This window comes from Haliotis rufescens, unplaced genomic scaffold, assembly GCF_023055435.1.
Source record: "Haliotis rufescens isolate VD_foot unplaced genomic scaffold, xgHalRufe1.0.p SCAF_16, whole genome shotgun sequence".
Lineage (NCBI taxonomy): Eukaryota > Metazoa > Mollusca > Gastropoda > Lepetellida > Haliotidae > Haliotis > Haliotis rufescens.
In genome coordinates, this window is record NW_025963846.1 from 7394601 (window position 1) to 7466689 (window position 72089).

The window sequence follows — 72089 nt, forward strand, 5'->3', positions numbered from 1 at the left end:
CGATTTATAGTGCTAGCCCACTGAGATACCATGCCGCAGTTTAACATGAATACCCCACTCAGACACAGTATTACTGACTCCAAGCCGACCAGTCCTTGTTTTAGCCCCTTAATGCCGAGTGCCAGACAGGGTAACAACAAGTACAATCTTTTAACGTCTTTTGGTATGACGCGGCCAGGGATCGAACCCCGGACCTTCCGCTCTCCGGGCGGACGCTCTACCACTAGACCACGGAGGCGAATTCAGGGACCTTTTAGTTTAATCGTGTAAGCTGTTATGCACTCTGGTCAGCTGCTCCTGGTGCAGACACCAGAGTCAGGTACATGTAGTTGCTCACTATCCGGGGGCGGAGTCACAAGCGCCAGGCTAGCGACCGGGTTTTTATTCCGCCTCGAGTCCAACAATGTTTACCAGGTCTTTACAGCGTTGTCACCACCGCTAGCTAGCACTGAAAGAACCCGCTCGTCCCATGGTAGATAACCAGATGGTGGAAACACGAATACGTACATACACCCGAAACACAAGTGTCATAACGTGTGGTGTCACCCTTGGCAAGTGACTTAGTTCAAATGTGCCTCTGTTCACCCAGCAGGGAATGGGTACCCGGTATGTGCGGTGGAAGTAAAAACCTCACACGCCCCATGGAGCTGAGAATGAAAACCGGAATGCAAACGGATCCACTGGTCGGGGAATAATAAAACCGCATTTGAGCAGATACTACCTGGATATCTGCGGTGTATAAATGTATATACATATTATGATAATAATATCGAGAACATTCAACTAAATATACTCAATATCTGATGGATGCTGCTGGTAACCAAATATAGTCCATTGCTTCTGCCAGGCAACTATTATTACAGTAAACTACGGTTATAACGAACTCAAAGGGACCACACATTCTACTTATATATATACAGCATTTATACAGCAAATACCAGGGACCTGAAAACCAGTTGGATATATCCGCCAGTTCGTCATAAGCGTGTTCGTTATAAACGTAGTTTACTGTAATAATAGTTGCCTGGCAGAAGCAATGGACTATATTTGGTTACCAGCAGCATCCATCAGATATTGAGTATATTTAGTTGAATGTTCTCGTTATTATTATCATCACGTAAATACTGATATATGTTGACAAAACCAGATGATTCTCTTTATCATGTACATGTAGATTGTTTCACATGCGTGTTTCAACACATATTTTAGAGAAAAAAATTAATGTAGTAACTGTTTAAGAATGTGTCGTGATCTGACTCGTATGAAGTTCCTGCAGTCCGGCAAACAGAGCTTATCGTTCCAACTAACCGTGGGTGTTCTGTGCCCTGCGCCCAAAGTTCACATAACATCTTTGGTGGATCCCAATGGACTGTCCATGAATACGTCATAAGCTGTTCCACCCCGTATCAACAAGCTACACTTATTCCATAGACGGGAGTAGATGTCCAGAGTCCGTCTCTTGTGAGAGAAAGGGTGCTGTTATGTACTTTAAGTGACTTACATTATGGTGTCAAAGCTTCAGAAGTAGTCGACCGTCCGATTGCCGATGTCCATGGCGCTTCGGTTGACACTGGGTGCCGCCACTGTGGAGAGGTTGGGACATGACCTTTATACCAGAGATGACCTTGTGCCGGAAATGAACTTTAGTGAGCATTAATACATGACACGACCCGCATATGAAATCTGGGACGTGGACTATTGATTCTGAAGCCGGGTGGGCTACACATTGAAACAGGGTAATGTGTGTTCCACTTCGTCCCGGTAACAAATTTATCCATGGAGATATTTATGTAGTCGTTTAATTTGTCAGAGTTGTTACATTTCAGTTGTTAGTTGTTACTTTGATAGTTCTGACAGACCGTCTTGGTCTTGCCGCCTTAAGACCGCCTCATTTGCTTTTAGAGTTACGGTTAGCGATTAGAATGTAAAATAATGTTCGTGTGCGTATATATATATATATATACGGACGAACAATTGTGCCTTCATTTAAAATTCTGTTAATGCTCGCGCTCGTGCCGTAACCTACCTCGGCACATCGTCGATTTTCATTTTTAATTATCCAAGTGTAAATAATAAACTTGTGTGCAGGATTATTGTGTTTTGTTGGTCACTTTTCAGCTCTTAGTACATGTATGTGTGAGGGAGGCCACATCAGACTGTCAATGAGTTCCACCGCGATGTTTTCCCTCTTGCACGGGCCTGGTTAACACATAAAGTGGGAATTGTGGGACGGTTAAGAGAATTTCACACAAATCCAATTTCTAAAGACGATTAGGAGCTGGTCGAAGGGACGACACGCCCATTTGAAATATGAAGGTGAAGGTCGCCGTTGTTTGTCTGAGTAAAACCGATGTGTTTGAGTAATTTACGGCAGTCGATATGTTGGCTTCATTTTGATACGTGCACATTGGTCAGATACATGTTACATCTGATGATGTTATCTCTCACATGCGTGTGATTCACCCAACGCCGTCTATCGGGTATATATATATATTTAAATAACAAGTCCACCATAACATTATGGAATCCAGCCTTCTGATGGGTCCGCCAGCGGTATCGAATCTACGTCAGGCCATGATTTTACTGATGTCGCTTTACCGTGAAAGAATATTACAACTTTTTTCGCACACCCGCGCCATTGACAAATTCAAATACGTATCTCATTTCATTAACGTTGCAAAATAAATTGTTGGAGTTCCTATATTATTTATGGCAAGTGTGACAATATATTTCAAGCGGAAATCATGACGAATAAATACTTGAGCGTGAATTGTAAAATTCAGTAACATAAGCCCGGCTCGACCTTTGCGGACTGTGATGCCATGTTAACCTCATTACAATGCATAGACTTATCATGTGTAGAACGTTATGACGAAATAATAGAAGTACCTTAGAACAAAATATGTCCTGTCGCGTATGTCCTGTCCTGTCGATGTAAACTGGTGGCCCTGAAATACGTGCATCAGTCCTGCCCTATCGATATTACCTGGTTGTTCTGAATAAGTACATATGCCCTGACCAATCGATGTCAACTGGCTGTTCTGAATAAGTACATATGCCCTGACCAATCGATGTCAACTGGCTGTTCTGAATAAGTACATATGCCCTGACCAATCGATGTCAACTGGCTGTTCTGAATAAGTACATATGCCCTGACCAATCGATGTCAACTGGCTGTTCTGAATAAGTACATATGCCCTGACCTATCGATGTCAACTGGCTGTTCTGAATAAGTACATATGCCCTGACCTATCGATGTCAACTGGCTGTTCTGAATAAGTACATATGCCCTGACCTATCGATGTCAACTGGCTGTTCTGAATAAGTACATATGCCCTGACCTATCGATGTCAACTGGCTGTTCTGAATAAGTACATATGCCCTGACCTATCGATGTCACCTGGTGGCCCCGTAACACGTGCATCAGTCTTGCCCTATCGATGTCACCTGGTGGCCCTAAAATACGTGCATATATCCTGCCCTATCGATATCACCTGGCTGTTCTGAATAAGTACATATGCCCTGTCCTATCGATGTCAACTGGCTGTCCTGGAATACGTGCATATGCCCTGCCCTATCGATGTCACCTGGTGGCCCCGTAATACGTGCATATGCCCTGCTCTATCGATGTCACCTGGTGGCCCTGAAATAGGTGCACATGCCCTGCCCTATCGATGTCACCTGGTGGCCCTAAATTACGTGCATATGCCCTGCTCTATCGATCCTACCTGGTGGCCCTGAAATAGGTGCACATGCCCTGCCCTATCGATGTCACCTGGTGGCCCCGTAAAACGTGCATATGCCCTGCCCTATCGGTGTCACCTGGTGGCCCTGAAATACATGCATATGCCCTGCCCTATCGCTTTCAACTAGGGGCCCTGTAATACGTGCACGTGTACTGCCCTTTTGATGATGACTGGTGGCCCTGAAATACATGCATTTGTCCTGACCTATCGACGTCACCTGGTGGCCCTGAAATACATGCATTTGTCCTGACCTATCGATGTCACCTGGCTGTTCTGAATAAGTACATATGCCCTGTCCTAACGATGTCAACTGGCTGTCCTGGAATACGTGCATATGCCCTGCCCTATCGATGTCAACTGGTGGCCCTAAAATAGGTGCACATGCCCTGCCCTATCGATGTCACCTGGTGGCCCCGTAATACGTGCATATGCCCTGCTCTATCGATGTCACCTGGTGGCCCTGAAATAGGTGCACATGCCCTGCCCTATCGATGTCACCTGGTGGCCCTGAAATAGGTGCATATGCCCTGCCCTATCGATGTCACCTGGTGGCCCTGAAATACATGCATATGCCCTGCTCTATCGATGTCTCCTGGTGGCCCTGAAATACGTTCATATGCCCTGCTCTATCGATGTCGCCTGGTGGCCCTGAAATACGTGCATATGCCCTGCCCTATCGATGTCACCTGGTGGCCCCGTAAAACGTGCATATGCCCTGCCCTATCGGTGTCACCTGGTGGTCCTGAAATACATGCATATGCCCTGCCCTATCGCTTTCAACTAGGGGCCCTGTAATACGTGCACGTGTACTGCCCTTTTGATGATGACTGGTGGCCCTGAAATACATGCATTTGTCCTGACCTATCGACGTCACCTGGTGGCCCTGAAATACATGCATTTGTCCTGACCTATCGATGTCACCTGGCTGTTCTGAATAAGTACATATGCCCTGTCCTAACGATGTCAACTGGCTGTCCTGGAATACGTGCATATGCCCTGCCCTATCGATGTCAACTGGTGGCCCTAAAATAGGTGCACATGCCCTGCCCTATCGATGTCACCTGGTGGCCCCGTAATACGTGCATATGCCCTGCTCTATCGATGTCACCTGGTGGCCCTGAAATAGGTGCACATGCCCTGCCCTATCGATGTCACCTGGTGGCCCTGAAATAGGTGCACATGCCCTGCCCTATCGATGTCACCTGGTGGCCCTGAAATACATGCATATGCCCTGCTCTATCGATGTCTCCTGGTGGCCCTGAAATACGTTCATATGCCCTGCCCTATCGATGTCGCCTGGTGGCCCTGAAATACGTGCATATGCCCTGCCCTATCGATGTCACCTGGTGGCCCTGAAGTACGTGCATATGCCCTGCCCTATCGATGTCGCCTGGTGGCCCTGAAATACGTGCATATGCCCTGCTCTATCGATGTCACCTGTGGCCCTGAAATACGTGCATATGCCCTGCTCTATCGATGTCGCCTGGTGGCCCTGAAATACGTGCATATGCCCTGCCCTATCGATGTCACCTGGAGGTCCTGAAATACGTGCATATGCCCTGCTCTTTCGATGTCACCTGGTGGCCCCGTAATTCGTGCATATGCCCTGCTCTATCGATGTCGCCTGGTGGCCCTGAAATACGTGCATATGCCCTGCCCTATCGATGTCACCTGGAGGTCCTGAAATACGTGCATATGCCCTGCTCTTTCGATGTCACCTGGTGGCCCCGTAATTCGTGCATATGCCCTGCTCTATCGATGTCGCCTGGTGGCCCTGAAATACGTGCATATGCCCTGCCCTATCGATGTCACCTGGTGGCCCGGAAATACGTGCACATGCCCTGCCCTATCGATGTCACCTGGTGGCCCGGAAATACGTGCACCTGCCCTGCCCTATCGCTTTCAACTAGTGGCCCCGTAATATGTGCACGTGTACTGCCCTTTTGATGATGATTGGTGGCCCTGAAATACATGCATTTGTCCTGACCTATCGATGTCAACTGGTGGCCCTGAAATACGTGCATATGACCTGACCTATCGATGTCGCCTGGTGGCCCTGAAATACGTGCATATGACCTGCCCTATCGACGATGTCAACTAGTGGCCCTGAAATACGTGCACATGCCCTGCCCTATCGACGAAGTCAACCGGTGGCCCTGAAATACGTGCATATGACCTGCCCTATCGACGATGTCAACTGGTGGCCCTGAAATACGTGCATATGACCTGCCCTATCGATGATGACTGGTGGCCCTAAAATACGTGCACATGTCCTGCCCTATCGATGTCGCCGGGTGGCCCTGAAATACGTGCATATGACCTGCCCTATCGATGATTACTGGTGGCCCTGAAATAGGTGCACATGCCCTGCCCTATCGATGACACCTGGGGTCCTGAAATACGTGCTTATATCCTGCCCTGTCACAAAGTGGTTTTGAAAGCATGCATATGCCTCGTTGTTCCGAAAAAGGAAGCATATGTCAAGCCCAACTGATGGCACCTGGTGGTCCTGAAGTATCTTGCCGTACCAGCAGTGCGCATCGTGTATGAAGGACACAGGAATATTCAAGGGAACGGCAGCTTCACCACGCAAGTAAAATGTTAACCATACCTCAATATAAGGTTTGACCTATGTTGTATATTAAATAAACAAATAAATAGAAGTATATATAGAAATCATATCACACATCTTTAAGCACAATACAAATGTAGTATTTCGTATATGCATGTAATTTCAAATTACATATTATCCATAAGTGCACAATCATGAGATTGTTTCGTATTTAAATGAAAAATAATACAAACAAAACCTGCTAAAGGTGTGGATGATGTACAAAGTATTAATTATGTACTTGTTCTGTTATATCGTAAATGACTTCAACGGTTGGCCGCTTGAAATATCTATAAGTCGTTGTGTGGTGGCATAAGTGTACCTTATTCTATATCAGTTTCGAATGAGAATTCATAAAGAGTATGTGTAAGGAGGATGTTGCGACATGACGTTTATATGTGGGAGAACTGCTGTGCTTCAATATTTTTTTGTATTATTGGCTACTTTGCAGCACAACTGCATGTGCAATGTGCATCTAGAAAACTCGCGGTCTTTGACCCCAGGTACGAGAAACGCCGAGAAGCCATGAACACAACACTTGACAAATTAAGCTGACAGTGTTGTGATGTCACATATGGTTCCACCGCCACTCTAGGGGCTGCTTTAGGTGCATCAATTTTCTAAAGTAGCACATTCCTTGTAAAATGCATCACCGTCATAGGCTACAGAAAATGATATTGTGATACAATTTTCTGTTTCATTTCACAACATTATTGACTGTCTTGTTTCTCTGAACACCAATTCCCCTGTTGTATAGAACCTGTCTACTCCATAACGTCAACGTTGTTGACACGTCTTTGTGGTAAAGAAGCAATACAAAGGCATTTGCTGGACACGCGTATTTTTATTGATATGTTACACAATATGCAAGAGTCGTGACTTTGTTCAAAACAGGAGGGACCGCCAGGGATGTCATGTCGGAATTCAGATCACGCTGTCAAAGCATCGATGATAGATGAAGGGACATGAGAATGCTCTGGAAAATCATAGACCGTCCGGCGACAGGGGCAATATCGTTCTGGTATCAACATTAATAAAATAAAAGTTGAGTCTACAAATTTGATATGACATTTACTTCACATATTGTTCACTTCACATACCATAGTGTAAGGCGTTATACAGAGCAAAGGTTTCCTACAGGTCATGTTACCTTTGTCCATATACTTGAGCAATAATGATCATTTTGTGTGGTAGATGGTTTACTTCCCGACGAACTCATAGAAGCCAGATTGCTGGGACCGAGCCCTCTTTCCCACAAACTCGGGAATTCTATATCTTAATCTCTTGCTCAATAAAGCGGATAGGCGGTTGTCCATATTCTGCCTCAATAAGTCAGAAGGAGCCATGTCTCTTTTGCCAAGAAACTCGGAGAATCGTTTGTCAAAAACTCGTTTCCCGAGAAACTCTGCATATCTCTTAGATAAAGGGGCATCCCCTTCCGGTTTTCCTAGGAAACCAAAGGCCTGAGGAGCGGCCAGAAGGCGGGGGTCACGTGGTTCCGTGTCCTGGAAATCCCATTGGCTGTTTTCAGCCCCTGCCGATGGCCCCTCAATACTATGTAGGTCTAAGTTTCGCTGGATAAGGGCTGAAGCCAGGTTAGCCGAAGAGGGTCTAAAGACCTTGGGGTCTGGCCGATCTGTAACAGAATACATAGTGCAGTCTTTCTTTTTTTCCGAATGGGGTGGGGCTGGGGGTATATTATTTACATATTAGACGGTGGAGAAATTCTTTGGTATCACTGCTCACGACTCACGGTCAAATTTACAAAGGTATTGGTCACACCCACGTAACAATATCTATCAACAGTACAAAAATAGACTTTTAAAAATAAATTGGAACGCCCTTACATCATGAGGAACGTAATTTAAAGCGCCCTGAAGAATGATATTTCGGCAATTCGTACAGGAGTAAGACTGCGACATAAGGTTAATACATTTTGTACATCGCCTTACAAGGAAGTAGGAGCACCGGCATCAATTGTCTCTCAAAATAAGGCCGCTTTTGCAACGCCGAATTTGTTTGCATTCGCTTTATTATCATTCTCTCAGTAAGAACGCTTCACGAGAACATCAGTGGAAAAGTGCAGAGCCACACTATCAGTAATATGAATCCGGCTCAAAACCATGTCCTTGTGATGGGGAACTTCTCCGACCCACAAAAAGAGGGGCTTCAAAACGCTTTTCTGCCTGAACTAATCGCCGATACTGTCTAGCAGCTTCGTAATAGTGAAAGGCGCTAAGCAAATCTTTCAACGATTCCTCCTGTCTTTTTCCAATGAAACGGGGGATATCATACCGTTTGCCGATGAAGTAGGGGGCTGGGTACATGTTTCGTTTCAAGATTTCATTTTCGGCATATTGGGGGTAATCAGAGGATCGTTTTACGGGAAACGCGCGGAAAGGTTCTTCTTTGGAAGGGATGCGGGCTAAAGGACTTACAGACAGTTCTTGCATATTGGAACCGGATAGGTTGTCGAGAATATCCGCTAAACGCCGCTTGCCGACGAACATCGGTGCAGCCTTTTTGCCAACAAACATAGGTGCTGCTTTCTTCCCAATAAACATCGGAACAGATTTCTTTCCCACAAACATTGGAGCGGCCTTTTTGCCCACAAAGTAAGGAACAGCTCGCTTGCCCACAAAGTAAGGAACAGCTTTTTTGCCCACAAAGTAAGGGGCTGCCTTCTTGCCAACAAAATAAGGTACAGCTTTTTTGCCAACAAAATAAGGAGCGGCCTTTTTGCCCACAAAGTAAGGTGCAGATTTCTTTCCCACAAAGTACGGTACGGCCTTTTTGCCGACAAAGTATGGAGCTGATTTCTTGCCAACAAAGTAAGGAACGGCTCTTTTGCCGACAAAATAAGGAGCAGACTTCTTCCCAACAAAATAAGGTGCTGATTTCTTTCCTATAAATAAAGGCGCTGCTTTTTTCCCCACAAACATGGGGGCATAAGATCTCCTATTCCATGCTAGTCTTTTCTGTTCCTGTTGAACCAATTGCTTAATTCTCTGTAGCAGTTCATCATCGAGAAGTTGTGTATACGGCTGGCTAGAGTCCGTATTAGAAGAATCACTGCTGAGCAGGCGTTCTAGACCCTGGTCATCCGACAACATGTAAGCATCGCGCGCTAGCCCGTCAGGCGGAGGGTTAGCTACTTCCCCTTGTTGCAACGCAGCAGAATGCGGCGGCGGCGGCGACAGCAGGCCAGAATCATGCATTGGCGGAGAGTCAGCACCTGCATGGTGAAAAGTAGCAGTCAGACAACACAATAGAACAACCAAACATGCACTACATCAAGTTTAGGTTCGAGAGTTATAGATGAGATGTAATGTAGGTTAAAGTCGCGTTCAAGATTATTGCGCTTAAATAGCGACCTGCATGGATATGTGTGTGTCCGTGTGCGTGTGAGTGTGTGCGTGTGTGTGTGTTTGTATTAGTCCGTACTAATGCTAGCATAATATTGTTAACCCATTGAGATACCCTGCCGCAGTTTAACAAAGACGCCCCCTACCTCTCCACAGACTCAGTATTCTGACACCCTGTATTTTCCTTTAATGCCGAGCACCAGGCAGGGAAGCAACAATTTTTTAACTTATGTTAAAAAATGACGGAGTCGGGGGTCCGACCACTGACCTTTCGCTCCCTTGACAAACGCCCACAAGACCACGGAGGCGGTCGAGACTTATGGGTGTTGTCATGATACATTTTTTAATGTAATGTTTTCCCCCATTTGTTTTCACTTCACGTACCAAACATCCAGTTTATCGTAACACCTTCTTGTCGCATTTTTATATTAAATATTATTAACTAAGTCGCGTTTGAAATGGCTGACTATGATCACGTTTTGCAGGTATACAAAATCAGTTAATAACACATGATGAAGAAATTGTTAGTGACAGTGTGATGAGATCAATATCGAAGATAAAAGAAAGTACAATTGTTGTGTTATGTTTTCTTGTAAATAAATGTTTATGTTTCCGGTACAGTGAAGTCGTTTACTGGGCACATAGTTTAAAACAATGTATGTTCCCGATAGTCTAAAACTTTCACTCCCCTCGAACAACAGACATCTCATGGACCTTGCGTTCATGAAACTCTCTGAATTTTGATATAATATATTCCTATGTTAGTAAATTCTCCACTTTTAGCTGCGTCTATCATTTGTTTTAGGAAATAGCGGTCATCAATTTTAATTAATTTTAATTTAATTAACAATGGACCTTGTTAACATAAATCACGTATTTCCTGCATTGATACGAAAACACAAAAATAAAAGGCAATTGAAATGTCAATGATAGTATGCTATTCGTACACTTGTGCTCTATTATCAACTATTCATCGTAACAAATACGGTATGTCGTTAAGCTTCTCAGCCTGTCATATATACATACATACATATTCGGTCAATGTTGATCACACGGGAATAAAAGATTTCTTTCTAACTTGTAATAACATATAAATGACATTCATAAAAGACTTATTTCAAGCGACAGCCTTTTCAAGAATATACCCTGACTGAAAATGCTTTGTATAGCGTTGGCTTGGATTGCATTGCATTGTGTTTGACTGTTTTTAATTGTGTTTGTTTTGTCCATTATCTGTCCGTATTGCTATAAACACAATTTAAAAGAGAACAGTTATCCTTGGAAATGAAGTTATGTATTTTTTGTGTGAAACATTTAAGTTTAAAGATGAACTAAAAAGACAACTATCTTGTTTAATGGAATGAAGATTGCTTATTCAGAAAAATCAACGTAATTTTCGTCGGATAATTAAGCCTGGATATTCTCTTGCGTTGGCGTTTTATATTTAATAACAAAAACATCATAGACTTTTAAGTTCTTTTGACATATCGATCAGAACAAGAGTCGTTCAAGAAATAGAAAGAAGAGACAATGAAGTACGGTTATCAACCAACGTAGCACAACATGAACATGATGTTATTAATAGTTTAGCATCCAATCCGTTCTGTTTTTAGATCAGTATTATTGTCTCCTAAATGAATTTACATTTCGTTGCGCTTGACTAAGCATTCACTTACCAACTCTTGAGAAGTAGTTATATTTAAATGACTTAAGAGGCATACATGATGAAGATAACAACGTACAAAATAGTGGGATTAATCGCAGTATGTAATAGAGTCCAAGTACACATGGAGACTAACATTAAATAGAAAGAGCACCAGTTATGTAATTTCTTTAATGCCAGAATATTTGGCCATGCAACAAACACGGTTAAGAATTACAAAGCATAGCGTATCATACCTGCATCCTCGGCGAACGTCAAAACAGATCCAAGTAAAAGAATAAAACTGGATGAAATCATGCCACGCATTCCTTGGATGCCAACTGATGGAGACCCTGGAGATAAAAACAAAGTCATGATAATAACACCAACAACAAAGATAATAACAATAATAATAGTTTAATTACAGAAGGAGTTATTGACCATCGTGTGGAAGGTCATACCTATCTGAACGACCATTGCATCGAGTTTATGTACAGTGTTGAGAAATCAGCAACTCTGCACAGTTCTGCGCTTGGACGAAGTCGGCTGGCCTGAAAAGTGAAACAGAAGGCTTTCTGTTTGCTGCTCAGGACCAGTCACTTCCCACTGGAAACCGTCAATGTGCGATTTTGCATCAAAATGTAAATATGAAATGTAGATTATGTAATGAATTTAATGAGACTGTCAAACATATTGTCAGTGTGGATGCCCAGCCTTGGCAAAGAAACAGTATCTAAAGCGACATGATGGAGTGGCTCGATTTGACACAGAGGTCATCCCTGGTAGGACCCAGAATATGTAGAGGCGTCATGGAAAATGAAATATACAACATTTTTGGAATAGGCCTGTATACAGCCTCAGACGTATCCAGTCCATCAAACCTGATCTTTTTTTTATAAATCCAATGAAATCATTTGACGCTGATACCAATTCATTATGTAGATAAATCACCGTTAACTGTTTTTTTGGTGAGATTGCAACCATCGTTTGACATCCTGACACAGAGGTTTATGTGGAATCCCTTCGACATTCGTTATGTTAATGCTTTGATATTCTGTTCGATATGAAAGTTGCGCCCCTCGTGTATGCCAGGATCGTTATTTCAAGATCCAGATGAGGCCTGATTGTAATCATTGGTTTGTCGGCAAGGTAATCATGTTCATTTGTACCTTGTATTCACCAAAATTATCACCGTCTTAGTCCTTCGTTCCTTAGTATGCTGAAACACTCTATTATTGACACGTTGTAACACTTAACACGACAAATTACACCAAATTACACTGAATTAATTAAAAACAACATGTATTTAGCAACTTCAATATCACCCAATAAAACACTTTGTTTTCAAACCATTGTTTTCCTGACGACATAAACACTAAACTTTACCTATCGTACAGGGTATGGCTCTAATTAAACTAGATCTGTTACAACTACTTAATGCTGCCACGTTTCATTTGACTGTAGTCTTCAACTGCAATGCTCGTGGACACATTTCTCAGTTTGTGTCTCCAGGTGTGAATCAACGCTGGCTATTCTCTGGCGCTGACGTTTCAACATTTTGAGTGAGTGAGTGAGTGATTATGGTTTTACGCCGCTTTTAGCAATATTCCAGCAATATCACGGCGGGGGACACCAGAAATGGGCTTCACACATTGTACTTATGTCGGGAATCGAACCCGGGTCCTCGGCGTGACGAGCGAACGCTTTAACAACTAGGCTACCCGACTGCCCCCCAACATTTTGAGTGTTGGACGTACATCTTCTAGATACATATATATATAGTAAAGTTAATACAGCTCTTTGTGTCAGTGGGAACGGAATATGCATCGTCGCATGATACTGAGATGAAAGCTACACTCCATTGTAAAATCTCAGCTGCTACTGTTGCTTGGTACCAACGAAAAACGTCGGAACATGCTTTGCAAAACTAGACAAGAGCTACCTCGAATAGAATGAAATGGTCAACAGATTGCCTGGACACTACACGTGTTATTGCATGGTCAGAATCCTCCGAAAATACGCTTGGTCATCTGTTCGCCCCTTCGTAAGGATACCCATTATTGTGATTTCTATAAGCATTGGTTAAGTTAACCGAAAAAACATACAAATACTACTAATTCATTCACTATTTTGCATATGATATAAAGTTGTCCTGTCAGTTATTACTCTTCGTAAAAATATCTAATACCGTTGTGTACTGGGCCAGTTCTTCAATGCCATCATGACTTTACATTAAACATGTACTGTCATTTGTTTTGCATTTGCGCATGTGCACATGTATCCATTGCATGTAAATAGTAATGTCAACTTGAACAATATTCAATTAAATGTCCTATGTTGCAATTGCTTTTGCAATGTTTTGTCAATTGCCCTGGTCATATTGCGACACATTGTCAGGTCATGTTGGCTTTTTCTGTTGCGTTCAAAAATGAAATATTACGTTTTTGTGAAAACTGTGTTAAAGAGATAGTTACTCTAAACCATATCTCTCAGAAGACCGGTTACGTTAGAAATAAGGATTCACAGTTCCCAAGTTTGTATCATAAGGTTTGATTGGTTTAATACTCTGTACTTACATGTATAACCTTTACACGGAGATTTACCACCTTCTTTCCTGCATACTGGCACTTCCTATAATGGATCGGGTTGTCATGCCTAATGACTTAGTTGTCGGCATACCCAAACGACGTGGATCATTGCTCATTATACGTTTAATGAAAAATGTTATATAATTTTCATTACTATTTTGCCTTCAAATGAATCAGACTGATTGTGTTTCGGTGGATAAAAGAGACTGGTTATTCTCTGGCATTGACGTTTTTAATCATGCTTACATGCAACAGTGACACGATCTTTTTATAAAGGGGACCCTGGCCTGAATTCCTGACATTTCGAAACTAAGTCATAATGAAATCATATTTGTATCAAGTGGACAGCCTTTCAGAGAGAATCTGTCACTTATTAACATAAACCACAACATGACCAAAACTTTCAAAACATATTTTCCCCCGAAATCAATAGAAATCCATTTAGTTTGATATGGACGAGAGACAAGGAACAATCCTTATGTCAATCCGTAACTATTAACACAATATAACGTGTACTCTGTGCTATCAATTTCATCCTAAATCAACAAAATGTTAAAACAGTAAATAGATCGATGTCATTTTTTTCTAGAAAGGAGTGCTCGAGAGCTTTGTGTTAGTGAAGGATCTCTCGACTGAGAAGACACATTGGCTTGCAAACCAGAGAGGCTGTCGCTCATTCCTTTAGTTAACTGTATTTGAACGTGTTGCCGTTTCGTTAAAACGGCAGATATGGAACGATAATCTTTTTGTTACTTTTCTGAAGTTTCAAAGGTTAGAAAAACAACGCCACAAAAACCCAACTGTTAGAAGGTCAGGAAAAATTGTGTTTTTCTTGTTATACACAAAAGTGTGACTAAGCGTAAGGTGACAGCAACGTTTAGTTTTTGCATTCATGTATTTTAAGGCTATTAAGTTGTCTCGTACGTATGCCCTCGAAAAACGTATTACACAGCCTTGAATAAAGTTGGGTACTGAAATAAAATATTACCGCAGCTGTATAGGTTATACACAGAGAAACTCACCTGAGTGTCTTTCAATACTAAATATATCTACTCGAGTCGATAAAAGTTTTAAAAACCCGAGGCTTACCCAGGGGTTTTAAGCTGTTATCAGCGAGTGTTGATATACAAGTATGTGATATAAAAAGACCCTCGTGGGAGATTCTATTTATCATCCAACATAATCATTCCAACTGTTTCAGTTTGGAAACAGCAATAAGCAGTGCCTTAAGTGTAAAACGTACTGATAACGAGCTTCAGTCGCAGAGAGTATGGTCATATAAAGCAATGTTATCTTTACCCATGCGATATAACCCCGGAGACTAGTTTTGGATTATAAATACAGTTAAATTAATATGGTTGGTTTGATTGGTTGTTTATGAGTTGTTTTTAGGGTGCTATTTTAAAAAAAATATTTTGAAGCCATATTGCAACAAACACGACATTCTCGATATTCTATGATGTATAAACTGTGGTAAAACTAGTTTGCTCAGTGGATGTGATATTCATTATATTTACTCTTTACATTGGAAGAGTCCAATTCTCTAGTGTTAACAGGAAACATGTCATTAGAATATACAGATTACCTCTCCCTCGTGATCTAATACATCCACATTTACAAAGCTCTTCTCTCTGTCTAGCAAAGCATTCTGTAATTCTTCGTAGCTTGTCTGTTATTGTCAGTGTATTAGACAGATATGAGGACGTGCGGCACCTGAATTACCACGCGTTAACTAAGAGGTTGGGAGAAACTCGACTCGCTGGAGGGACATTGTTTCATTAACACGTTAGACATTGTTAGTCCTTAATAAATCAGATGTTCATTCCGGCAAACAGAGAGGTGGCTGTCAGTGCCTACAATGCTTCTTATAAGAACTTGTCAGATTTATTTTTATAAAATTTGTTTGTTGTATCACACTGCACTTGGATACGTCACTTTTCACTTTGATGTTCTGTGTTAACAGCCTATTTGATCGAAGCCATACAGGTAATAGTTATGAAGGGAAATGCACCGCTTCCTGTAATTGAACTCATTTCTTCATAAAACGTATCAATTCGTAAATGATTTGGGTCTTGGAAGTGAAAAGGTGATTCGACTTTTTTATGTTGTGGGTGTAAAAGGCATTTTTATCGAATTCTTACATTTGACTGTCGTCAAACCACACGCATTATTCCCACACACGTGAAGAAGATCATGACTGTAGTGGTGTCGTCAAACCACACGCATTATTCCCACACACGTGAAGAAGATCATGAGAGTAGTGGTGGCGCTTGTGTGGTGCATGTTGCCAGGGTGCATTATTTGATATTCGTGAAAATGCAAACTTTCAGTCTACCCGTTACTCATTCCAAAAATATCCATTCCCTATCATCGTTGTTTTCAACCGCCTTACGATAAGAAGAACATAAACATTGATCTCTCTTTTAAAGATGATGAGATTATGATATCCATACATGTACCTACTGATGTACGTTCCAACATAACAATTTAAAGGATTTTGATGAGGATGAATATTCCCTCTAAAGTGGTTATAAAGTCGATTGGAACGTGATGGCAAACACACAATAAGCCTATTGTTTAAAATTCTGATTTGGGCCCATGTATGAGCGTTTGAAAAAAAAAAGAATGACATTAAAATCCGGTCCTGGTTGAAAACATTGGTATTTAGAGATTGCTTGTGGCGGACTAAATGGAAGTGACAGATAGTGGATGGCTTCACCACGGGGTACGAAGCGGAAACCCTACTGGAGACGCTTTAATGGGAAGGGAAGCCGCGCACACCGATTGCTCAATCTCCTCATCCAACGTGTTTTCTTGGCCTTATTAAAGTTTTTGTAAAGATATCTGTTAGGCCCATATTATATGTGACAAGTTGAACCCTGGTCACAGGTCATACGTTTGGTACCAAAGAGTTCGCTTACAGTGCAAACCGAACGACGCACGCACATTTCAATCAATTTTGAAAACACATCATCAGCATTTATTTTCAAAAGTTATGTGGCATTTAATGTCTCCATGCTCATATGAAATATGTACTAGCTTTGCGTATTTTACAAAAAGAATACATGTTCAACTAAAGAGATCATTCAGACAGGAAGAGTACGTTTAAGTATATTTCTAAAGTATGTGTAGACATTGGAAATAAACTTTGACAACATCTTCTAAGTCTGCTATTCGTTTTACGGATTAGTTGTTTCAGTTTATTAAGATTATGCCATGCATACAATTTTTCTGGTAAATATTTACTACGGATTGTATCAAAGCTTGGCATTTAAATAAATAGTGGAGCTCGTTAGCAATAGCTGGAGAGTTACAAAGGTCACAGGTTCTTTCTGATCTTGGTATGCCAAGCCACCGGCCAGTCTCTACTGGTTAAATAATGGTCACATGTTCCAAAACCTAGAAGCGGGAAAGGTATTGTTTTTGGAAGAAGGGGATATTTTTTAAAAGATGGGACAAATTTAAGTAATTTATAGTAAGTTAAGTTTGAACTATTGCACATTATGATAGCGTAAATTGATCTTTTAACGTTAACTCTACCTTAGAGAAGCCACTTGCTGTTGTACTAATAGAGGTTATTAAACACATGTGATACGCCACAGTTATCAAGAATTTTCTGGACATTTTCAACCATCTATTATCTCTTGGATTAACAGTTATTTATTTTGATAAAGCTAAGAAAATATTGGGGTAATTTGATAAGGTAATAATGAATTTCCAGGTTGTGTCAAAAATAAATTATTCTTTTAGCTATGGTAGTGTGAAGAAGAAAACGACCCAATTCGCCATTATACCATGAAGAATGGGTTTGACGCCCGAAGACCCGGTGTCATTTTAAAAGAAATTAGATGTATCTTTAAATGGGTCCACTGATTAGTAACCGCAGACTACAGAGCCATACAGAAGAATTGGTGATATCATAAGTTCAAACGCTATTAAAACCGAGTCTAAAGGAAGGTGTATATTACGAGAATTCCCAAGAAATTACATAGCTTTCATTGAACTAATAATAAGATTCTTAATTGAAAACTTCACTGTTCTATTTCTGTCGAATACAATACTAAGATAAATATAGTCATTTATGATTTCAATAGGGCGATGACCAAGGTAGAAAGACAAGTTCGGCTTGTTACTTGAGCCGCTACCACAAATGACAATTTTTCTTTTAGATATATTAACATTTAGTTTCCAGATTGAACAATAACCACGAAAAGCATTTAAAACTGATTTCACCTTCTCTGGGTACCAAGGACAACCTACAGTTCTTCAAACAAAGCTATTTATGGCCGTTCGTGTAGTACAGGATAGCTGAGGCGAAGTAAATCATGTCTATCTTGCAAAGCGCAAGCCTGTGGTTAATACATAGTGACATTAACAGATATCATGATGGGAGATGACTGGGGATTGGTCCTTGTAGTTGACAAAGCCGCGGCTGCCACTACTAATGGTACAGTGCTAAGGGACCTCTTATTCTCTCGACAACATTGTGACAAAACGCAGGATCACATCAAACAATATGTCACACTCTCTGTAGTCTGACCCTAGGAAATAAGTAACAGTTTGGAGTATTAACCGGCAAAGTCGTCCAAATTGGCTCCCTTGCGGGTAATGGCTGACGTGTAAGATAGGTGCATCTCATCTGATTAGCTGTTTGGGCGAAGAACAACAATACGCAGACCAATTGATCGAAACTATGCTAAAACTGGAACTCTTAGATCTGTGGCAGACACGGATGATATAAGACTTAGCACGTGCATGTCATGCGTTGTCAATGTTTTATATATTTTAATCATCATTTGTTTCTGTCTCCTGGTTTGCCAGCACCCTACCGGCCTCTATGAGTCTCACCACAGTGGTAAACGTCTAGAAACCTGCATTACTTCGGGCTTTCCTCCCACATCAAGCTGAAACGTCGTGATTAACTGGCATTATGTTATAGTTGGCTTACATGAACCTCGCTCACTCACGGTCTTTTGCAGCCCATGATTGTCGTAAGAGGCGACTAACGGGGTTGGGTGGTCAGACTCGTTGACGTGGTTGATGCATGTCATCGTAGCCCAATTTATTTTTGATCAATGCCCATGATGTCAATCACTGGATTGTTTGTTCAAGATTATTAACAGACCACCGTCATATAGCTGGAATATTGCCGCGTCAAACAATAATCAAACATCCTCATTTAATTGACATGTACTTTTTCCAAATTCATAAAAGAAGTCACAAATGTTTATACATTGGCCTTATGGCGTTTGTCAGTGCTTGATTGATCAATGTGTTTGTTGAAGTGTATGCATGACGGTGTCTGTTGTAACAGTATTATTCGCGTTGTTGTGTTTGTTCCATTATTTGTCTTATTCATCGTGTATTTTCGTACCGATCTTTATTAAAACAGTAAGAAAGGACATCATTCTTAATAAAAACAACCGTAAACATGAAAGTTGGTTGGTTGGTTGGTTGTTTAACGCACGCCGCACTCAGCAATATTCCAGCTATATGACGGCGGTCTGTAAATAATGGAGTCTGGACCAGACAATCCAGTGACTAATATCATGAGCATCGATCCACGCAATTGGGATCGATGACATGCATCAACCACGTCAGCGAGCCTGACCACCCGATCCCGTTAGTCGCCTTTTACGACAAGCATGGGATGCTGAAGACCTATTCTACCCCGAAAGTAAACATGAAAGAGTTTTATTGACCTTAATAATGAAACCGCCTTGTGTGCATTCTGTTTCATGTTAAAAAAATACAATCTACTTAAAAAATGTAACATAGAGGGTTGTTAGTAATCTTAGTGAAAAAACGTCCCTTGACCATTGAGGGTTATAATATCTCCACAGCACTTAATGCTAGTATTGAGCCGTATTATGGCTGGAATATTGCTAAGTGCTGTGTTAAGCACCAAAAAAAATAAAATAATGAAATAAGCATAGCGTCAATGAGTCTGGACTGTTAATTCACCGGTGTGGAATAATGTGTTATTTCACTGAAGAAAAATTAAATCGATTTCGAATTTCCATTTTGATATAATAAATGCCTGTATCCAATGTGACAGACGTCAAGTTATAAATGGTAGAATTATCTTCATTTCTTTTTAGTATACGCATCGTCAAGCAACTATCGTTTACGTTATCTGTTTAGGATATGTTTACGAAGCCATTCTACTAACACAGAACTCTTTCAAAGTTTGTTGACGGACGTGGTCGTGACGTTATTCCATCATATCGATTATATTATGTCACAATAACAGGGGAAGTGAAATAGGGATATTAGGACATGCGCCATTACCTATCTGGCGTTAACGTGTTTTCTTCAGGAAGTTGCAAGCTGTCTTTCATAATTCTTGTTTTAAAATAACAGCAAAATATATGTTATGACAGCCAAGGAAAATAAATCCTTTCATTGACAGGAAGTTGGCCGAGTTGAAGTTTGCTTTTGGACAAATACCAACAGTCTCCGTTTCACCATGATTGACCTTTACTGGAAAACCGTTTTAGAGGATCCCAAAATCGATAAAAGGTATGAGCTAGGGACGCATTACACCGTGGCTTTTAATCGGGCGTTCTAAAGGGCATGAAAATGCATCAAGTTTCCGTATCGGTAAGCTGGGCGGGTGACCCCGTGAAAAGAGACACTTTTATAATGTTTCTGCATCTCGTCTCTGTGTACTGTTTCAGGTTAACGAATCCTTACCATTACTTAAAACTTTGATACAAATATCTACTACTACTACTACTACTACTACTACTACTAAAGTATATTAGCAATGTGCTGAATCCACCCAATGATGCCTGAGGCTCACAGCGTTACATTACTTTTGCACTTGAATTTAGTTCACAGAGTATACAACCCATTCTACCGATAGTCCCTATCTTCTATAACGATGTATGAAATACAACATGATGCAAACAGGAAACTGATGCAATAGTGCATGTATATGTTTAAGATGCTGAACCAATCTATTGTGGTTCTGTCCTTAGGGAACATCTCAAGAGCTATTCATCTTAGTCGTAATTACCATTGTATTTATAAAACATATCGACAGATTCATAAACCTAATTGAAAAAGGACATCTAATTTTTTTTTCTAAACTACTTACTGTCAACGTACACATGAGAAATGACCTATCGTTGTCTTGTCTTTTCTACAATAGCGTCGCTGTTTCATGTCAAAATCAGCATTGAAAAAACTATCGAACAAAAGGAAAAGAAGAAGCCAAGCTTCAAAGGTAGAACATCAGTAGTTATCTTTGCATAATGCCGTCATCTTAGTCTACTGTAAAGAAAACATATTTGAAAAAAAGATTAGATTTACATAATCGTCAATCCTAAGTGATTACTCTGAGCGTATCAAAGCAATTGGATTTTCTTGATATCATACGGTGACAGTCTTTATACAGATTTCCTGAAATTAATGATCAAATATTGTCGTTCTTGACGGAAGCTCTTGAAGTATTAAGTGACGATGATGCCAATTTGAGGATAATCTTCAAAGGAAACATTGAATGGGTTAAATATTTGATTTCATCTGAGTATTAGGCAGTAAACGAACTAGCCAACCAGGGATGAGGAATATGGGGCACTTGCAAGAAGCAATTTGAGACAGGCACATGGACAGTGAATCCGGGCCGAATAATTTCTTTGTTGAAGAAACCTTCAGGATGTTGTTAATTAACATGACGAAATCCACCTAGAAGAACATAGGATTTGTCAGAAACATTATCCCGAAAAGTGTTAAGTCAGTTCTGTAAAGCATCGTACAACATTCGCATTATGTATCCTGATGTCGGAGGAATACATTATGCGGGAATTATTTTAAACACAAGTTTCTCAAAAGTGTTTTTGTTATTTAAGATCACAGTCAGAACTATTTCAGCTTTATCACGACGGCTTGTAAATTACCGAGTCTTGACCAGGCACATTGGACCAATGATTGATATCATTAGCAATGTCTCACGCCGTCGGCGTACGACCACACAGCAATCAACAAAGTCTGACCAGCTGATCCATTTTGTCGTCTCCGACCAAAAACATAGAAACGTTACTTGATACCGATTCTAACCCGGAATTCTCATAAGTGCTGTTTCGTAAGTTCAACTGCATATACATTCATAATATATGGCGGAATTAGGCGACAAAAATGGATAAAGAATAAAGAATAATTCAACTACATCGTGCACTACCAACTATACCTCCTTGTGGAGAGCTTTGTCCCGGGACTACTCTATGGCTCCGTTCGAAAACATTGTGACGATAACATCAAGCAACCTGAGATAGGATTGAACAAGCAAAGGAAGAATCTGTGGGACTGAGGACACGCCAAATGTATTATTGTCCGTGTAATTTTATGTTGAAATTGGAAGAAATTTATTACCTACTTTCCTTAAGGATAAAATAAAATAAATTTTGTATTCTGGATCTCATACTTATTGCCCCAGACAGTCCCAACGAATACATTTCTTGAGATTTGTTTTGTTGCATTTGGTAACTTGAGGTACGGATGAGGTGTGATATTTGCCACTAGAAATGTAACATTTAGATTGGTACGCATTCTGACATAAGAGATGGAAAAAAGTCAAATTTGACCTACATCATGAGGAACTAATCTTTATTTTAATCGTTGTCAAGTTCAAAACCGCTTTCTGAAATCTCATTTTGACATGTAACAGCCTGACCTTAACATACGGCGCTGTTAGTCCAAAACATGCAGGGGTTGAATTCTCAGTCAAATGAACAAATCTTAATATTTTAAAATGTTTGCTCAATTCTGAAATATGAAGATCACGCGGGCCTAAAAGGGTCCTTATCACATCTTGTCCTTTCGATCTTAATATGGTTATATAGTAGATAATGGTGAGACACAACCTATTTCAGAAGAAACAAAGTAACTTATCTGACAATCATAAAATTAAAGAACGTTTCTTGTGCATTCAACTAAAAGAGTGAAGATTGCATCCAGTATAATGCTATCATGAATCAAATCTAGACATGAACTCATATTTGCATACAGACTAAATAAGTTCAAAGATTTGTGTTTAACTACTACGAATATGCTCTAATTTCGAAAATATGTCTGGGATATTAAAAACGAAAACAATAGAGATACCATTCTGCACAACCATTCAATCCAAAACCAGAGATGTATCAGTGACGACAGAATGGCCTTTTGTTTCATGGCATCCATTAATATGACACTGTATCATGATAAAGAAATGTTTCCGAAAAAGCTTCGATTTATCCTACAAGTAATTATAGTTCATTTCTGTTGGTAAGCCATCGGTAACGCTAGAAGTGTAACATCGTGTCCATAAGTAGATATTTTACCATTGGCAGGACATGCGTTCCTATTGCTTGGAGTTTCTAGGGCTTTCATAATCTTATTTAAAAAAAATGTTATTGAGCCCGAAGGTCGCACAGCTATAACTGATAAGATGCCATAGCAATGAGCTCGCTCTGCAGGCACTGTTCAGCAGGTGGTTTAATCACCTGTTTGTAATTACCTTTATGAAATTGCCATAGTGAAGGCCACTCCCAGAGGAGTGAGCATTTGCAGACATCCTACTGCGATCGTATCGGTAACCGTGGGTGTCGGAAAGTATTGTTAACCGCAGGGAGTACAGTAATTGCAAGACTATAAACGTCTAAATCACAAATCGCACTCTGTGAAATACGTTGAATCGGAGACAGATATGAATATTTTATAGAACAGAAAAGCACAATAATTTTATTTAAAGACTTTTGGGGAACCACGTGTTATCATTAAATGTGACATCTGAACGTGAAAGATATACCTTTGAAGAAAATTAATGTATTTATATAGAAAAAACGGATTTGTAAAGATAATATAGGACTTTTATGCAAAACTTAGTATGTACATTTTCAACTGCACTCCTATGTGCACTATGAAGGATGTGCAGTCGTTGGGCTAGAAAATATTTTTTTATCACCAAAGGAGAACTGTAATGTCAGTTTCTATATGTTGATACAACCATGTGGCTTAGAACGAAACGTTCTTCATATAACAACATGATGGTTTCCAAAGCTGTTGCCTATGGGAACAACATAGCCCCCGTGAAGCTCGGAGCTTAAAACTATCAATAGACTCAAACTTTTTAACAACATAATACACGATGGGAAATGAACCATACTTGCTTTAACCCGGATAAATGTAGCACTATAGCCCTGAATATAAGATAGAGCCTTAGCACGGAAACCACACATTTAAAACCGCATTTCCATATGTAGACTTAAAAGGTTGTGGAAAGAGGTATTTCAAGCAGCTTAGCTGAAAGTGCTTCTGTGGAGATTGGTAGACGGCGCGTTTGTCTGTACAAGGATAGTTGTCCGCATTTCGCCCTTAATTATCGAAGTGCATGGATGGTCACCAGAAGGATAATATGGTAGAAAGGGCGACATTCTACAACATGAACTATTTTCGTTACTCCCGTGTGGTGGTTTACTATGGGACTAATGGCCGGTTGAACCTGTGTGTTGGGGATCGAACAGGGGGACACAATCACATATTGCAGAGTGTGCCAAGTTGTTTTCATAACATATACAGATATGTCGCCATATACATATCAACATTTGACTTGCCACTAACACCTAAAGGTCTGTCCATTTCTCTTTTGTATGGATTCCAAGGCTCCATGAATAAATGTACAAAGAGTGAAAGCCAATGTAACACTAAATCCCCGTCTCAAAGATTAACCATAATGTTTAATACAATCAAAGAAGGACTTTATTTTTACAGTAAATATTTGAGAAAAGTGGAATTAATACCATGTGGATTTGCTGAACAAGCGCTAACAATAAAAGGAACCAATGTAATCGCCACATCTGTTGGGTTTGGGGGAAACAATGTCTATGAACAGATACATCCTACCCATAGGGCCCCTCCTCTCTCCTACACTATCTGAAATCTCTTCGACTTTCTTTGAACAGTAAACCCTCACCACATCACCATATACAACTTACCTGCTGATACAGAAAAGTGCCAAAAAACAACACCTCAACACCTAAACCAACAACGCCCCCGAGTACAGTTCACCTTTGAAAGGGAAACGAATAACCAACTACACTTCCTAGATGTTCTTGTCACCAGATCCCCAGCCAACAGAATCGAAACCAGTGTCTACAGAAAGCCGACCAACGCCGATCAGAATATCAACTACAACTCCAACCACCCCCTCAGACCTAAGACTGGCATCATCTCAACACTCATCAAACGACCCATCAACCTTTCTTCTGCTGACCCTAAACCTGAAATCCAGCACGTCCGTCATGTATGCACTCATCTCAACAATTACCCACCCAAACTCCTCGACAAAGTCATCTCCTGCACATTCCATCCAATCCCAGATCCACGACAACTAAACCTGAACCAACGTCCTTCCACATCTCCCTCCTCTTACCACATCATCAGCCGGCTCATCATGCAAACCAACATTGACACCTACTTCACCAGCTCCGCCTCGGTCAATACCCTACTAAAAGACAACGACAAAAACACCACTAAAGAATGTCTGTCTGTCTTGTCTGTCCACCAACCCCCAAGAACCTAAGGGTGCAGTTTACAAAACTGACTGTGAATGTGGATAATCCTATGTAGGCGAAACATCCTGACCCATCAACAGCAGAATCAAAGAGAATAAAACTTCAACGACCAAATTAGTAAATCAGCCATCTCGGACCATATCAGCAACTGCCCCCAATCACAACATCAATTGGGAAAACATACAAATCCTTTCCAGCAACCTCCATGACTTCACTTAAGGAAAGCCAGCAGAAGCAGTCCAGATTCACAAACCTTCTATCAACAGAGATATAGGTTATTTCAGTCGTCCGCTAATTATGAACACCATCCAACAATAGGTTTTCCAACCATCCCTCCCAGTATTATATCCGGTAAATGCGTTTATTGGCTTCATCATCGTTTGGTCCCTGTTTATCATGTTGTTACTATATTTTCCTTCTGTAGTTAATAGTTAACCTACTCTTGATACAATGATAATTGTTGATGCTGTTCTAATCCTTCACAACCACATATAACTCTGTAACATGCTCATTATTCAGTCTTGCTTTACAACGGCACAAGGATCTACACCGAAACCTTGCTATTAAATTATAATAAAGAAGTTATTATCCATAACGTTTTCCGTCTACTTTGAAATAAGCCAGAAGCTCCAACCTTTAAACAGAGAGAGAGAGAGAGAGAGAGAGAGAGAGAGAGAGAGAGAGAGAGAGAGAGAGAGAGAGGGAGGAAAAAAGGTAAAGGCATGGCAACCCGGAGAGGGGGGGGGGGGGGTAGTTGGTTGGTTGTCTTGTTGTTTAACGCATGACACTCAGCAATATTCCAGCTATATGGCGACAGTCTGTAAATAATGGAGTCTGGACCAATCTAGTGATTAATATCATGAGCATCGATCCACGCAATTTGGATCGATGACATGCATCAACCAAGTCAGCATGCCTGACCACCCCATCCCGTAAGTCAAATCTTACGACAAGCATAACCGCCAAGACCTATTCAATCCCGGATCTTCACGGGTTTGGGGGGTTCAGGGTTGCGTGTTTAATTTTGGGGAAATTTGGAATTTTGAAGAATGCTGTGCTATAGGTGGGGGACCTAAGGGTGTTTGCGTGCTTCAGTGTTATTTCGGAATTTTTTTAAGGTTTTAGATTGGTGATATAGTTGATGAATTTGTAGTTTAGTAGATGCGGACGTTAAGTCATTTTACTTACATTACAAGTGTGTAGAAGCTTTAGTTAAATGTATTGCAATGTATCATTAGTAAGTAAATGTGGTATAAAAACACCACTTACGGAACCAGCCAGTACCTAAGCAGTGAATATATTGGATTTAAATTCTTCCTTACTGCTTTAGGTTGGTTGAAAGCCAGGCACTTGTGCAGTGTTTTTGTACTGTTAGGGTGACGACTTTTTCCAACACAGTTGTCTAAACACGCCTTCACAATAAATGCTGCTCGTAATGAATAAAACACTTTGGAATAAAACCGACCACAACACTTAAAACCATTGTTACATATTCAGTGGTATTTTCAATCACTGTAAATGTCAGTTTCATTCCCATTGACAGAATGAAAACAATGGATTCAGCCATGATGATTTTAGCTCTCGCAGTAGTGTGGATCACCATACAATTGTCAATTACTACAAACAAACTGATTCAATTTAACAACAATGTCTGTGGCAGATACAGATGTGGTTACTTATAATCTAATTTCAACAGTAAATGAGTTTACCTAATGATTCTTTAACTATTCGAATTCGTCACACTCTTGGCTAAACACCTCGGCTAGTGTAGTTTGCTCATCCGACTCCATAATTACAAGAAGTCTCTGGTAAAGTTCATTGTACCAGTCCGAACATATCATGATGCCGTAAAAGGCGACTATACTTATCATAAGAGACGACTAACGGGATCGAGTGGTCACGCTCGCCGACTTGGTTGATGCATGTCATCGTATCCCAATGGCGTGGATCGATGCTCATGATATCAATCACTGAATTGTCTGGTCCAGACTCGATTATCTACAGACCGCCGTCATATAGCTGTAATATTGCTGAGTGCGGCGTTAAACAACTAACCAACCAACCAACCATGTCACATGAGCACACATTTATGACCCACTTAAAAATAGTGATGATACCAGGTGGCCGCGATAGGGTGCGCATATCCTGACCCAACGGTAGCAATCGTCACCAACAATAGATGTAGATTGGATCAGACATCAGTTTTTTGACGGATGCTTCAAATTTGGAACTGTCCTCCACATGTCTTCCATAGAACATGTTGACAGCTTGGCTTGGATGTTGTAAACCTGATCAGACAACTTTTGAACAAGAGTCGCATGACTATCTTTGAAATCTTCGTAGAAATTGTCATCTCTCTTGTCATATGTACCTTTGGGAATATGGATTTGCAGTTGAAAATGATCTCTCTTATCTGTCTGTACCATCAACTTAACTGCCTTGCAGTTCTCCAACCACCCTGCCCCCTGCCCCCTGCCTCCTGCCCCTACAATAATCCATATGTTAACTGATGTGATAAGCGAAGGGAAGGTTCCTCTGTCCAGATATATTGTGCCTTGCATGTTCAGAATGAGTAGCCTTGCTAGCTGCAAACATTTTTTGTACAAAGGAGCAAACTGTGATATGTAAACATGGGATATAGCGATCAGCATGTCTGTCCGTCCGTCCGTCAGCTGTCCATTTCCTGATTTCGGAGCAGAACTCTAAAAACCGTTAAATATTTCTTGTTAAGTCTTGCTTAACATATCAGTCTAGAGGTGAACTTGTGCCTTTTGATGATATGGGGTATTTCTTTATATTTTTGTTTCTTCGTGAAGACAAGTTGGACTTACACTGAAAATTAGACTAGTGCTCGTTTCCGGAGTAGAACTCTAAAACCGTTGAATATTTCTAAATGAAAGTTGTTATACAGATGGTGATGGTGAACTGGTGCTTTTTGATGATTTAGGAGTTTTTTATATATTTTTTAATGTTTTCATAACGAAAGATTGGATTTTACTGAAAATGAGACAAGTGCTCGTTTCCGGAGCAGAACTCCAAAAAACCGTTGGGATACGGAAACGGACTGAACAGCATTATTTTGTCTTCGCTGAACTGAAGGTATCCAATAGCAATGAACCAAAAGTGGGGTATAAGTTGCCAAACTCCATTGCCGAATTGCACCAGACCAGGGGGATATGTCGTCTCCTGATAACTCTTGATTTTCTTGTGTATAGTGTCCCAAGAAGACATTATTGTGATATACTTAATGTACTCTGTTTCCTCAATTGGTTGCATAATATTGATAATGATATATTTGCATGTTTTAAAAGTTCATATATCACACCTTAGGCGCACGTTCGATTCACGACATGGTTACCGTGTGTGAAGCCCATTTCTGGGCTCCCCAGTCGGAATATTGCTAATAGCGATTTTAAACCATACTCACTCACTCACCCACTCACAAATGTGTCATTGAATATAGTGTAGAGGAATACTTCAGTTGAGGACTAGTAATTTATTTTTAATTATGATATTACAAATACAAGTTTGATACTATTTCATATTAAACATAGCGATAGGTATGAGTTTCAGGACATTGTTTCTAACATTGTCATTATAAATACAATTCTTCAATTTGTAGGATATTACAACATGCACACATATAAATTTAGTTTGTATTATTAAATCTGTATTATTTTGAAATGGTTACAGAGACTTGATAAAGTGAAAATATAATGCACAGTCCCTATGCTTATAAATAGGCTTTCAATTATTTGTTTCAATGCATCTTATAATAGTGTGTCATCTGCGAGCCAAGGTCGAGCCATCTGGTAACAATTCATCACCAGCTGTCAATCACCCAATGGCCTTTTCCTCGGACAGTGGAATGCCCCTTGCTGAGGTTTTACCCCTGTTCTCCATAGTATAAAGTCTTGTGGATAGTGCTTTGCTACTCTGAATAGTTATGCATAGATCTGAGACGAGGCGGTCTCAATGGTCGCTTCTATTATAAGTGGTTAAATCAGTGGAAGAGAACTGGCTAGTTGACCGTCATTGAAGAATATCAGATCATCGATATATCTGAAGCTTTTTTAAACCTTCAGGTCAAATTCCCTTGTTTTGATTTTGTTCATTTTATATCGAACAGGGTGTAATCATTTCCCATATAATGTCCAAAACACTCAATATGTCATCGTACGTGATACTTTCCTAGCTGATGTACTGCAGTCTGTTACACAGACTGTTTACCTGGTCCCATGCTAGAACTTTGCATGCCGTTAGGGGGATCGAATGGAAGCTCCCGTGGGTGTGTTTCTCATCTTCCGTACATGTAGCATGAAATTGGCATGTTGTCAGAGCCAAAGGTAGACAAGGGTATTTTATTTCAGACAAAGGTTTACATGGGCTCACTCTGCTGAACAAAGGTAATTCTTTTCAGCGCAAACCTTTCAAACTCCATGAACTTGTTCGATCAATTAACTATTCTCTTTCTGCCATCACTTTCCAATTCTCTTTTCAAGTCTTTCAAACGGTTTTGCTCGATATATTAACAGCAAATGTGTTCTTTTGTTTCTGCAGTCGAAGCGTTTCAAATGACGAAAAGGTCGTGGCATATTAGCCAAAGCAAGCAAACTCTGCGCAGAATTCTAACCTTGGGCAACGCAAGCCCATGCATCCACGTCAGATTGATCCCGTATCTTTTTTCTAAGCTTCTTGACTAGGATTCCTGTTTGATTGGGGCATGGGAGTAAACATCCATTTGACAAGTTCAAACAAATCCACAATAGATAGATGAACGGTTATATTAGAGGAATATTCTCTACAAACAACGGACGTGCTCTGATAGGAAGATATATGGAACGTTGAGTTAATCACTAACGTAAATGGTGGTGTGGGGACTGGTATTCTGAATAGGAGCATGGTGGTGAGTGCTAGTTCCATTACGTATCACTAACTGACTTGTGTTCGATCGCAGTTATTCATCAGGCAGGCCAACGTCAGCTATAGAGGCTGATAGACTCGCCTCCACAATAAGAGGCCCATCGCCCACACTTATTATGCAGATTGAGATACAGGTAAACAACCGCACAAAGTACAGACTACGTTCTCGGCAATAAGTTGGTGTATTTTTAGAAATCAATAAGTTAATTGAGTGAGGATATGTTACTGTGTAATGAGAGATATTCCAAATATATACATCACTACACGTCACTCTAGGAAGTTCAGTTTAAGTGTTTTTTCTTTCCGCGAACACTATTTCCTAATGATTCATAAACACATACACATGATAAAGTCGAAATCGTACAATCGACTCCGCTGTCGGCAGAGATTTCTTATAAATATCAAGGGTTTTTGTCGCTTATAATCACTTGATTTCCAAATCCATCGCCCAACCTTAGACAATGTTGAACAAGATTTTAAGTTTTGAGAACAATATTATCTTTCTTCCTATCGTGTATGTTTTCAGGAATGCGAAAACCATTTATGAAGATCAGATTTATCATTAAAAAGGGTTTGTGTTTTCATTTCACTTGACTGTCACTTCATGTGAGAAAACATTTAAATAATTGCATTTAGATTTTATTTTCATTTCTACCAGTCTTAAAAAGTCCTACTACTTGAGCTTGAGCATATTGATCTTATAGAGGCTGGGTTTACACCATATCACTGTCGAAGCAGGGCCGATGTGAAGCAATATGCGGTATCTTACTCGGGTATTCTTGTGGCAGGTGGATATACTGTCAACTTATCTAGTCTTTTAAGATATTTCTACAAGGACTAAAAACAAAAAAAGGAGTAAATCCAGCAAGCACATAAAAAGTTCGCCAAAATATACTACAATAAAAAAATGTCTGTTCATCTGTTTTGGAGACAAACTTTTGAAGTCCAGAAGAAATTATGAAAATTGTCCTTATACAATAGAAGGTTGCCGACGTGGGCTGAAACTTAACCGACTAACCCTTGATAGAAATCGAATTGATTCGGTGGGTAATTCCGGGAAGAAACAATATCTATTTGATACTGTGGAACAAACGTCTAATCATTTACACACGAGTAATTGGTAACTAATAGATACATGCATCAATATAGCTACGAAAACAAATACAAAGGGCTTTTGTTTGTGAACGTTTGAATTTCACATTAAAACTCCTAGAAGCTGGTACACGGCTGCCTTTATTGCCATGATGGATTCCTGAAGAGATTGAACATTCATACATGATCAATTTGGGTAGGCAACAGTAATCAAGAAACAGGCAACGCATTTCCATGACAGGATTGTGCACAAATGTTCAAGATAAAGACTCTTTGTAATCAGTGGCATTAACACTGAATCGACACGGACGGAGCGAACGAAAGCCAAGAAAACATTGATGATGTCTCTTTGTTAAGGAGGAAAAAAAATCAAGGATGGAAAGTTTCCAACGAGTCGTGGGAAATGTATTGACAAATGGTTATCAATGCTCCCAGACTCTACAGGCAACCTTTATGACAATGCTGCCAGAATCATTAGTCGAGATTGAGACGGAAATGTCCAAATTAATGGAAAACGCATGTAATTATGGCATAAGAACCATGCAGATTTTCATTTAGAATGTGCTATTTGCGAGCATAATACCGTATGGAAGTAGAGAAAAAAAGGATGACAGACCCATGTTCTACACATGGGGTTAATATGTGACTGGGCTTGACAATGGGTTCCATTTCAGGGCTCCGGTCACACAAGTGTCAATCATGTGCTGACATTACGGAAGTCAAACTTGCACCTGAACCTGTATCCTGCGGGTTAAATCCCCGACATTTTGTTCAACATGCCAGGGTGTTGATAATGTAAAATGACAAGTGTAAATCGATGACTGCGTAAATTTTAACAGATGCGGTGGGAGATTTTAACTTAAAACGTATGATCACACGCATTTATATAAATGGCCCTAAAGGTACATGTACGACACTATGCTGTTAAAACTTCAATGCGTCTTTCATGTACATTAACGTAAGATGTTAAGTGGATAATTTACAGAGATAAAGAGATGCTGCATGCGTCCTTGCCGCTCGGTAGATGCATTCTGCGCTCCAGTCGCTTCAGGCTCTCGACATTCAATCGGTTTGAAAGCAAAATAGACTAACCACTTATCTAATTACGATTATACCAAAGCATCACAGTTTCCTAAGATTAACATGTTTGTTTTTCAGATGGAATATTTACTTATGGGCACATCTCAAATATCACTTTATGGATTTATACAAAGAATACGCTATTCTGTAGAGAATACGTTGAACTCCATTTGGAGACAAATAAGTTCTGTTTGATTAAGGCTAAATGCGGGATCATTAGGCCTGAGAACTCATTTCTGTGTATTTTGTAAATTATATAAATTGTTCCGTTAAGGCATTTACGTATACAATTAATGCTTGTTACACCGAGAGGAAAATGCGCTGACTGGATTATTATTTGATTCATAAATATGTGGATGACACTGTTTGGTGTGAAAGTTATCAGAAAACGCTGCCAGAACCATTCAGCTAGCGAAACTTGCGACAATGGCTCTTCTCAACCTTTGTCTACAAGTATCAAACTTCAGTTTACAATTTTCCCAACATCTGTCAACAACTATATAAACCTCCGTTTACAACTATCAGAACCACCGTCTACTAATGTTCTAACATCTTTCTGAAACTCCACGTAGGGCTCCCGGGTTCGAATTGGTCTCCAGCAACCTATGCTGGTGGTACGAAGTGACTTAATTGCTCGAGTGCTAGGAATCAGTACATTGGTATCCAATGCCCTTATTATCAATCACTGGATAGTCTAATCCAGATTCGACATATCCAAACCTATTTGTACAACAACCACAACATCTTTCCACACCTATCCCACATATTCATTTACAACTTTTATAACCTCAGTCTACAACTATTACAACATCCGTCTACAACTTTTACAGCATCCGTCTACAATTTGTTTTCAACCTCCGTCTATAACCTTTACTGCATCCGTCTACAACTTTTACTACCTCTGTCTACAACTTTTAAACCACCTTCTACACCCTTTACAACCTCCGTCTACACCTTTTACAACCTCCTTCTACACCTTTTACAGCCCCCGTCTACACCATTTACAACCTCCATCTACAACTTTTGCAGCCTCCTACAACTTTTACAACCTCCGTCTACACCTTTTACAACCCCCGTCTACAACTTTTACAACCTCCGTCTACACCTTTTACAGCCCCCGTCTACAACTTTTACAACCTCCGTCTACACCTTTTACAACCTCCATCTACAACTTTTGCAGCCTCCTACAACTTTTACAACCTCCGTCTACACCTTTTACAACCCCCGTCTACAACTTTTACAACCTCCGTCTACACCTTTTACAGCCCCCGTCTACAACTTTTACAACCTCCGTCTACACCTTTTACAACCTCCTTCTACACCTTTTACAACCTCCTTCTACACCTTCTACAACCTCCGTCTAACCTTATACAGCCTCCGTCTATAACCACCCTAACCTCCGACTACAACTACCAGTTTGCCATTGTGGTGATCGGGACGTAACATTCCACCCCGTCACGCACTTTCTCACCCGAGTCACTGTTGTGCAAATGTAATTACTGTTTTCATATGATATAACTCCTCGTGTTGCCTCGTGATGATAAAATAACGCTCGTCACCTAGTGACCTGTGGTACAGCATGTTGTATTGCCTAGTAATCTAGTTTATAACACATAGTCATCTAGTAATCTATGACACATCATGTAGTGTCACATATTGACCTGTGATGATAAATAATAGCGACAAAACCTTTTCCATATTCATGAGAAATATCTGCAATCTGCGATTCCGACTGTGTCATGAGCATGTGTCTATGAATCACTATGCCCAGCTGTATGACGGCGGTCTGTTAATAATCGAGTCTGGACCAGTGATCCAGTGATTGATACCATAAGCCTCGATCCACGCAATTGGGATCGATGACATGCATCAACCAAATCAGCGAGCCTAACCACCCTTTCCCGTTAGTCTTCTCTTACGACAAGCATAGTCGCCTTTTACGGCACAAATGGGTTGCTGAAGACCTATTTTACGCCGGATCTTCATGGGTCGCGATGTGAGTGATCTATGCAAGGACATATACTTGCCTAGTTATAAATCATATTCTTGTTGAGATCTATGATAAGCTATATTATCATATAGTCATCAATGATAGTTCTGGTCATCCAGTAACATACGATACAAAATCTCGTCATCAAGTGACCAGTTATCTTGTTACATGTTATATAGTACCTTATGCCGCCTCGTAATCTGTGGCAACTCATATCGCCATCTAGTAATCTATGATAAAACATCTACATCGCCTACACGATGTCTTGTGATTTATGAGAACTCCAGGTTATATAGTGATCGGTGATAGAAAACATACGTACTTGGTTACCTATGATTAGGCCAAGAAGTCTCATCATCTGATTTATAACTCCTGTAGAAACTAGACGAGTGTTCGTTTTACGCTGCTGGGAACAGTATCATATCATGGCTTGTCGGTGTTGACAAACCCTGAAACATAATCAGGGAGAACCAGGACTTGAACCCACGATCATAGGTTTTTGACACGACTGGGGGACACAACTCTGCAGGGGGACACGGGTGGCCCAATCGTCTGAGGCGCCGCGGTACGCTGTGCAGAGATGCGTCCCTTTGGCACGCCAGAAACCTATGATTGTGGGTTCGAATCCCGGTTCGCCCCGATTATGTTTCTAGGTTTGTCAGCACCATACCCGTGCTCGTGGGTTTCACCGAAGTGGTAAACGTCTGAGACCTGCATCACTTCGGGCTTTCCTCCCACATTAAACTGACACGCTGTGATATAACTGGAATAATCATAAAAGCGGCGTTAAATCCAACTCACTCAGTCACTCACAACTCTGCAAGCCAATCGCAGTCCTTGTGTTATTGGGCCACCCGAGATCTGTGATAGAAGTCCAAGTAGTCTGCTGATCATGGGCGGACCAGTGACCTCAGTCATATATTGATACACGATACAAGTCCATGATATATTCTAACATATGTATATATACAAGTAATCTGGTAACAGTTGATATTAACAGGGAAATAGTACGAGAAGACCCGTGAGGATCCGGGGTAAAAGAGGTCTTCATCAACCCATGCTTGCCAGGGTGACATTGCTTGTTGTAAGGGGCGACGAATTCGGGTCGGGTGGACAGACTTGCTGACTTTCTTGATGCACGTCATCGTACCCCATTTGCTTGGATCGATGCTTATTATATCAATCACTGGATTGTCTGGCCCAGACTCAATTATTTACAGACCGCCGTCATTAAGCTGGAATATTGCTGAGTGCGGCGTTAAACAACAAACAAACAAACAATACGACAGAATAACAATACCACGATGTGTAAGGAAATGAAACAGTTGTTTCAGGCAGTAGAAGAAATCTTGAATAGCGAAACATCTCATCGAGCTCATTCATTCCTTTGATTATAGACTGATCCACGATCATACAGCTATTAAGTCTGTGAATAGGATATAGGGGTCTTCCAGCACTTCATTGATTGTCGAAAAAGGCGACAACGTTGGTCGGATGGTCATGTTCGGTTACTTGGTTGACAGCATGCCAACGTTGCCGGCTTGAAGGGACGTTGCTTGTAAATCAAGCCACTGGTTCACCTGGCATTGATTATTTACAGGCCTCGTGATGTAACTGAAATATTGGTGATTGAGGCGAAATCAACAAACAAACAATCGAGAAGAAAGCTTTCGCATGCCTTTCTTCTGAGACTGGTTGTAGTGCCTGCTTCTCGACATGAATATGCTTTCACATACTGTGATACGTTCCGCATGGTGTACATCTGTTCTACTCACCAAACAAAGAAAAGTAGTGGGTATATTGTATAAAGACACTTATGATCTGTTTTCCTATGCAGACAAGTGTTCGCAGGTATACAATTAATCGGTTTTACTGTACAAAACAGTCTACCTATATCATCTGTTTCACAAGTAAATAAAAGCGACAAACTATTTCCATAATCACAATAAATCTCTGCCCTAAGTCATATCACAAGCATGCGTTTTTGAACCACTGTCAAGCAGTGGTGAATCCAGGTGTTCGACAAAGGGCAGGTGTATCCTACCCCACCTTTGGCATCCGTCACAAACACATACAAAGGCAAATCAATAGTTCAGCTGAAAAAACACACACGGAAACTGATGGTAAAAACAAGCAAATAGAGGGTATACGCATATTGTTTTGTTACCGAGAAACCTTATGCGTTTACAAATCATACGGTTCACGAGCATTGATAGATGGTTTGCATGTAGTTCCCTCCGGAAATTATCCACACACGGCGCAGTGATGACACCACTGTCACAAGCTACGGGTGTCGATGACAGCAAGTGGAGCACTACAACCATTTTAAACAAAGGGAAAATACGCAAATCGAAATAGTTTTTCACGTGTTATTTTTTCTCCATCAATGTTAACCATTTGATGACCTTTGTGTAGACTTTTCAAGTATGAAACATATGAATAACATTTGTAATTTGTTGTATGGACTGTATAAGATGCGATGAATTGGCACTTCTCACAGGCCTATGGCAAAGGTACCATGTTGACCGCAAGGACGTCTGGGAAGGAGGGTGGAAATAACGATAGACTTCGTATTAACCAAATTCCCAGTGAACATGGCGTTAAGTAGAAGGTTTATTGGGTCAGATCTGGCTCGCGATAGCCGTTGTTTCTCTTCGTCGTATTCGATGTTGACTTATATCGATATTGTTATATCAAAAAGTAAATGAAAAGTATATATGCTGTAATGCTCAACAGTTGAAACATGATGTGAATGACAGCGAGTGTGTTTGGTGTAACGCCGCTGTGAACGATATTTCATTGGAATGAAAGTGTCAGCTTCATTGGATTGTCGTCTTAGAGGTTTAGGACTTCGGTGAAACCAACGAGTACCGGGATGACAAACTAAGAAACATAATTGGGTGAATCTCGGATTCCAACCGACAGATAGATATTGTTGGTTCGCCTTAGAGACGTTGAATTCTCTCCTCGAAACCCCTTCTCCACACCCACCTAAACACATAGTATTACTCTCTTTATCACTATGGTTACGAGTAGATCTAAAGTATATATATACCGTCATACCGAGTATAGCAATATTAATATATCTACATGGAAATACCTACAATGGGACTGATGGACAACGGAGTCAACCCGGCAACACCTGTTATCATGTAATATGTTTTCAGTGTGAACCAAGAATATATAGTGTATAGTCTTGCAGGTGTATTACGGGGTGGTGGGGTAGTCTTGTGCTTAAAGCGTTCCTTCGTGATAGTGCTTGACCATTGCTAACATCGCTGTGAAAACATACTCTCTCACTCACTCACGCACATGTGTTACGGCTGAAAAGTTAAATTATGTCGCGTTTGTTCCTGTAATTGGTTGCAGAGCGTTTTATGTGTAAAATATACAGATATAACACATTCGGGAAAACGATATTGTGCAGGAACAGTTATGAAAAGTGCCCTCATTACCAAAGTGTTCGAACCGTCTCGATAGTCTTACGTCTGTATTAAACAATCGATTAATGACAGTCTCAGCTACGCTTTGTGGATCGGCGACCAGAAACAATAGCCAGCAATAAAATGTGCAGGTACAGAGATATGTCGGAATACAACCAAACGCCGTTTCAACAACCATCGGGACTAATGAAACTAAACTAGCTGTGTAGTTTACTCCGAAACGTTGTGTTCCTCATAATAAAGAAGTTGACATCCGCAAATTATCTTCATTATGTGTATCACTTGTAAATGCCTTTCAAAGACTTGATATCGGTGTAGGAGTTTGTCAAGGTTGCACATGTCACTCAAATTACTTCTAAGGAAAATATCTGTATCACCATTGATCGCAATGAATACATTCTGAATTCAAAATCAACGAACAATCTTATAATACCTTATCTGTACTCACTTTACAAGAAAGTAGCGCCCTACATTCACTTTAAAATTCTTTCTATCTTATGGGAATGACTGTGGTCTTACCTCTTCACACTGAGGCATCAGTATCATTAACGACGTTGGTATCAAGGATCTCAGTATGTAATAAATCCTTTATTGGCCAGGGTTTGCTATGCTATTGATACCCTTGATTGTGTGACTCTTCCTGACTGTGGTACTGCCCAAAAGCATCCAGTAGTGACTATGAGAACATAGCAGTATATGCTACTGAAAAAGGTTAATCGTACATCGTAACTGATAACACCTAATAATGTAAATACTATTATTGTGCCGATACGATTGAATATATAGTTTCCTTTCTCAATGCCATGGATCCCGAAGAGGATTACCGTGTTACTATGACCAGCTTGTTAACGGGAGCAACGAGCAAACTGACAGAGTTGCGTCTCTCGCTTACGGGTTTAATGTCTGAGAGAATATGAGTTCCTGCGCTGAATAACCATTTTGTCTGACAAATCGTGTTTCAGAATCCGACTTTAAGGCTGATTCATATTACTTTTACGTCTTACGGTAGGCTTTGCCATTTACAACACACATAGCCTCCCTCCGGCTTACTTTACATGTTGAATAATTAATGTTGAAGTTGTTGTAAATTCGCAGTAATGAAGGATACGGAGCACTCTGTACGTTTCAGATTAAATGGTTGTGGGAAATTGCGTTGGGGATGTCTTTGTACATGGTTAGCTATACGTTTCGGTTGGTGTTTGATCATTTGGCACATGTATGATGCCAGAGGTTGAACAGTAGGATATAGAGTAAAGCTGAAGTTCTTTGTTGTAATGAAAAAAAACCACAAACCCTTTCAGTAATCATAAAGCATCTCTGCTAAAAACGATTGGACGATTCCGAATATATCACGATATAAAACGTCAACGCCTGAGAATAACCAGTCTCGATTAGCCACCGAAACAGATCCCAGTGGGCGTAAAAGGCAAAATGACGATGAAAATATATAACAGGATCACTGAAAATTAGTGGGGCATTCGGGAAAAGGCCTAGCATGTCTTTTCCTATCTTTGAGCATGTCTTTATCTATCACTTTAAGATAGTCATGATTCTGGATCTTCGCGAAAAGGAAGCGTATCCAGCCCTACCGGTGGCATGATCAAGACACGATGAAGACATGATTAGTTGACAGACACTCTTCACCATTTATCGGCTGCACAAAAAGTCGACAGTAACATTGAATTAATAAAACATTAAAATAATAGTTACGCGAATCTTGACAATTTCCTAGGCTGGGAGATACAAGCTTACGATCAATACATCAATTTGCCTGACATGGGAGACGAGGTGAGCGATACACATCATCAACTACAGTGAAGCGAAAGGAGACTTGAGGAACGAGCGGCGGAGATGTTGAGGTTCGTTGCTTCTCCCAAGTCAGTGTAAGCAAGGGAAGAGGAAAGACATTACAATGAGGAAGGATCAAATAATCTGACGACATGGTCCATCTGAAGGTTCAATGTGAATCCATTGTAACTTTCAGAAATAAATCAGTATCAGTACAATACCCCTTTTCCAAAGTACTGTATAACACGAATGTCAGCCAATTAAATGATAACCACTTCATTTAAACGTCTTTTTAATACAAATACACCTGTGTCATCACTGATTTTCAGTGGTCATTTCATATAATTTTTTACAGATATTTGCCCTTGACGCCAAATGGAATCTATTTCGGCAGAAAATCTGTGCTGGTTAGTGGCTTGTATTGACAACATATATTTCTGTATGTTGGTGGAAAGATTACCATGATTAACAGGTTCTGGTCAATCCGGTAACATAACTTCTGTGATACAGATCAAGCATTAGCGACGTGGCTGCCTGGCTCGTGTTTATCTCTGCATTTCGTGGTATTCATTACTAAAAGCGGATCGATGCTGAGGTTAACGTCCATTTAAAACAAAGGCCATGTAGACTTGTTAGGTAAAATCTCGGGGTCGTATTTCACGGATATATTCATTGAGCTGTGTTTTGTACTTGGACCATCTACTAAATCCAATAAAAACATGGTTGAAATGTCTAAACTCAGTTTTAAAGGAACATATTTGTGCTTTTGGCGTCACTTAGTGGGCGGTTGTTGGATGATATTCGTGGTTATAAATTTAACGCTACTGTTAAGTTTTACTGCTACTTGTTTCTAATGACTCTATTGCTATACGAAGTGTTTGTCTACCAGTTAAATGGAAACTGCGATTCGGCTATGCCCTAGTAGCTTAAACAATGAGGGTACACATTTATGAGTTATCACGATTCGCAGTGGGAAACAGTCGGAACCTCACTACCTTTTAAAATTGGACACAGAAAATTTAAAATCTAGAATAGTCGACCAAGAATATCATTACCACCAGACACTACCATGAATGATCGATATCATTAACATAGAACCAGTCGCTCACCGTTATTGAACACTCGTAAAAGTCACTCACGAAGATGATATAGTGACATGCAAAAGTGACACACACACACACACGCACACACACACACACACTTCAACGCAATCTATCAACGCCGTGCTTTTAAAGCACCGAAGTGTCATAGCTACACGACGAACCATATTCCTATACCTACCTTGCGACAACTTAAAGTTTGATCAAAGTTTCAGCCTAAGAAATAAAAACGAAAGGCGCATCAAATGTACTTACTGGAGAGAGAAAAAGTGTCCGTTAGTCGTTCCGTTCCCAGTCCTAAGTGGATTTTGTCGACTGTCTGTTTCACCTATCTGATGTTATAAGATTTCAGCGTTCCAGTCTCAAAGGCTTGGCTTCTCTTTATCATAGCTTATATAGCGCGCTACCTGGCGGTGTCGCAGGAATAGATCACGTGATCATGTGGGCCACAATGATGGGATTGACGCTCGGTACGGGGGGAAGCAAACACGGGGGGATGCTTGGGTCGGCAACGGAAAGATAATGTGTGGGATTTTCGATGTTATACAAATTGTATTAGACGTAAAATGAAACCAAACAGAAGGCTAATAAAAATGTCCTATCTCCATGATCGCTTCAGATTTGGAGACGAAGGAAGTGGTTTGATTCGATTACGATTGGAAAGAGTGACCGCTCGCGATCATGTTGCGTTTTTCTTAATCACCTATCGGAAACAATACCTTCATTTTTTCCGCATTAATATGGAATTCTGATCGAGCCTCATTCGATTTTACACACTTAGCCGAGTCTTGTCTGGGTAGACCAGCTTTCTGATTGTCAGAAAAGAAGATTTTGACATATTGAACTGGCATCGAGGACTCGGTGAGAAACGTCGGTATGACAGCTTGACAGAAAGACACTACCAATAGGGCGAATTGGAGAGGCTCATGGGCATAGTGCAGCCCGGATTAACTCAAATATGTTTCTGATGGCTTGCAGCGGTGTGTGGGGACCGTCGGCTTAGACGGCGACCTCTGAACGATCGAAAACAGCCCATAAGAAATCTGTTTGAATTTGAATACCTTTCAAACATGTCACGCATTTCCCAATGTCTTTGTCTTTCAGTTACGGGCTCAATAAAGTTATCACGGACTTGAGAACAAAGTTGACGATCAATTGCAATTACTAAAGAGAAACGTGCAACACAGAGAAAATGAGCTAATATTATGTGCATAATGGTTAAGGTGACCACATGCTACTGATGAGGTTGTACACTTGAAAGGTGATGAAATATCTGGTAACGGCTCATTTAGTACAATTATGGGAGTTGTTCACATTCTGACTTTTGGTTAACTAAACAATGGATCATTTTGATGAGCTTTGGTGTGTTATTATTTGTATTAATAACTCTGTGTTAAAACTTGGAAAGCATTGGCCAAGGATGAAAGTATGTTAGCAAACCCAACCCACACCAGAAGCGAAAACGATACTACTCTCGTCTATAGTTGCTTAAGATTGACAGCAATACACGAACGTGGTAACCTTTGAGGTTCAGTTTGTGAGGATTTAATCTTTCGTCTAATTCAGAGAGAGTATATTACAATTCCTGATTCTTTTAGATATGTAGGAACTGCAATGGCCGTTATATTACAAAGCTTTAAGGAGAATCTATTCATTTTCCTCAACATCGAGCAAACAATGCCTTAGTTATGTATTGGGATGCTTTTGAACAGAATAGACTTCATTAACCTACCCTTGCCAACCTCCTCTCACTCCAGAAGATAAATGTGGATGAAATCTAATTTTAAACATTTATTGCAGGATTGAATACCGAATGCTTCCTTGTGACAAAGATTTGAAATCTGGCTAATGCTATTTTATTCTGATAAATGTATTTCTGATAAATGTATTTTTAAATATCGTCGTTTGATCTTGTAAATTCTGACGATTTTCAGTATTCCAATATAATTAATGGAATACTCTTCTCTTAGGTCTTGCCATGATAAATTAGATTCAACATCAAAGTTGGTCCATCCTGAGCCGGTGTCCTCACAATATAGTCATTCCCTTGATATAACCCATCTCTCAGGCTCCGATTTCAACTATCCATGGACTCACTTCTTTAACGATTTCATTCCTGATATCCATGTATCAAATATCATAAACTGACTTCTTATCACATTAACTCTCTTAAAGGGTTATGAGGCTTTTCACAAATATCTAGTTCTTTTCAATCTGGATAAAAAGTACATGTAAGATCCCAGTAACACAAGAACTATTTGTATTTAGTTGTAAATGCCAACCTAAAGGGTTACGTGTTTTGTTCTGCTCATAATATAAGGTATTTATAATGGTTGATCGAATACTCCTACCAACAAGTTCCATCCAATGTGAAAACATCAATGTGACAGATCGATGATATCACCTATGTGGGGCGATCAATGTGGTAACTGATGCCATGACGTTATCACCAATGAAATAACGCCGATATGACTAAAAATATGTGATACGAATGTAGTAAAACATATGTGACACTATGAAAATATCTCCAGTGTGCTTTGTGATACCGCCTATGTGGTACCATCGTGATAACACTATCAATGTATTGCAATATAATGCATACCATGCATACGATACCATTTCTCCGATACAAGTAAGGTGCCTGATCATGAACGAACTAATGTGATGTCATCATTCGGATACCACCACACCATTAACGATATGCCATGGACGGATACCCTGGTAGGCGTCCTCATACCAATCACACGATGTAATTTATCTACCACAATCAGTGGGATATCATGAATTCAGTCATGAGACACAGCTTGGTACTGTCGCTTCCAGCCACAAACAATACCATCTTCACTGTTCTGTTCCTTTCTGAAGCTCTTGCGCTGTTCCGTTTTGTTCTCTTCCGTTCTGATCAATTAACCATTAGGCTATTGTCTCTCTTATTGACTTCCTAGACATTAGATGGGACAGGATTAGAGATGGTTTGTGGGTGTTGATAAGGGAATAAACATGAAATAATCGCGATAATATCGAGTGAGTTTGTGGCGTGCTGTAGTCAGACATATTGATAATTTACAGCATGCAAGCACTGCAATCGGGGTCTGTGTGTACGTCCCCAGTTCAGTGTAGCGACAGAGATGTTTCACGCACCCTCTGACGATCATGATGAAAGTCACGTTGTGTTGTCCACACATGTGAACATGTCACGTTAACTTTGTATAGTCTGACATATGTCATCAAGTAATTAGGATACATCGGCATGTTGAACAGCTGAACGCTATCTAAAATCTACGCTGTTGACGATTAAAACTACATAGCCACATAAACAACCAATAAAGATATAGATATATCATTGGAAATTCATCGGAATAACATCCGAATGCACATGAGATGTCTTCTGGTAATTTGGTCAAATGAACATCACATTACAAGTGATGGTATTTCCGATGTGATTACTCCTACTCTCTTCAAATCTATTTTCATAATACGTATATTATTAATCATCCTATTTACCTTGCTGTCCGACAAGGTTGTCGAGTCGAAAAGTGCTTCACGGATTATGCTGTGACATGTGAGAGCATCAAAGCACAAACATGTCCCGCACTTCAACCCGCACTGAATGGTGGGCAAGTGCTACTGGTATACACATATTTGCTTGCCACATGTTTTCCAATGGGTAAGTGTGGGCAGTGCGGATCTGGGACAGTGAGGTAGTCGGGTGGCAGTTGAGTGATGCAATAATGAGTGAGTGATCGATCCGTGGGTGGGTTAGTGTACATGTAGCTATGAGTGAATCTGGTGAGCAATTGTTAAATTGGTGAGAAAGAGGAGCTTCGGTGGATTAGTGAGATAGATGGTTAGCTTGTGCGACTATAGGTGAAGCAGTTACTCAGTTGAGCGATTGGTTAGTTGGTTAGACACTAACGAAGCGTGTGAGCTAGTTGGTTGGAGAGCAGGTCTATGAGTGAATCAGTTGAGCGATTGGTTAGTTCGGGGACACTGACGAAGTGTGTGAGATAGTTGGTTGGTGAGCAGGCCTATGCGAGAATCAGTTGAGCGAGTGGTTAGTTGGTGGGACACTGACGAAGTGAGTGAGCTAGTTGGTTGGTGAGCAGGCCTATGAAAGAATCAGTTGAGCGATTGGTTAGTTGGTGGGACACTGACGAAGTGTGTGAGCTAGTTGGTTGGTGAGCAGGCCTATGAGTGAATCAGTTCAGCGATTGGTTAGTTGGTGGGACATGGACGAAGTGTGTGAGCTAGTTGGCTGGTAAGCAGGCCTATGAGAGAATCAGTTGAGCGATTGGTTAGTTGGTGGACACTAACGAAGCGTGTGAGCTAGTTGGTTGGTGAGCAGGTCTATGAGTGAATCAGTTGAGCGATTGGTTACTAGTAGTTGGTGGGACACTGACGAAGTGTTGAGCTAGTTGGTTGGAGGGCAGGCCTATGAGTGAATCACTTGAGCGATTGATTAGTTGGTGGGACACTGACGAAGTGTGTGAGCTAGTTGGTTGGTGAGCAGGCCTATGCGAGAATCAGTTGAGCGATTGGTTAGTTGGGGGACACTGACGAAGTGTGTGAGCTAGTTGGTTGGTGAGCAGGCCTATGCGAGAATCAGTTGAGCGATTGGTTAGTTGGTGGGACACTGTCGAAGTGTGTGAGCTAGTTGGTTGGTGAGCAGGCCTGTGCGAGAATCAGTTGAGCGATTGGTTAGTTGGTGGGACACTGACGAAGTGTGTGAGCTAGTTGGTTGGTGAGCAGGCCTATGCGAGAATCAGTTGAGCGATTGGTTAGTTGGTGGGACACTGACGAAGTGTGTGAGCTAGTTGGTTGGTGAGCAGGCCTATGCGAGAATCAGTTGAGCGATTGGTTAGTTGGTGGGACACTGACGAAGTGTGTGAGCTAGTTGGTTGGTGAGCAGGCCTATGCGAGAATCAGTTGAGCGATTGGTTAGTTGGTGGGACACTGACGAAGTGTGTGAGCTAGTTGGTTGGTGAGCAGGCCTATGCGAAAATCAGTTGAGCGATTGGTTAGTTGGTGGGACACTGACGAAGTGTGTGAGCTAGTTGGTTGGTGAGCAGGCCTATGCGAGAATCAGTTGAGCGATTGGTTAGTTGGTGGGACACTGACGAAGTGTGTGAGCTAGTTGGTTGGTGAGCAGGCCTATGCGAGAATCAGTCGAGCGATTGATTAGTTGGGGGACACTGACGAAGTGTGTGAGCTAGTTGGTTGGTGAGCAGGCCTATGAGAGAATCACTTGGGCGATTGATTAGTTGGTGGACAGTGGAGAAGGTTGTGAGCTTGGTTACTGAGGCCGTGGGTTGTGAGGACTGAGGATGTAAGTTAGTAAGCTGATGGAAGAGTGCCCTCAGCTTAGAAAATTCCCAATCACGCTGTTGCTTTATTTGGGCGATCAGCGTCATCTTCTCCTACTCGACCGCTTGTGACGTTGCTAATAATATCAACCACTTGTTTGTCAGACCCAGACTCGATTATTTACATTCCGCCCTGACAACTGCAATAATGCTAACTGCAGTGTAAAACAACAACAACCAAAAGAAAACATGTACACCATGCACATAATTATGAGTGAGTGAGTGAGTTGGGTGTAACGCCGCTTGTAACAGTATTCCAGTTATATCACGGCGTGTCAGCTTAATGTTGGAAGAAAGCCCGAAGTGATGCAGGTGTCAGACGTTTACCACTTCGGTGCAACCCACGAGCACAGGTATAGTGCTGACAAACCTAGAAACATACACATAATAATAAATCACAATTATGAATCCCGCAGTGATAAAAAATAATTGACGCCAATGCCATGTCACAGACGACAAAGATACAAACCAAATACAAAACGTTTACTAGGGTTTAGAATATTTTCAACGTCTCTAAGTGTGCTGTCATATAATTACTACTGTCGAATACGTGTCATCTGTGACATATGTTTTTCAATCTCATCAAAACGAGTTTCACTGTGAAATTATCAATGCAACAGTGTTATTTCCTAAGCCATCTGTTGGTTCAACTCTATGGGAAATATCTCGAAAAGAGTAAGGATCACAACAAAGGTCGACACAGTAATTAATAATTAATAAATAATTAATTTGATCATAAGGTGAGTGAAGAAGTGAACTTAAATGCAGCTCTATTGCAAATTTCAGTTATATTAGTTTGTTGTTTCATGCAATCGAGTGAATACTAAACAATCCAGTGAGTGATATTATAAGCATCTACCACGCCGTCAGGAAACGATGACACGCCATCAACCAGGTTATCGAGCCTGACCACCCGATCCATTAACTCGCGGGCGGTGGGGCAGCCTAGTGGTGAAACAGTTCAGTCGTCTCGTCGAAGACGCGGGTTCGATTCCCCACGTGGGTACAATGTGTGAAGTCCATTTCTAGTTTCCCCCGCCGTGATATTGCTGGAATATTGCTAAAAGCGGCGTAAACCTATACTCACTCATTAATGCGACAGGCATAGGTTGCTGGGTACCTATTCTAATCAGCAAGGGGGTTAAATTATGCCATTGCGTAACAGCTTAGAGGAATGCCCATTGTCACGTGCTGACCTAAAACTGATAAATCTGGCACATGAACACACGACAAGCGGATCCTGGCAACCAAGGGACGTTACTCGTCACACTGAATTAGAACTCTGGATTTAAGGCAATCATATGAATCGATTACTGAGTGAGTGAGTGAGTATGGTTTTACGCCGCTTTTAGCAACATTCCAGCAATATCACGGCGGGGGACACCAGAAATGGGCTTCACACATTGTACCCATGTCGGGAATCGAACCCGGGTCTTCAGCGTGACGAGCGAACGCTTTAACCACCAGGCTACCCGACCGCCCCGAATCGATTACTGAGAATCACTGATGACACCAGGTGTTAGCGAAAAGGGTAGGCATGTTCTGGCCTACCGAGAAGACCATTTGTTCCCTGATGCCACATTGCAATGCAACTGCAATGCGACGGCGGCCTGTAGACAAAACAGACAATCAAGAGATGGACCAGAAAATCGAGGGACACGATAGTGCCAGTACTGATCTTGTTTAAACTTAAATTGATATTTTCAGTTTGAATTTCGTCTGATTTGTACAATGGCATATATTCTGCTGCCGTTACGAGCGGAAGAGCGTGAAACAACGATTGCAAATTTCACAATCATTGTTCGTGTTATTTCATGGATGACATTCCATGGCCATTTCCGAAGAACAGAAGACGTAATTGTGCTGTCACGACGTGATATAACAGAAACTGTTCAACACCGAACACACTTACTTGGCAGTAAAGGAAGTACTGGGATTGGATCAATTCACAGTCCTTGCAACTTATATTCATGACATTGAATATACACTATATTTATCATATTTTAAGGATTCACAGCAGTATTTCACACACGACAGAGCTTACACATCAACCGAACAATCGCACATAAAACATTGAATAGAAATAATCACAATTTCTTGCAAACTTCGAACATCTGTACCCAATGCACCCAAAAAAACACATCTAAATAGAATATTGCTATGACCTAAAGGCGAAAATTAGACTTTTTTTAATTCTGAAAAGCAAAACCTCACACGAAAAAACAAGTCGTTACAATATTTGTCATAACCAGTCCGAGGCACATCAGTGAATCCTTCGCAGTAGCTCAGAACCTTCTGAAAAGGAATGTTTATTGAAAGATTGAAGAAAACACATCACAAATTGAATGGTTCCGTTTTTCGTACGTCGTTGACACGAAAACTACATTTCTAAACAAGTTTGATGGACTATTTTGCACACAGTATGACGAAGTGTTCGATCGTGCAATTGACACCCATGTTTGCCCAAGAGGAGTATCATGTTAATTATCATCTGTTTTCGTTTCCTTGGGTGGTTATTGGTACATTAAAGGCAACTGCGTGTGGTAAAGTAATACTTTGTAAGATTAAATGCTCTCCTCTGACATAGGAAAGCCACCGACAGGCATTTGCGGACAGCGCTAGCATCGCTTCATAAATCGTAAAAACCAAGATTTAATGAAAATAAGATTCTTGACGACATATAATCTTATCTTGTTGAGTGAGAATCGTATTTCAAATATACTGAACAACAAAAGTTCCTGTGACATTGAATAGGATTTAATGCAAAGTTCTGTTTTTTACCAAATCTGAAACAATTTCGGTTTGCAACATATACTCCTGTAAGTGTTCAAATGGTTTACTTTGCCATACTGACTTCAGTAAATGTGTTATTTCATAAAAAACAAACATGAACATGCCAAAATGTCAATTTACAAATCCACCTCTGCTTGCGATGCAAGCAACACATCCTCGTCTCATGGACTGGATTAGGCGTCGCACAAAGTCCTGTGGGATATCTGTCCATATCTGCTGGAGCATATTTCGACGTTCCTGGAGTGTCTGTGGAACACGTGGTTGACGTCGAAGGCGCCGATCCATCTCATCCCAAATGTGCTCGATTGGTGAGAGATCAGGGGAGCGAGCCGGCCAGGGGATGACATCCACGTTATTTTGTTGAAGAGAATCACGGTAAAACAGTCAAACGGTAGAACAACAGGGCCCATGATCTCCTCGCGGTAGCACTGTCCATTAAGAGTTCAAACGGGTCCTCTGTCTTGCTGTAATCCCACCACATACCATAACGCTGTCGCCCCCGAATCGATCTTCTTCCATGACACAATGATTGACGTAACGTTCACCTCGACGTCGGTACACTCGAATCCGTCCATCGCTGTGGCTGAGGTGAAAACGAGACTCATCAGTGAATAGAACTTGTCCCCGCTGCATGGCTTTCCAGCGTAGATGCTGTCTGCACCACTGTAGACGTGCTTGACGGTGGTTTCCTGTCAAAATGGGACGTCTGGCGGGTCTTCTGGCGACAATCCCTGCACATCTGAGGCGACGACGTACGGCTTGTGAAGATATTCGTCGAAGGCCAGGGATGCTTCTTGCAGTCACTGTTCCTGGCTGGAATCGATTTCGTAGGTGTGTTGTTCGAATCCAGTTGTCTTGTCGATTATTGGTTACGCGTGGCCTGTCACTCCGAGGGTGGTCTCTGTCTGCACTCGTCTGTTGCCAACGTTGCCATAAACACCAAATGGTGTTTCTGTGGACGTTAAATTGTCTTGTAACATCACGTTGACTCGATCCTGCTTCAAGCATACCAATGGCTCGCAGACGCTCATTTTCGGACAGGCGTGGCATTTCGTAATGTTGAATAATTGCGTCATTTTGTTGTCTTTCTGAGTGGTTGTTGTCAGCACGATGCTTAACAATGCATTTGGATTCCCGTTAACCCACCCATTCTTGGATAGTGAAATGCATGGGGCTTGCATAAAAGTCAACTTTTGCATGGAATGCATGTCTCCTGTAGCGGTTGCGTTTTTATGACTTGATTCCATACATGTACTGCAATATTGAAAACCAAACTTTACTTGTTTGAAAAATACACTAAAATATTGGTGTCACAGGAACTTTTGTTGCTGAGTATATGTTTCTACGTTTAAGTTTTTCTTTTCTATTTGAAATAGAGCAAAATGGCAATATTCAAATAATACTCAACGCAACCAATAGTGTTGTAGCCGCCCTGTCAAAAACTAGCACTAAAAGTAACACACACCCAGTCGCCCACAACCAAAGGATGATGAAGTTTTGACATTTGTAATAGAACAAACTAAACAAGGACATACCGGAGCAATAAAGGACTGACAATGAACGAACACATTGAACAATTGGACAATTGGTTCCAACCTCATTAACAATATAAAGGGATGAACACATTATTCGTTGTAACGGCATTTCAGAGCTACTTCTTGCTCCTTCGTCTGGTGAGTACGGATTGAGCGCATATAGTTGGCTGGGTGGGCCTGACACCTGTCATGGAGCTGTACTTCAGAGACCAGAGTGAGTGAGTATATATTCCAGCAATATCAGGGCGGGAGACACCAGAAATGGGCTTCACACATTGTACCCATGTCGGGAATCGAACCCGGGTCTTCGGCGTGACGAGCGAACGCTTTAACCACTAGGCTACCCAACCGCCCCTTCAGAGACCAGAGAGTCATTAAGCAATAATAAAGTAATAATGAAAACGTGGTAATAGACTTCACAGATTTATTATTATCATTTAGTAGTTAGTATAAATGACATTAAAAAGGATATAAAAACAATTTACACTGACAACGATCACTGATTTAATTAAATCAGAAGAAATATACAAGCTCATTAGCTAAGCAACTGTTTCAAAGTTATACAAAGTGCGTAGCTGAATCAACACTTTGACAAGATAATTGACAAGATCGGTAGACAGTCAATTAAGTTGGCTGCGATCAATCAACACCTGTGAGTTAACTGACTTAACACTCTAATGTGTGAATAACCTTGGCTCGGATAAATAGCGTGAATTAAACATAGAGGGCCTGTCGCTTGGAAAAATAATAGACGAAAAACGCCTGAATAACAAATTGGTTTTATAGACTAAAGACTCAGGCAAGGACATTCTAAAACTTCCAAAATGACAAGATACTTGACATAAGGATATCTAGGCTCACAATCATTAAAAAAGGTAACTTGACCAAAAGAGAATCTTGACTCACACTAATTAATATGTACTTGACCTCAACTAAGCAATCACGGGAAAATTGGTTATCCACGTACATGTATTAAAAGAAAAGCGTGGTACGAAATAATAAAGCCTAGCCAATAAGTTTAAGCTGAATGGCACCAGAGTAAGTCAGCACCAGAGAGAACACTAACGAAACCATAGATTGGACCTGACCAAACCAGTAGCAAGACGACCCGTAAACGGTCTTGCGATACCTGAGTGGTCAGGACACAAGATTTCGGCAAGGGTCATATTAGAGTTTGCGGTCAACGGAGAGAACAGCCTGTTCTGGCCAGGCGTGGGAATCCAGTAGCCTGGTGAGGTAACACGATACGGGAAATGTAGATACAAAATTAAAGCACTGAAGATAAGCTATCCAACGGTACCCATAACGATTAACAACCTGATATGTACAATTATTGAGGTGGCAAAAATTGGAAATATCTACAATTACTAGATAATCCCGCTACTGCATGAAAATCAAAGTTACTAAAACAATTTCAATACAACTATTAGTTTGCTTACATATACGAGATAACATACAACAAATACAATCGTGATAAAAGTATGCGATTAAACTACTAGAGAAAAAAAATTACGGGTCATCCATTCTCTAACAATGAATGTTAAGCCATTGGATAACGAACCTACCGCCGGACTTTGCCGAATGGAGACGGAAGCCGGACCATTAGAGGAGAAGGGAAGCGGTGCGGTCACGAGACAGTGAATAGACAGGTTTTACGACCCGGCGACACAACATAGAGTTGACAATGGTAACAAAAGTAATAAGGCAAGGAAGATGCTCATTTGTGGCTGATGATATGATTAAAGCACAATGGACCGGAGCACACGCTGGGTAGGTAGTGCCTTGGTCTCTGTTAATGGCTGGCTTCTTTCTTTGGATTTCAATTAGTTTCTTGCTAACAACTTTTCATAACCTGGCTGCAATAAGAATCAGATTAGTTCAGTTCATCTCCATCCTTGCCGTCCGGCACATTCGTTCCCTACTGCCCGCTTCACAGACAACTTGAGACATGAACGTTTGCTAAGATGCAGACGTCACCAACATTGGAATCATCGTCAGTTGCCGTCAGTCCCTGGTCACCTTTCTTCGATGAAGGCCGTAGGCGTGTTTACATACGACGCCATGTACGCGTTCAGGATGTTGCTGTGGTGCCATAAGCGAATTGGTGGCTGTTTGACAATGGTCAGGTGCGGCATTAAGCTGCTACAACAGTTACACGTTGCTTTTGGGAATCTCACCACACAGCGCTACAAAGGCGATATTGAGACCGAATGATGGCGCCATTCATGGGAACTATGCGTCGCTGTAAAGGTGCGGCTATCTCACGGTGCGATAATGCTGGTCCACACTGTGGAAATGTGGTCGAGGCATATACCCGCCAACAAGGCACATGCAGGGTGAATTGATCTTCAATCCTTTAGCATTAAAGGAAACAAAACAATAGATAAAATGGATTTGAAATGGTAAAGAAACATTTCCCTTTCCAGAGTGGAAGGTCGGTGGTTCGATACGCTGGCCGCATTCTACCAAAAAAGACCTTAAACCATGGTACATGGTACAGAGGCCACACACACACACACACACACACACACACACACACACACACACACAGGTGCATGTACATCGCTGATGAGATAGGTGTGCTTTTATTAATCCAGTAGTAATTAATTAATTAATATCATGGTGGTGGCTTTTGCTCAATAACCGTCACTGTGAAATATAAAACTAAAAGACATTTCAAAACGCAAAACGCACAAGTGTATTCATGCTTGTCCAATATAAGTTCAATTTGATAAAGAAATGGGATGGATTCTGGTTATAAATTTCCAATGCATTTCGCTTGACGAAATGACAAGCATTACATTGATTCATCAGGATGCATTTCCTAAACACAATATAATAAAATAAAAACAAAAATCTTATATCTTCCTTCGCTGGAATTCCGCTGTAATCATAACTTTCTATTACGTGTTTTCTTAAGCTATCTGGAATATGCATGCCTATCCAACAGATTCGAGGTACCGGTGAGTGTGGGAGACGTAAGGCGCAGGTGGTTGAACTAGTAGGTTCTTCTAAACATGTGCCAACCGTTTCCAAAACTCAAACACAAACACATGCTGCCTTTTCTATATGTATTGTTTTTGGGTTTGTAAATCATCATGAGGCATTTCTTTGTAAGATAAGTTTTCATGAATATTGTATAACTTGTTAAAGTCACATTTTGGCTGAAATATTGCCGACGTAACTTTAATTAAACTCACTCACTCACTCACTCACTCACTCACTCACTCACTCACTCACTCACTCACTCACTCACTCACTCAATCACTCACTCACTATGTACGGTACCCTTGTTGGTGGTTTAATGACAATGAACTGTTTTATGAGACAAGAGACTATATTTCTGACGAAATCTTGTGTATTCAGGGAAGATTCCATTAAGATTTAGAACATTGTAAATGCTACCATCACATCAAAGTAGTTCTATCCCGTTCTACCGCGTTCTAGAACGCGTAGTTCGGCGTAAAATACGATGCTAGTTTGTTCATAAGCAGTCCTCAATACGTCTATCTCGTTCTTATCTCGTTCTTGGCCAGTCTGCAGTCCGTTTGTATCCAGATCAGATCGTGTAAAATTAAGTGCCCGTTCACCTCATCCCGACAACGTTTCGAAGCAGTTCGAGCACGTCCGTAGCCGTTCTCAACCCGTTCTTAAACTGTCTAACCTCGTTCCACCTCGTTCACAATACGTCCATGACAGTTCTAACTAATTCTTAACCCGACCGACTCGTTCGCAGTACGTCCTCATGTCGTCCCAAGTGCGTGTGTATTCGCGTCCTGGCCCGACTCCTATGGATACCGAGCGCGTTGTAGCCAGTCTTCATTCAAGTTCAGGGCTCCGAGCTATATACATCATGCCTCCAAAGAGAAGTCGACCCGGTCGGTGTGCACACGCACTGAAATTTATGCCCGTCTTCTACAAGTCGAAACACGTCCCTAGTAGGTTCGACGTACGGCAATTCCGTTCGAAGTACGGCAATTCCGTTCGTTATACGTCTTTCTCGTTTAAAGTACGTTGTCAATCCGACTAATTGCAGAACGGGATGGACGGCATAAAATTTTGAGCAGACTCAAAGTTCTAGAGCACCCTCCCCGTCCGAGCCCGTCCGTGAAGTTCGTAGAAAGACTGTCAATAGTCGCTACTACGTCCACTACGTTCATACACGGTTGGAGCCCGTTCGACAACATTTTCACGAACGTATTGAGAACTAGTTTGGTGTGATGGGGGTATAACATTACAAGCAGTCGCGACCTATTTTTGTTTGTTATTCAATACATGCTGTGCATCAGTTTCATTTGTCTCACGCAGAGGAAACACTGGAGTGTATCTCCAGTCAACTACACCTAAAATGACAACTATTGAATCAACACCCACGCACGCGCATTCTAGAACGCACGCACGTACACACACACAATCAGTTTAAATATTTGTGTTAGAATGTTCATGGAAATATCAACAAGAGAATACCGTTGAATAATCAGTCTCAGTTGACTGCTGAAACATATTCCGCTGGACATAGAGGCAAAAGAGTGGTGATAATTTATGAATGGATCACTGAAAATCAGTAAGGTGAGGTGAGGTGAAATGGGGTTTAACGTCGCGTCCAAGATTATTGCACTTATATAGCGACGTGCATGCACGTGTATGTGTGTGTGTGTGGCTGCTTGTACTAGTCCGGACTGATGCCGATTTATAGTGCTAGCACACTGAGATACCATGCCGCGGTTCAACATGAATACCCCACTCAGACACAGTATACTGACTCCGAGCCGACGAGTCCTTGTTTTAGCCCTTTAATGCCGAGCGCCAGACAGGGTAAAAACAAGTACCAACTTTTAACGTCTTTTGGTATGACGCGGCTGGGGATCGAACCCCGGACCTTCCGCTATCCGGGCGGACGCTCTACCATTAGACCACAGAGGCGGTCTGAAAATCAGTGATGACACCAGGTGTTCTTGAACAGGGTGCGCGCTAGTTGTAGAATCCGCAACTCAAACAATTTACACAACAAAGTAGATCACCATCAACGATTAAATACACAAAAACACATCACATGCAGAATTCAGAATAGAAGCATCTGTACAGCCCACACATATTGTGTTTAAAAGTAAATTAAATGTTTTTTTACACGTTAGGGAGAGTAGGCTGCCCAGTGTTCTTAGGCAAGGCAATTAGCTGTGCAGAGTTCCGTCCTTTAGGCGTGGGACACAAGCCAATTTCGGGTTCGAATTCCGGATTCGCTGTCAGTAGGATTATGGGTTTGTCAGCATCATACCCGAGCTTTACCAACTGCATCCCTTCAGGAAATGCTCCGTCATTACGAGCTACAATGTATAACAGTAACTGTTCAACACCGAGCATGCTCACGTAACAGTAAAAAGTACTTTGATTGGACCAATTCACAGTCCAAGCTACTTATATTCATGCCACTTGAAATACACTGTGTATTTGTCAGACAAACAATATTTTATGACGGGTAGTAGCCAGTGATTAAGAATTACCACACAGAAGCAACGTTTCACACGCAGGGTTTAAACCTCCGCTAGAAAAACTTTACTATCTGTTGCCTAGCGCCGCACAGTTGTACTGTTAATCTGTTATTTTAATGGTTGCTACTTTAACACAATAATATTAATTGCCGAGTTATTGTTTTGACATTCTGTTTCATCTGTGTACCACACAAGATTGTTATAGCTGTTGTTGCTACAGTTTTTATCAGACTCGCCTGACAATATATCGTTTCTGTACGCGAAGAACGCTCGACGTACATCAGTTTAGAAAGTCAACTGGTTACCCTCGAGGATGTCTGCTTACGTATATGTGGATTTATGACACCGCTAAAACCCCATCTCTTCAGAAAAATATTTTTACAAAATCAATAACATGAAATGAGTTTTGTTATCGTGTGTTTATCACAGAATAAACGTCAAACCGCTCAAAGTTACACATTTACAGTATTGCTAAAGATTAATTCGCGAGCGGCAAGTCTGAGTTGCGAAGTCCCCTCGGAACGGGTTGGTCACAAATTTAGGGATAATAAGCAAGCAACAGCAGAGGCAGAATTTTCTCAGATCACACCAAGAGCTGCACTTCAGATGGGAATTATATATAACCTTATCAACGAAAATAGCAAGAAAAAGTCAGTTTCAAAACTAAGCATAATAAAATAAGAGAAGTGACATTGGGAAGAATACATATTGGAGCGTTTACATCTGTAACACGTGTAGCCGCACAGGCAAGTATGTTTCCTGCAATCGAGTCCCCGTTAATGGAGATATACTTTCAAAAAATCTAGATAACTTTCTTGACAGGATCGGCTCGGATGGTTTTATTCGAGGCAATGTTTTGGTTACAGCGATAGCTCGTCACACTAAACATACGGGTTCGGTTCCCCCGGTGAACAGAATGTGTCATAAACGCAGTCAGAAAGTGTAAGTGTGTCGGGTTATTGTTGGTATTTTTCTCAAATGGGCATAAAAAAACTCACTCGCTCGCTGAATGATTTGTTTCAAAACATGCTAATGCATTAAAACTTTCAAGTGTAATGGAAACGACGCTCCCATAATGCTATCCTTCATGACAACATCCCATATCTAATGCAGAGACGGGAAGGTTTAGTATCCTACGGAATTCAAATGCGGGGAATTGGTTCGTGATATACGTTAATGGTAATGCACGTTTATGCACGGCTAATATGACTCTATTACAGAGCGTTACAATCAGCACACACGTCAGCTGGAATAAGCAGCACACGCCGTAGAGAGGACATTGCTGCCAATTTAATCATAGGCATTGTCCAGCCATTATCTCATTTGCTCAGCAGGTCCTCTCCATTCTTTGTGCGAGCACCTGGTGCGAGCTTGGTGTTCGCCGCGCATCTTCTCCTCGTTACCCGAGTATCGCTCCCTGCTGACCAGTTGAAATGCCTCTAATTACGCCTTTACAACTCCAACGGATAATGGCACAACTGTCCATCCATATTAATTTCAACAGCTCATGGACATCAACAACAGGGTGAATGAAATGGAGAAGAGGTACGGCTTGGGGGAGCTGAAGTGGAAGCTATTAGTTATGGATGTTTACTATTGGTTATTTGTTTATGACATTCCATGAAAATTGAATAAATCAAGTCGCTCAATGGAACAGACATACATGTCAATGGTATGACAAAACATCATAATTATGCATACGTGCGGATGAAAATATGTTGTTATTGCAATATTATTCTTTTCACTTCGTGAAAAGAGTCATGACGGTTGAATTTTTATATTGCATGAACTTTGCCTACAGATGGCAATGTGTTCTAGTTCTATTTTCTAGCACAAATAGTCTGCTTTATAGTGCATGGTTCCATGTGAAACCATTGGACTTCAATGTCACTGTCACGAAAGGATTCATGTGTCTGCAATATTTGGTATCTAAAAGCACAATGTTATCTTTTTACACAGCTGTCCACCAATGTTATAATATTGCTATAATTGTAAAGAAGACTTACTGCATGAACAGTGGCATTGTGATTACAGGTTCTACAATTCACTGATCAATATACTGTCAGTGATCATTTCGCAGTGACTGCTGAAGGTGTCTGGGTGTAGATTTGGCGTCTTGTGTACTTTTCGTCGTTACAAGACGGGGGTGTCAACGAATTTACTCAATAACCAATTGTACCCTACAATACCATATTAAAAGTCCCTTCTATGGTCGAATCGCTTTGCAGCCCTACATTTTAGGGGGCGATGGACAAATTTGCGCTGGTCCACTCAGCTTATTAAGCCAACTACGTAATACCTCGGAGCAATGGAGTAGTGATATTGCACATGAGTTCACTGTGAAACTTGTTGCTCCAGATCACTCCGCATACAGTTTGTGTAATATGACGGTCGTTATTGAAGTCATACTGTTCAGTGCTTAGCTATACTTAAGTGTACACCTTCACTCGGGAACAGACGGAATCAGAAACGTATCTGTCAGTGTTTGTTGTGTCATATGATAGTCACGTCAGCGAACCTTGTTCCAATATGTTTGTTTGTTTGTTGTTTAACGCCGCACTCCGCAATGTTCCAGCTATATGACGGCGGCCTGTAAATAATCAAGTCTTGACCTAGACAATCCAGTGATAGTCGCTGTTCCAATATGTAGTGATGGCAGTGCTGGCCTGTGTTTTATTGGACTGAGACGAGGCGCTGAAGGTGTGACTATCCTTTTATACCCTCACAGTGTGAGGGCTTGTTATTAATGAAGACCTTGGCTCAAGCAAGTCTCTGCATTTTTATTCCCATCATTCACACCCTGTTGTTAATGAAGACTTTCACAATACAGAGGCGACCGCAGAGTATCTCACATTTAGACCTGGACCTTTCACACGTAAGAGCATTCAATACATTTGCAGTGTTTTTCAATGTCGCTTTTTTTACACATACACACCATGATTAACATTGCCTTGATAACGAGCCAGACCACAATATGTAAAATAATATTGTTTCTGTTTGAAATAAAACGATTGCTCACCCAATTTTTGCCCAAATCCCATGATAGTGGCTTTTAAGTACCATATTCATGTATGTCATGACCAATACACTATCTTTGCCAGTACCAAAACCGTGCTTGGGGGTTTCACAATCGTGCTAAATGTCTGTGAAATGCTCATATCGCCTAACCCAAGATTAGACTGACGCGCCGTTAAAAAATCGTTCGAAACGGAACCAACTCACTCACTTCGCCAGTGTTATTTTGTCACGATCCATTACCCCTTCAATAATCATAAGTTATATCTACCAACTATCACGGCGTGTCAGCTTAATGTGGGAGGAAAGCCCGAAGTGATGCAGGCCTCAGACGTTTACCACTTCGGTGAAACCCACGAGCACGGGTATGGTGTTGACAAACCGAGAAACATAATCGGGGCGAACCGGGATTCGAACCCATAATCATAGGTTTCTGGCGTGCCCAAGGGACGCAACTCTGCATAGCGAATCGCAGCGCCATAGACAACTGGGCCATCCTTGCCCCCGTCTATATCATGAGCATGTTTTCATGAATCATCACAATCAGTGATGGCACCAGGTGTTCGCAAAAACGCGAACGTATATATATATCCAGCCCCACCGTTGACACCCGACACAAACACACGCACAGACATGTCAATTGGTAACTCTTTATATGTTTCCACGTATACTGTGACAAGTTGAATCATGATGTTACCGAAACGAGCCGTATTCCCAAGAAGCTGCATTATTAGGGAAAATCTTCTTGTTTGGGAACAATCTGAAAAAAGTATAATTTCCTCCATAAAAATAGACGATAAAAGTATATTTGGAAAAGTTCCGCTGATAACGCAATAAAAGTAATGTTCTGCCCACTCAGAATATCAAGAAATATTAATTTACGGTTAGAATATCTTCTAAAAACATTTGATGTGGTGTTTGCTACCACTACTACAATGCATGGATCACATGTCTGGAGCTATGTAAAGTCAGACGCTATTAGTTAGAACCAATCCATTTAATATACGTCAAACTCACTACGGGGTTAAAAACCACCAACACCGAATTACCACGTTTATTGGGGATTTGAAATGTTTCCCCTAATGTTCACAAATAGCACTTCGCTAACATTATCACATGCAGTGTATCCTTCCATAAGACTCGACAGCAGTCAGTCACTTTATGTTGTACATAACGTACATGTTGTTCCATCCTAAGGGGTTGAATAGCCGTCATATTTCACTCATCACAGGACTGTAGTGAGTGAGTGAGTGAGTTGGGTTTAACGCCGCTTTTAACAGTATTCCAGTTATATCACGGCGTGTCAGCTTGATGTGGGAGGAAAGCCCGAAGTGATGCAGGTCTAAGACGTTTACCACTTCGGTGAAACCCACGAGCACGGGTATGGTGCTGACAAACCTAGAAATATAATTTGGGCGAACCGGGATTCGAACCCACAATCATAGGTTTCTGGCATGCCCAAGGGACGCAACTCTGCATAGCGAATCGCGGCGCCTTAGACGACTGCGCCCCCCGTGCCCCCCGCAGGACTGTAACAACGAGGTGCTCGGACACAGTAAATAATAATTATAACAACAACAACAACAACAATAATTAATAATAATAATAATAATTTATGTGCAATGTGTTGAGAAGGTCAGCAACCTTGCAGAGCCCTTCGCTTGGATGAAGTCGACTGGCCTGAAAAGTTTAACAGAAGGCTTTCTGTTTGCTGCTCAGGACCAGTCACTTCCCACTCGAAACCGTCAAGGGGTGATTCTGCATCAAAATGTAAATATGAAATGTATATTGTGTAATGAATTTAATGAGACTGTCCAACACATTGTCAGTGGATGCCCAGCTTTGGCCCAAACACAGTATCTTAAGCGACATGATGGAGTGGCTTGCTCCTTTTAGCACCGCCTTCTCCATGCCTGAGGTTTTGACACAGAGGTCCATCCATGGTACGACCCAGAACATATAGAGGGCGTCATGGAAAATGATAAATACAAAATTCTTTCGAAAAGGCCTCAGACGTATCCAGGCCAACAAACCTTTTTGATAAATCCAATGGAATCTCATATCTTATTGAATTTTCTGTCCCTTTTGACAGTAATGTGATTGACAAGATTGAGGAAAAACATGGCAAATATGCAGACCTCGCTTTCGAAATGTCACGCTTGCAAACCAAGTACCAAGTTGTTCGACCCCCCATTGTTCTCCGTGATTATTTTTTGGTACCTCCTATTTTGTTGACTAACATAAGGAGAGTACCCGGGTTTGCTACCAGGAATACAGCCCTTCTGACAATCTGGGTAATGCAGAAGGCTGCAGTGTTGGTAGTCTGCACATTCTCCGAAAGGTTCAGGTTGGGTTCGACTAGGCAGCGCTTCCTGGGAGAAATCCCATTTGCTGTCTGGGCTGCGTGTAGAAGGTGCAAGGGCCATGAGCTGATGATGAGGCTAACCAGTCTGTATGTTTCAGGATCACCCAAACCCTCTTTGCTTGTTATTTCAATCAGTACATTATTCTTCTTATACTCATTTTTTTTAATGATAACTAATTTAAAATGTTGACGATATAGATCGAGTATTTTTTACTGAAACTTGATTATTCGTTTTGTGCACATCAATAGACCCACAGTGTTCAGTGATTATATACGTTTATACCATTATGATGACGTCACACTATTGTTTTTGCAGTTGATGCCAAGCAAGGAATCCACTCTCCGACGTGCATTTTAACCAGTAACATTTACGCAAGTATAGGTCGTTATACAAAATTATAGAGAAATTATAGAATAACCATTACATGTTTTGAGTGGGAGAAAACACTCAAGCCCGGAATGTGGACGTAGAATCAAGGAGTCCTCCCCCACCCCCACCCTTTGGGACTGGTTGGTTCTAATTCTGGAATCAACAGCTTGTTGTGATTCCGCCGTTACGTAAAACATTAACATGGATAGAGTCAGTGTTAAAAATTCAGATTCATATTAAAGTTGCCACCAGGCAGCTCTTTTCACACATCCAATATTCAGTAACCAACGTGGTGCAAATGTACATACCCTGTTCAGAATTCAAGCGTTTCTTCTTGCACGTTGTGATTGGATGAAACAAACAAATTGATTGAGCAAATCTGCGATGAGTTTAACTTCCAAAGTTGATAACGCTGTGTATCTTTGTAGAAGGGATAGCATCCAATTATCAAAAGTTATGGAGTGGGCTCCACACACACATCGTCATATCAGTGTAATGATCTTGAATGCGACCTCAAACCCCATTTCATCTCACCTCACCTTTATCTAACGGCCAACTAGAAACATACTGTTAAGAATACCGTACATGGCCTTCCAACAACTAACACGTGTTACGTGTTGCAGTCGAGTTGTGTCGTGAGGAAAGGCAATATAATGTCATATAGGAGACTGTAATGGGTTGATTATATCACTGTTGTAATGCTGCTTAACAAATCAACATATACCACTGAAAAAAGTTCAGAAAATCACGATTCCTTCATGTTAATATAGTACGTCATGCCACGACAGATTAACATTACTAATAAGAAATAATCCATGTGTCCTTAATTTTAAGAAATATTTGTTCTAGTATAATAAACACGATTAGAAAATGAGTGAGTGAATTAATATTGCCCTTATAAACTAACTATATTGATATGAAATAACAGGGTGGTTCTTAACTTCTTTTTAAATATCACATGTTCTTCTATGAATAAGATTAAAAAAGTAAATGAGTGAATTATTGTTATTTTACGCCGCTGCCAACCGCAGCGGTTGACGACGAGATAACGTTCAACGTTAACGGTACACAACAATACAGGTCACGCCTCTTTCCACGCAATCTTCATTTCATTCACCTCGCCGACTGAAATAGGGAGCAGGGAACATATTTTCCCGGAATTCCCATGGCTTTTGTCGTATTAGTTAGTAGTAATGATAGCTCGTCTTGGTTGTCCGCACCCTTATGGAGCAACACCCGAGGTATCCTATTTCGTGATCTGTAGGAACGCGTAACTCACGGATACGTCTTTATGTGTTGTCATATTATTTTAAATCCAACCACGACAGTGGAGAATGTTTGATTCTGATTGGTAAAAATCAGGTATCTCATTTCATTCGATATCTGAAAATTAACAGGCCTTTTCACCCAAACACATGATCGCATGAAATTATCGATCTATCGACAGGGTACGCATCCATGCATTTAGCAATGGTTGACAACCCATCAGAATTGTGTACCTTCGATATCTGAACAACAGCTTATCACACATTATGAAATATGTTTCAAAACACAAGCAGTTAGGAAAAACAACCGGTTCCATATTCAAATAAGGGGAATCGAATCAACAGTGCGACGACCTCGAATTTCGAAACACTATAGGTTTATGTACTGAATAAAAGTGTTCCACGTGGCTGAGTCGTCAATAGTAGGATTTAAAGTGAAAAAGCATACATACAGTTCAGCAAGACATTCACACCATATAGGTAATAGACAATTAATTTCGTGATATTTCAAGTCGAACACTATTGTCAAACGCTAGTGAAACATCGTCCGTGTCAATTTAAATGTCAGTACAGAGGACATTATTTCGTGAAATTAAATTCCAAAGAGATAAATTCCAAATACACGTAAAGGCAGAAGTATTGTGGTCATGACAAACACTTGTGCATTTGGCGAAACACGTCAAATGCAAATACCTCTGCTCACACTGGTTATGAAAATAATCTTCTTGAAGCCATGCAAATAACATAATTATTTCATTGTCAAATTTGGGGGCACAGGTGGCCCATTCGTCTAAGGCGCCGCAATTCGCTGTGAAGAGTTGCGTCCCTTTGGCACGCCGGAAATGATCATGAACCCCGGTTGGCCCCGATTATTTTCCTAGGTTTGTCAGCACCATACCAGTGCCCAATCATAGATCCTCCTTGATGATGACCATCGGTTTGTGAGCACATTACCCCTGCTCGTGGGTTTCACCAAAGTAGTAAACGTGTATGGTCAGCATCGCTTAGGGATCACCTTCCACATAGAGCGGTACAACTAAAACACATCTCTACATTCATTACCCAGCTTGATGAATGTTGTGACATTAGTAACATAACCGAACCGAAAGGACCAACACGATATACTGCTGCCCTTTTGAAACGTTTGTTAATTCACCATGAGTCAAAAGCAAGAATTCATCTTCTCTCTAATCTAGTACATGGATCGTTGATTATGCCATAACTATCGTTTACTTTGCTCCCCGTAGTGGCATGGCTGGAACATTGCTGACTGTGGTTGAAATTACATGTGTGTGTGTGTGTGTATGTGTGTGTGTGTGTGTACGCACGCACGCACGCACGCACGCACGCACGCACGTACTAGGGGAGAGGGGGCGGCGCAGCGCGGTGGGGAGAGTCAAGGGGGAGCGCACTTTTTAACTTAGGACTTTCGAAGTCTGTTGCCCTGTATCCTGGCATACTGGTGCGCTCCTCATTGAAACCGCCCACGGCCGTGCTCCGCGCCTGCATCACGAGGTATGTATTTATGTTTATGTGTCTGTGTCTGTGGATGTATGTATATGTGCGGTGTATGTTAAGTATGAGTACGCGCCTCCGTGTGGCTGAAAAGTAGCTTCACGTAGGTATGTGTCCGTGTGCTACATTTTTTATTCTGTTTCAACTGAATAGTTTTATGATTGATACGTTTTATAGTGTCTCGTAGGTCATATTTGGCCGGATGTTATATTTTACTGTTTTGTATATATCTTATCACGAAGTGTATATAACATGTGACACTTTAATAAACAATATTCTCTCTCTCTGTACAGCTCGGCACGGATCACGGGTGGTCCAGTCGTCTCCGGCGTACCAGTTGTACCCGCACTGCACCGAATGTCCTGGATTTCACCAAAACGGTAAACGTGGACGTCACTTTGGCCTTCCATCCCCATACTAATATAAGCAGACACTTCGTCAACTGAAATACTGAACACTGCGAATTTAGCAGCAAGTACAGGAAAGCCATGAATATAGACTTCAATTGACCATTGAATGTGTTGTATTCAAGTTATATTAGGGAGAAGTCATTTGATTTACAGGGTTGAGGGTAAGGGTACGTGTGTGGGTGGCATGGGGTGGCTGGTATATTTTTGTTTGTTTGTATGTGTGCGTGTGAATTTTCGTTTGAGCTCAGCCTTTTATTTCTTCCGACATATACAGGTGCTCTGTGAATTTTGTTTTATATTTTAAATAAATAAAAGAAAGGCACTGTATTCTTTGGACTCAAGATAATGGGTCATTATGTTCCTACAATCCAATCCATATGTATTTTCCCGCATTAAAACAGGGGCATCATCATTATTTAAGAGACAAGAGAGGCGTTTATGGTGCTAGCTTTCAATAAAAGAATATTCCAACATGGTACTAGAATAAATTAACATAACTTGAAAGGAGTCCGTGTTTCGACAAGATAGTTTGTTTTCGCTTGTCTTCTTTGAGAGTCCATCTTGTCAAATGTTCAAACTGTTCAATAGATGTAACACTCTAAGCAGTCAGTCATTGTATAAAGCTAGACGGTCTCGTAATCTGTCCGGTCCTAAACAAACTCAATGTTAATCAAAGGTTTTTAAAGAAATGTTTTAAGAATACGACTCCTGTGTACGTAAGCCAACGCGACAATTTTTTGCAGATTTCTTTAGATGAAGTCGGATGGCCTGAAAAGTGAAACAGAAGGCTTTCTGTTTGCAGCTCAAGACCAGTCACTTCCCTCTCGAAACCGTCAATATGCGATTTTGCATCAAAGTGTAAATATGAAATGTAGATTATGCAATGAATTTAATGAGACTATCGAACACATTGTCAGTGGATGATGGAGTGGCTTGATCATTGTGTTACCGTCTTCGCCATGCTTGTGGTCCAGCCATGGTACGACCCAGGATACTAGTATGTAAGATGGCGTCATGGAAAATTATAAGTACAAAATTCTTAGGTAAAAGCTCGTATGCAGCCTCGGAGCTATCGAGACCAACAAACCGGATCCTACCTTTTTGATAAATTCAATGAAATCATTTATATCATTGAATTCTCTGTCCATTTTGACAAAAATGTAATTGGCAAGATTGAGAAAAACCATGGCAAATATGCGGACCTCGCCTTCGAAATGTCACGCTTCCATTCCAAGTACCACGTTGCCCGACTCCCCATTCTCTCGGTGCCTTAGGTTTGGTACTCCCCAATATGTTGACTGACATTTGGAGAGAACCCGGGTTTGCTGACAGGTATAAAGCCCCTCTGACCATCTGGGTAATGCAGAAGGCTGCAGTGTTGGGGAGTTCACAATTCAGAAAAGATTTGGTTGGATTCGACTAGGAGGCGCTTCCTGACTGTGCCAGGATCACCTAAACTCTCTTTGCTGTCTGTTTTATTTTAATCTGTGAATAATAATATTAATAATGATTATGATGATGATGATACAAATATAATATAGAAAGAGACAAAAACCTTTTCCTTAATAATACAAAAAAGGTTTTACTGAATGTGTGAAATTGTTTGAAAAGCATGAATGTGTTTATGAAACACAATCAAATAGTGATGATACCAGGTGAATGTCATCGTATCCCAATAGCGTGGATCGATGCACATGATATCAATCACTGAATTATCTGGACCAGACTTGATTATTTACAGACCGCCGTCATATAGCTGGGTGCGGCGTTAAACGACAAACAAACAAACAAACTAGGTGTTCGCACAAAAGGTGAGAGTGTCCTGCCCCACAGCCTGCACCCGTCATAAACACATGCAAATGCAAGTCAAGTATTCACATAAAAACGGGAGCATATATGGAAATAACTGTGGCAACTGATGAGGAAACAATAACAAATATACTTGGTTTAGGTAATGTGATGGCGAGGTATGCCAATAGAAGCATTACAGCAGAACGGCATCAACACCAAGGGCACAAAATATATACCTTTCTACAAGCTCTGTAATTCTGTTGTATTTATCAAAGTAAAACGAAAACAAACTACATTCAGAGAATCTCGTATTCAATGTAACTTAATCAGACTGGATGATATTATTCTTAAGATTGACTGTGACTGGTCAATAAATGATTTCAGACAACGATCGACATTTTGTAAGATTTCCTTGTCCTATGTTATTTCATCAAAACTCTTCTTCACTGAAATCCTTCCCAAAAGCGGCGATAATCCCATCTCACTGACTTATCCGCAGGAAGCTCTTCACGACGTTAATATACCGGCATATACGGTAGTAGTTCTGCTGCCGACTTGCATACGTAACGATCAGCAGCTGTAACATTCAACATCTGTTCCATCCAGGAACTATAACCATCAGGAATTTTACCAGTGATTATTATAATAGATGTATTTACTGCAGTATAATTATGTTTAGCTTAGCATAGTTGTGCATAGTTTAAGTTAGTTAAGTGAATGAAAGTTTAAAATTATTTTGCTGTGAATCTGTGTATGTCCGAGATGGTGTTCATGTTATTTTTGGAGTACTTAAATAGTTTAATACAATTTCTGTGTGCCGTTGTAAGTTTCTGAGTTGCCATAGTGTCACAGTCCTCTTGACTCGCGAAACGGAGGAAACTATGGAATGTTACTATTCAGTATATTCCTCGTTTCTGTGCGGAATGTTTTAGTTCTAAACACGTTTAGGTTTTAAACACAACGCTAAACACGTTTCGATGCTAAACGTGTTCAAGTTCAGACAATGTGTAATGCTTAACGTGTTTAGGGTATTGAGTTCGGGCTGTCCTTATAGGTCGCCTCTTTCACGTATTTATATGGAAAACCGTTTTGAATTTAAACACGTTTAGACATAATCAAGTCTTGATGTTCATACGGTGGAGTACTGGTTTGCGGCGTCTGGCAACAAACATTTACTTTTTTAATGCAAATTAGTGCGTGGCGGATGCTGATGGTGGGTCAAGGCGTGCTTACCTTTTTCGCGAACACCTGGCGTAATAACTGATTTTCAGTGATCTGTTCATATATTTTTTAAAGCTATTGTGCCCTTTTGTGCCAAATGGAATCTGTTTGGGCGGATAATCGAGACTGGTTATTCTCAGGCGTTGACGTTTTATATTTGCATATTACCTCAACCCACTTTCTGCAGTGAAGATTGAAGTCTGCACAAAAAGTACGAAGAACAAGCTGAGATAAAGGAATTGTGTTTGAAACTCACGGACATTGAATGAAGAACAATTAGAATGAAGGACAATTAGAAAAGTAGTATCATAACCTCTCTAATGATCGCTGCCGTTGTTTGTGGTTTAGGGACAAGGTAGGAAGAGTGGAAGGGTGTTTTGTGGCATGAGAAACGCATTTTGATAAGGGCTATGGAATACAGTTTGATAAACATCATTTTCATTCATTATGTGTAGAAACAGCGGGAATACAACAAAAGAGTTATCAAAATATGTTGACAATACTTTCATCAGGGATATGATTGAAAATCAAAAGACGTTAAATATCGTTATGTTCAGAAAGGGAAAGATGTGGTTTATCTGCTTGGATGTGACGTGATCCTTCACGTATCGAAAGAGGAAGCGTAGATAATCGCTTTGGGTGTTCTCATAAACATTTCGACGATGTTAATTTCAGAGAAGTATCTCGGAGACATGTATCAGGTATCTCCCTCAATCAGCAGGTGGACTGTTTGGGCTACCCCAAGGGAACTAAGCCTAACAGTGGAGATTAGGTTCTGCACTGGGTGTCTAATGTTTAGAATACGACCCCGTATAAAGATGAACATTACAAAAAGATTTTTATCTTTCAACTCCAAAACATAGATGAATGACAATGATAAAATACATTTTGTGAATACCTTTTACTGAAGGGTGTGTCAAGCTCCTGCCAATACATAGAACACGCTTCCCATTGTGTTGTTTTACGCCGCACTCAGCGATATTCCATCTGTATGACAGACAATCCAGTGATTGTCACCATGAGCATCGATCCATGCAATTGGGACACGATGACCTGCATCAACCAAGTCAGCGAGTCTGACCACCCGATCCCACTCATCCGACAAACGGAATCGGATGATCAGTCTCGCTGAAATGGTTGATGCATGTCAACGCATCCGTATTGCGAAGATCGATGATCATGATTATAATCACTGGACTGTCTGGCTTAGATTCGATTCTTAAGAGACCACCTTTATATAAATGGAATATCGCTGAAGGCGGCGTTAAACAACAATCAAACAACATACATATTGTTTCAGTTCCAATGGTTTACAATTTATCAGTTCATGTAACACACCGTTTGTTAAGTAAGACGTAGTCCTATGCTCATCGATATCTGAGTGAACGAGTGAGTTAAAATTTAAAGTCCAATGGGCAGTGTGCTCATCTAAAGAAGAGAAACAAATCTTTTGTGTGTTGAAGAGACAATATAATCTGTAACCAGAGACATGCTGCGTGGATCCAATATTTTGTTAGAAATATCGATTGAAGAAGGGGTTACGAGGATCTAACAATGGAACAAATGTAGTGATACACCGAGATATGTCTTGAAGGCCTTGACATAAACATAATCCACTATTAATTTTATCATACAGAAAAAGGGCATAAATATAAAAAGCAGCTGGGAGTGATGGTGTAATTAACGAATTTATTTTACATGGAAGCAATGTCCTAATTCCCATTCTGGTCTAAAAATTTATCGTCACACTTAAAACAGGATATTTCCCGTCCGAGGTGAAAAAGTAGTGATCACAATAGTTCATAAATATAAGCGACAAAACCCCTTCAATAATCTTAAGCAGAGTTGATTGTTCGATGGTTCGCCTAAATAGTGAGCATGTGTGACAGGCCATGAATCACCATGAAGTTGTGATGATATCAGGAGTCCGCGAAACGATGGACGCATCGTTCTCAACCGGTGGCACCTACCACAAACAAATGCAAACATTAGTCATGTCAATTCTTCACCCTTTATATGTTTCATACGGTAGCTGTTGGAAACATACTGTTACTACAAGTTGTAAAGGAAGATGCATGTACAGGGGAGAAACTTGGAAAAAATATCAATTCGCCCAAATGCCGTTTTATACAAACACGTACGATTCCAAGCTTATCATGCGGAATTGTTTGGGAATCATTATCAATTCGTGATGATATATACCAAGAGTTCTCTGACAAATAGAGGGGTGTTACACTGCTATCGTGTTGGAGCATATTGTTCACGGGTATTTTCTATTATAGAATCTCAATATGGTGTGAGATAGTGTTAGTAGAGGAACATACATGGCTTAGAGCCTATCTACAGCACCGACAGTTGCACGTTTCTTTTACATGGGTTAATACACATAGCTCTTGAGAAGGGAATTGAACTATGTTGTTCTTCGAAAGACTTCGATTGTGATGAGAGTTGTTCATTATGGCATAAATAGTATTTAACTTCTTAGGACGTTTTCGAAGCATGCATAATGTAAAAAATATATAATAAAATATGGCAGGTAATGTTATTCAGATGTCTTTGGCTCCACAATCGGGCTGGTATGTTCTCCACCAGAACTGGGAAACTTCGACCAAGAATTGAACAATTTATAAGGTCAAGCCCTGAAATAAATATGTTCTCCATACAAATACATTCCATACAAATTGTACTTTATATACAATCACCCTTATTCCAGACAACAGTTGTGCCTACATTACATAGTATGGTTGTGTAAGATTGACATGCATTAACTAATTCAGCGATTCTGACCAACCGCTCCCGTTAGTTGCCTCTAACATTGGTTGCTGAAATTCAATTCAGTACGATTTATGAAACACAGTTTAATACCCAAATACCTATACCATCTGCTTTCGTATATGGATATATTTTTGAAATGTAATTCTGATTCATAGATAAACAAAGTTCGTGTACAAAACACTCTTGAAGTCGCTGCTATGTTAGAAATTGAAACCTGGGTAACATTATTGGGAGACTTGTCATGCAGATTGGGTATCGCAAAATATTTATGGTTTTGGTGCATTTATAAGGGATGACGAAAAAATCATTTTCAATATTCACGCCCCAAACTAGCTCTCACCCATGGGCAATACAAGTGAGTGAATATAGATTTACGCCGTTTTTAGCAATATTCCAGCAATATCACGGCGGGGGACACCAGAAATTGGCTTCACACATTGTAATCATGTGGGAAATCGAACCCGGGTCCTCGGCGTGACGAGCGAACTATTTAACTCACAAGCCCACCCAACCGCCCCTTAAGCAATACGAGGTTAGGCTTAAGCGTGAAAGACATACTGCATTGCTAATACTAATGATTAAAATTGAAATTATCCAGTTTAGAATGTGTTCGTTTATGTTCTCATATGTTCATGCCAGAAAAAGTGTAGATGAATCAAACCCTAACTCTACAGCTGGAATAACGACTGACGTTTCTGTGCGACTGATATAGACGACGAACACCGTTTTCTAATCCTTTTTCCACAATGATATCCGCCTCGTCATTTAATAAAACCCCTGGTATGATTATGTTCATATATATTATACTTAAAAGGGGAGAAATTTTCTGATTTAATAATGTTTCCAAATGTTTTTCCTCATATATTACGTATGTACCACGTAAAATAAGTAATTGAATTTGGGTGAATCTGTCATGTTACTGAGCATGCTCAGAGGCCACTTGAGTAGGTTGTGGGTTGGGGTTAGGAGTTGAAGGCCATGTGTCTTTGTCACCCACGCAATTGCAATGTGCGTCTTCTATGCGTCGTCAAATCCGTTACAGATTACTTCGTCAAGCCATCTTAATGTCGACATCACTTGATGATGTGGACCGAGTTACATGGACTACATCAAGCAAAGGATGTTGTTGTGACCTAGTCTGAATGCAACAAGAAGTCACATTGTTCCTTAATGAATTTTAGCAAAGATTATCAGACAATCTCTATTAAGACTGGCATCATGTCCGTCAGATTCAGGGACACGATGCCCCAGTCATC

At 40.8% G+C, this 72089-nt stretch overlaps 1 protein-coding gene across 1 annotated transcript; it reads right to left on the minus strand.

Annotated features, from left to right (window-relative positions):
- Positions 1 to 7772: 7772 nt before the first annotated feature.
- On the minus strand, positions 7773 to 41319 carry LOC124134068 (MIP-related peptides-like). Its single transcript, XM_046498704.2, has 4 exons — positions 41182 to 41319; positions 11622 to 11717; positions 8796 to 9592; positions 7773 to 7993 (listed from the first exon to the last, which is right to left on the minus strand). Exons 2-4 carry the CDS (start codon positions 11689 to 11691, stop codon positions 7922 to 7924), a joined length of 939 nt encoding a protein of 312 aa, XP_046354660.1. The 5' UTR covers positions 11692 to 11717; positions 41182 to 41319; the 3' UTR covers positions 7773 to 7921.
- Between the last annotated feature and the right edge of the window lie 30770 nt (positions 41320 to 72089).

Excerpts from the sequence above, each read along its gene's own strand:
- LOC124134068 (XM_046498704.2), bottom strand. The coding sequence starts at position 11,691 with ATGCGTGGCATGATTTCATCCAGTTTTATTCTTTTACTTGGATCTGTT. Across the intron at positions 9,593-11,621 it reads GACGTTCGCCGAGGATGCAG|GTGCTGACTCTCCGCCAATG; the intron begins GTATGATACGCT and ends TTCACCATGCAG. Across the intron at positions 7,994-8,795 it reads CCAATATGCAAGAACTGTCT|ATCGGCCAGACCCCAAGGTC; the intron begins GTAAGTCCTTTA and ends ATTCTGTTACAG.